The sequence below is a fragment of the Epargyreus clarus genome, unplaced genomic scaffold, assembly GCF_041222505.1.
Source record: "Epargyreus clarus isolate Ecla_fem2 unplaced genomic scaffold, WU_Ecla_fem_2.2 ptg000036l, whole genome shotgun sequence".
Taxonomy (NCBI): Eukaryota; Metazoa; Arthropoda; class Insecta; order Lepidoptera; family Hesperiidae; genus Epargyreus; species Epargyreus clarus.
Window position 1 is genome coordinate 5873701 of NW_027332241.1, and position 58800 is coordinate 5932500.

At 34.8% G+C, this 58800-nt stretch overlaps 2 protein-coding genes and 1 long non-coding RNA gene across 3 annotated transcripts in view; 1 reads left to right on the forward strand and 2 right to left on the reverse strand.

Annotated features, from left to right (window-relative positions):
• Positions 1-1398: 1398 nt before the first annotated feature.
• Positions 1399-40202, reverse strand: Dbx (homeobox protein Dbx). Its single transcript, XM_073092388.1, has 5 exons — positions 39455-40202; positions 22027-22146; positions 19266-19337; positions 18055-18200; positions 1399-1746 (listed from the first exon to the last, which is right to left on the reverse strand). Exons 1-5 carry the CDS (start codon positions 40200-40202, stop codon positions 1399-1401), a joined length of 1434 nt encoding a protein of 477 aa, XP_072948489.1.
• Positions 40203-46986: 6784 nt separating this feature from the next.
• Positions 46987-48142, forward strand: LOC140757022 (uncharacterized). Its single transcript, XR_012103925.1, has 2 exons — positions 46987-47194; positions 47461-48142. It is a non-coding gene; the product is annotated as an uncharacterized LOC140757022 (long non-coding RNA).
• A 9107-nt stretch (positions 48143-57249) lies between these two features.
• Positions 57250-58800, reverse strand: part of LOC140756993 (wee1-like protein kinase) — a 16428-nt gene continuing 14877 nt past the window's right edge. Inside the window, exon 11 of the mRNA XM_073092539.1 lies at positions 57250-58618. Coding sequence (XP_072948640.1) covers positions 58480-58618 — 139 coding nt within the window. The 3' untranslated portion in view covers positions 57250-58479. The remainder of the gene's footprint in view (positions 58619-58800) is intronic.

Consider the following 58800-nt stretch of genomic DNA (forward strand, 5'->3'; position numbering starts at 1 on the left):
GTGCATTCTGAATAGTATATTATCTATCGTAATTATATTTACAGTATGATTTATAATTAAATGAATGATTTTGTTCATGATTTAAACATAAAATTACTTTGTATAATCTATTTTATTCAGTCGAAATTAATAGTTTTTAGTAGTTAAGATGACGTCGTCAATTAGCAAGGATTTAACAGCATTTATTTCAATAATAATAATAATTTAAAGTAACTTTTACTTAATTACTTTAGAAACATAAAGTAATATGTCAAGTTCAAAATGTTATACTTATTTTTTTTAAATATTGCTTGGTATTATTTAAAATTAATTTTAAAATTGTTGATCATCTAAAATAAGTAGGTATAGTCCGCGTAAAACTGCTAGTTCGCTCTGAATATAGAAATGAATCGCGTCGCCATAGCAAATTGTATGACTACACCTGCTCGCAACAACTTCAGAGCGGACCATAGATGAGCGGACTAGCAGTTTGGTGCGGTAACTAATAAGTAACTTAAAAAATGATTTCTTATGATGACTGTAAAACCGCTATCATATTTACAAATTTAATGTATTTTTTACATTTTTCAAATATCGTTCATATTTTACAGATATTTAAGAACTTATTATTTATATTAAGCTAAACATAGATTCTTAATTATTTTATGTTAGAGTTACCTGTATTCTTAAATTAAAATGTTTTAGAATAAGAATCATAATAAGAATGAGGGAATTGCAAATTGTAAATCGAAATTGTTGTGAAACTGTCTTTAAATATTAAACATATTTTGAAAATATATATTTTGTTTTTGTTATTATATTCGAATGTAATAACGTTCGACCAAAAATCATTATTAAATATTTTATTTTACTTATTTATTTATTTATTCATGATCACCAACATAATGTACACCAAATAAAAGCAACAATCATAAATACAGAGAAAAAGTAAGTGTATTTACAATTATAGGTGAAGACAGCATGCAAATACAGAAAGCGAGTAACATATTTTAAAATTTGGATTTCTTTTATTTAAAACTGAGTGACAAATGACTTCATTTTAACAATACATAGACTAATTAATTTAAACTGTACATACATACTTAATCGCTAATCAATTTTAGTAGATAATTAACTAGCCATTTATATTAATTAACCATAGTTATTTACAAATCAATAAATTAATAATTGGACAAGAATTTATTATACAATTAATAGAACATGCTATAACAGCCATAGAGCAGACGAAGTATCGGTATACTCGTAAATCTGATTGGAATGAATTTAATGAGAATAATGGAGAAATTAATATTTCTATAAATCAAAACAATCTTACAACAATATTGACTTTAAATCTACATCTAAGACAGTAATATTTATATTTTACAAGATAACGACTTTATTTTATACAAAAACACGTCATGTCACGTTGATTTCCTCGTCGGAAGCGCTGTCGCTGTCATAATCATCGGCGTCCTCCATATTTGTGTAGTTTTCGCGCGGAAACAGACCGGCGGCCATCTTGTCTTCGTATCTAAAGTCTTGACAGTTGGAAGTTGAGGCAAAGATTTTGTTGTTTTTCATCTCATCATCATCATTTGGTGATAGGGGGGATAGTTTTGGTTTGTCGGCTTCAGCGTCTGATAGATCGGGGTGGGGGTTGTTTTTGTTAGGGAGGGTTTGTTCTCGGGAGCCGCCGGACGCGAGGAGTTCCCGCTCTTTCGAATTCCGCCATTTCATTCGCCGATTTTGGAACCATATTTTTACCTGTAGAAGAAAGTAGTATGTTAAAATCTTTATGACTGTCAAATAAATCATCCCTATTAAACTAATTGTCAAAGAATAAGACAATTAAGTATATCTGTAGATATGATAAAGAAATAAAAAAATATTTTAATATTTTAATAGGTTAAACCTAATTCATTTTAACCGAAAGTAAAGTTTAAAAATTTGACGAGAAGGGAAAATAAAAGGCCCAAATAATTAACTTAAGCAGGTATTTATAAGAAATACTGCTATAAGTCATCAAATATTGTAACCGGTAAATATCGTATAAAATATTTTATTACATAAATAAAACGACCTTTTTGCTTTAACACATGTATAAAACTAAAGCGTCATATTCGAATATAGAGTCGATAAAAACCGCGATTTACCAAAAAAAGAAAAAAGCACAATAGAATTACCATCAAAAAGGGGCAAATGCGTAGGATATTAATAACTTTTTTGCCCACCGATTGCTCATTGCGTATTTTTTGCAAAATCCTACATTTTACCGGAATATCGCATTGTGCGCATTATTGATGGCGGGGCGTGGTCGCGCGGGTGTTCCTTGCCTGTTTGAAAAGAATGTGTTTGACATTTGATTTGGCGGGATTTCCGATTTTATTTTTCTGTTTACGGATATTACATTCGGGTTCTGAACGTATCTAAAAGGTGGTAGAATCCTTTGTGGTTCGACTCCAGCGGCACCACCGCCACACCTATTTCTGCCTTATAAAAGCAGTGTTAAGCGCTGCTGTGTTCTGGTTTGAAGGGTGTGGTAAGGGAGACATACTTTTCCGAGGCGTTCCAGCTTAGTCCTCAGGAGTAGCGGCGCATCTGTGGCCGACCTCAGGTAGGAATATCTGATCCTATCTGTGGTTGATTACAGATGTCCATGGGCGGCAGTAGTCACTTACCATCAGGTGGACTGCCTACTCGTCTGTACTCTCATATTATAAAAAATCTTATCTAAAAAGTTAGGTATAGTCCGCTCCAAACTGCCAGTCCGCTCTGAAATTGCGAGCAGGTGTAGTCAACTTGCTATGGTGACGCAATTCATTTCTATGTTCAGAGCGGACTAGCAGTTTTACGCGGACTATAACATCGATCGATAATTTTTTTTTATAATTTAGAAGTAGCAAACGGGGATTTCGTCCATCTGATAGTAAGTGACCTCAAGAACGCCTCGGATAAGTATGTCTTCCTTACCACACCCTTCAAACTAGAACACTTAATACTACTTATTATTATTAGGTAGAAATAGGTGTGGCGGTGGTGCTGTCGGAGTAGAATCACAAAGTCTTCCACTTTTAAAGTTATTTATTTGAAGTTTATCAATATCTGTACTTCAATGACTGCCAACCATCAGATGTGCTATATTTTAATTGCAAATAGGTAAATGCAAGTAGGTAAATAAAAAAAATCGTCGAAATATCTTCCGTAAACATAGATTAATAAAGATTACTCACTCCTAACAAGAAAATGTACCCAGTTTTGAGAATTGAAATGGTTGCGTAAAAAAGTTTTGCCACGTCTCCGTGCTAAAATGTCCCTAAAATATTTGAAATAATTATTTATTCATTACGTAAATTACGCAGTATTAGTTGTTCATTCGTAAATTTTCTCTAAAAATGTTTTAATTTGTCAAGAATTCAAAAAAAGAACTTAATAAAATAAGCCGTTTCTGGCTTCATTCAATTTCAAGGCGGCGAAGTATCTGTACTAATCTATGTCCGTAACATTCATCTTTATTACCAAGAACCGTTACACAAATAACCGATAAAATCATTATTTATACGGTTCTCAAAAATCTTTAATTTTGTACCGATAAAAAGCAAGACATAACTAATGACATCACAAATCCAGCATATCGGATATATCAATTATCGATGACAAAAAAATGAATAATGATAAATGATCATGACATCCATCAATTTGTAATTGGTTCCACTGTAAGGCATATTTAGTAAAAATCTATACAAATAGATATGATATTGCGACGATATTTCATTTCCACAATAACGGTTATTTTTAACAATAATTATAATAAACTAAATAACAGAACAATAAACCGTTGTTACCTAAATATTCCATAAGATTTTTACATACTTCCTACACTCATGGGCAATGAGTGAGCTATGATATACTAAGATTCCCTATGTCGTGGGTGCCATAAACAAACACCCAGAACCAGAAGGGATAGTCAGGTCATCAGTCGGGTATCTGTCTGGCCAGGGATCGAACCCAGAACCCTTTCACGTCAGACCAGTATAAAAATCACTCCACCACACTGGTCGTTGTAAATAACGGAAAAACATAAAAAAAACTTATAAATAAATTAATAACACTTATTTAATTTTAATTATTAGTAAGGTTATATTGTATTGTTATTAGTATTGAACCAACTGGAAGATTGTGAAGTATTGTATATTCGGGTTTAGTATTAATATTGAATTTATTTAGATTATTTAGATATATGTCATCGGTGTTATCTTATGGTCTTCTGTTGTGGGGTAATTCTGTCGATGCGATTAAAGCTTTTAAAATTCAAAAGAAAGCATTATTGCTCTTATGAGCGATTTGTGGCGTAGGACCGCTGGACACTTGTCGGCCTTTATTTAAACAGCTCAAAGTACTACCACTGCCCTGCATGTATATTAAAGCAGTGTGTATATTTGTAAAAGAGCATCCAGAATATTTCCATTTGGACACTGAGATGAAGTCTCAGAGATTGCGCCGCAATGCAAATAAACATAAATTATATATACCTAGCTGTCGATTACAGACGCTCAAAAGAAATGCACATCATTCGATTATTCAAATCTTTAATAAAATACCTGACCATTTAAAAGATCTGCCTATTAATGTTTTTAAAAAGCGTTTAAATGAATGGCTTCTTCTTAATAATTTTTACAGCCTTAAAGAATTTTTTGACAATTTATGAATGTATTAATAGATATTATATTAATTAATTGCATGACTAATAATGTTGGATATTTATATAAAAAATAATAATTGTGATGTGTGTATTAATCTGACAATTTGTTATTTAATATTATAAATAATATTGGAAATATTTTTGGTCTGACTGTATATTTGCACGCCTTAAAGGTAAAATAAGAGGAAATAATACTTTGTGTTCACATCCATTGTACCTTATTTAGCAAATAAAGATTATGATTATGATGATTAAGATTATGATTATGATTATGATTATGATAGATATTAATAATTTTTTGAAGGTGGTATAACCCTTTGTGGTTCGACTCCGGCGGCACCACCACCACACCTATTTCTACCTAATAACAGCAGTGTTACGCGCTGCTGCGTTCCGGTTTGAAGATTGTGGTAAGGGAGACAGACTTTTACGAGGCGTTCCAGCTTAGTCCTCAGGGGTAGCGGCGCATCTGTGGCCGACCTCAGGTTGAAATATCTAAACTTATCTGGGGTTGATTACAGATGTCCATGGGCGGCAGTAGCCACTTACCATCAGGTGGACTGCATGCTCGTCTGCTATTCCTATATTATATATAAAAAAAAATAAGTTCAATAAAGTTAAAAAATAACGGTAATTTTCAGAAATATAATTTAATTTAAACTGCTATTCTGCAAACTATTATCTTAGTCTACATTACTTAGTAATGGATAACCAATCAGTTATGTTCATAACTAAATAACGAACAATATTAACTCGTCGATCAATAACAGTTAATTGCTTACGACGATAGCGGCTGGTAAACATTTGTCAATTCGAAACGATTTAAATTTGTACTGTTTTTTGTTTACTTGAAAACAGATAGAGAATGATTCAACAGAGAGTAAAGGATTTGTAGGTATAGTCCGCGCCAAACTGCTAGTCCGCTCTGAAGTTGTTGCGAGCAGGTGTTACACAATTTGCTATGGCGATGCGATTCATTTCTATATTCAGAGCGGACTAGCAGTTTTACGCAGACTATACCTACTACAGGGATCGTTATATTTTTTGTTGTGATTGTACAATTTTTGCAGGTGGACTGCAAACGAGAATGCAGTCCAACTGATATTACAGCCCGTGGTCATCTGCAACTCCATATATAACAGGTTCTACCTAAAGGAGTATAACTTTTTTTATAATATAGAAGTACCAGACGTGCATGCAGCCCACCTAATGGTAAGTTACTCTCGCCCAAGAACATACCTAATTATGCAATCAATCCCAGATAAGACTAGATTCCTAACTGAGGTGGGTCACAGATGCGAAGCTACCCTTGAGGACTAAGCTGGTACGCCTCAGAAAAGTCTCTCTTACCCCACTACAAACCAGAACACAGCAGCGCTACACTGCTGTTATAACGGAAATAGGTCTGGAGGTGGTGCCGCCGGAGTCGAATAGAAGGTTCTATCTTCAAAATGGACATACTTGTATACAATCTTACAAAAATATAATTCCTCAATGATTATGTAAAACTATTTATTATATAAATAGATGCTAGTAAGTAAAGCGGGTAAAACCACGGTATAGTTAGAAAATAAATACATTCCATCTCCAAGGCGCACCCTATCTTGACCGCGTCTCCAGACCCTTATTTAGCGACAATATGCCACTGACAGCTGACGCCGGTGTACTAGTGATGTACTGTTATCGATAATTATGATATTATAAATAATATTTTATTGTAGATAAATCGCTGAGAATAAGTAAGGTTCGTTTGGGAGTTCTTGCTCTTATAGCTTTTTGTGATTTAATATTTCCTACATCGTCAAAGCAAATGATAATTTCTACGCACATAACATACGTTTAATAGAATAAGAACTACGAATCCCGGTATAAACGAATTTAAACCACTATGTTATCAAAGCTTATAATTGTAATATACTTTATGTAAATATAATATTCATTCGTTCTATAAACCATCGAAATATATATAACTCATAGGTGACTGACATAGTGGTCTATCAACGCACAGCCCAAACCACTGGACGTATCGGACTGAAATTTGGCATGCAGGTAGATGTTATGACGTAGGCATCCGCTAAGAAAGGATTTTGATCAATTCTACCACCAAGGGGATAAAATAGGGGATGAAAATATTACTTCGTAACGCTAGCGAAGCCGCGGGCAAAAGCTCGTTTGATATATACAGGGTTATTTTTGTCAAGGGTGCCTTCAGAGCCAAATTTGAAACTACAAAGATTAGCGAATGCTGAAAGGAGTTACAAGACTAATTTTGATTCAAAATTAAAACTGCATCATTCCTTTTAAAAAATCGTTATCCCTAGCCGAAAATCGAACCAGTTCATTTTGATAAAAGAACGCACCCTGTGTTATTCCACCATCGAATAAATTAGGTGTATTATCTAAAATTATATTCATGTACAAAATGTATTAAGTAATAATGTGTTCTGGGCACTATGCCACAAGAAAGACTTTTGGGCGACGGATTTTTTTGTAAGTTTCATTTTATTATTATTTATATTTTAATTTAAAATTTTAGGTTATGTTTACTTTAATTTTCCTTTTCCTCATGTTAGAATTAAAACATTCATAAGTAATAATTATTAAATACTTAAACCGTAATAGTTCAAAATGTATCGATGAATCGGTACATCACTAGTGGCAGGGGCGTGTTGCCTTCGAATTAATTACTTTTTGACGTATTCACTTTTATTACAATTAATTTATCTGTATTATACCAATACAGATTATGATTTTAATACAAATTGAGAATTAACATTTATTATGAAGTATACAGATTATTCCATGTAAATATAAAATATAGCTGTTACCACGCTGTTACCGTACGAAAAAAAAAATTAAGAGTTTGTTGCTTTTGTCTAATGGTCCGCCTGATGATATTATAATATATGATTGCTATTTTTTATTACATTACATTTTTTTCATTACTGAGGAAATATGGTTACCATACTAGTACTTCATTTTTAAGCAACTTCATATTGTGACCATAGATTAGTAAAGATCCTAACAAGAACCAGTCCTAACAAGAAAATGTACCCAGTTTTGAGAATTGAAATAGTTGCGTAAAAAAGTTTTGCCACGACTCCGTCCTAAAATGCCCCTAAAATATTTGAAGTAATTATTTATGTTTTATGTAAATTACGCAGTTTTAGTTATTTATTCGTAAATTTTCTCTAAAAATGTTTTTATTTGTCAAGAATTCAAAAAAAGATCTTACTAATAAGCCGTTTGTGGCTTCATTCAATTTCAAGGTGGCGAAGTATCTTTTTGACATTTAATATATTTTTCGTGATTTTTTACTCGAGATAGGTACATTTATTTTGTTACTAAGTAAGTGAGGCTATGATTTATTAAAATCAAATGAATTAAATGCATATTCCCGCCAATTACGTTTAAAAATACATGTAAATCTGGCAGCCATGTTTTGTCTATGGAGTATAGACTATAGAGTAGACGGAACGCAACGTCCAATGAATCTGATTTTCGGACGCGCGTTTCCAAATTTGAAATATTCATATTACGAATGAATATTCAAACGGTGCGCTGTTTACATTCACGGCGTTCCAATTTCAAATATTTGCATTTATTTATTTTGCATTCGGTTTTTGACTTTTGTTTTTTGTTAGCGGTTCTCGTGCCTCGTTTACACTGAACCCTATAAAAGTCCCACTAAGTACTTAGTGACCAATATTTTTAATAAATTTATTATTCATAATATTATATAAACATTTCTAATATTTACTTAATAACATAAATCTTCAAATTTAATATAATTTGAGCTTCGTGCTTTATATATATTATACATGCTTAAAGACAGCTTTTTTTATATTATCGTTAGTTTGAAATCTACGTTTAAAATTTAAGATGCTAAATAAGGAGCCTCGGTAATAAAATCAATTACTTTTATAAACATGATAATTTGATAGACTATTTACTGGTACATAGATTTTCTAGCTGGGTAAGGCCATAGATTAGTAAAGATACTTCGCCGTCTTGAAATTGAATGAAGACACAAAAAGGCTGACTCATCAGTTATTTTTTGAAATCTTGACAAATAAAAAACATTTATATACATTTATTACATATACATATAGAGAATTTTTATGAATAAAAAACAAATACTGTGTAATTTACGTAATAAATAAATATTACAAATGTTTTAGGGACATTTTAGCACGGAGACGTGGCAAAACTTTTTTACCCAATTATTTCAAGGCTCTAAACTTGTTACATTTTCTTGTTAGGAGTGAGTAATCTTTACTAATCTATGGGTAAGGCAAAGATTTTCAAGTTAGACCTCTGCAAGTTTTACCACCGTTTTAATATAGAAACAAGCGTGAGAGTGGTGCCGACACAATATAATTATTAAGTATTTTACCTTACGTTCATACTAAAAATCGATTTATAAACTTATTTACGAGTATACTACTAACTAACCGCTTGTTAGTCTACTTGCCTGTTTAAATATGTAAATATGCACGCAAACGAAGCATGACTTTTGATTGACAGCCCGCCATCTTTGTTTGTATAGAGTCAAAAGTCAAATCAAATACTTTTATGAAATTCGATGTATGTTTGTTTAGGTAAATACTAAAATTTGAATTCGTTCTAATATTGAATGAAATACAATATAATAGACTTTTAAAACAACCCTTTAATTTTAAAAACTTTGTTTGCATTAAGTAAATAGACATATTATTTTGTCTTCTTTTAAAATAACATTTTACAAACATTATGTAATATTTTGTTTTTTGTTACCCTACGACTGTGTCAATATTACAATAAATATTTTTATTGAACCATTTATTTAAAAAACGTACGAAATATAATATTAAAATTAAATTTACCTCAACGAAAATGTAAAATTAGGGGCTCTCTTGACTTCTATTTCCGGGACATCAAAGTAAATGGCACAGATAAGATAAGCTATTGTTTAAAACAATTATAGAAGACAATGGTTCACTTCTAAGATAGTGGGTATGCGTACTTAGACCATAGACGTAACGAATATGGGGAGAGAGGGGGAATTTGGCGGCACCACCTATTTCTGCCTAATAACAGCAGTGTTAAGCGCTGCTGTGTTCTGGTTTGAAGGGTGTGGTAAGAGAGACAGACTTCCGAGGCGTTCCAGCTTAGTCCTCAGGGGTAGCGGCGCATGTGACCGGCCTCAGGTAGAAATATCTAATCCTATCTGGGGTTGGTTACAGATGTCCATGGGCGGCAGTAGCCACTTACCATCGGGTGGACTGCATGCTCGTCTGCTACTCCTATATTATAAAAAAAGTATAAAAGGTGTACTTTTTTAATACGCCATAGAAATATATTTTCATACATTCATTCTAGTTTTCATAGCGGGTTTTTTTTAATTGTGTGCCGTTATTAAGTTTTTGTTTTTTGTTGAGTTTGTTAGGGTTTGCAATACCTGTAATCGTATTTTGACAATGACATTTCTTTGTTGACATTTTGGACACCTAATTATGACTCAGACTATACTTAAAAAAATGACTTAAATCACTCCAAAGTCCAAGTATATTATTATTAGACTATTATTCGATTATTAGTGCATTTTTATTAGATTATTAGACTATTTAGAGGAATTCTACGACTTCTAATGTTTTAAAATCCATCAAGCCGTTTGTGCCGTATGATGTACACAATAATGAAACAACCCAAGCTCGAAAAACATTACCCTACGTGGATGGGTAAAAATGGATATAATGAGTGGTTATGCTAAAAACATAGATTAGTAAAGATTACTCACTCCTAACAAGAAAATGTACCCAGTTTTGAGAATTCAAATAGTTGCGTAATAAAGTTTTGCCACGTCTCCGTGCCAAAATGTCCCTAAAATATTTGAAATAATTATTTATTTATTGTGTAAATTACGCGGTATTAGTTATTTATTCGTAAATTTTCTCTCAAAATGTTTTTATTTGTCAAGAATTCAAAAAAAGAACTTACTAATAAGCCGTTTGTGGCTTCATTCAATTTCAAGGCGGCGAAGTATCTTTACTAATCTATGGCTAAAAGTTAAAACCTATTAAATGATCGCTCTACAGCTTTAGTAACTCTACAGTCAGGCAGTTCAACTGTATTTAACGACAGATCTCCCGAGGGGGAGATTGTTATCGCGATTCGGGGGCTTATTACGAATTAGTGGGATAAGGGAAGACTTTTTGAGATTCAATTTGATTATAAATTACCTACGAGTATGTTTTGTGTAATTTTGTGGGTGTTTAAAGGTTGTGGTTTGATCGGAGGTACCACCGCCACACCTAATGTGAACTAATTACGCCGTAGAAGAAGGTGGTAGAACCCTTTGTGGTTTGACTCCGGCGGCACCACCGCTACACCTGTTTCTGTCATAACAGCAGTGTTAAGCGCTGCTGTGTTCTGGTTTGAAGTGTGGTAAGGGAGACATACTTATTCGAGGCATTCCAGCTTAGTACTTAGGGGTAGCAGTGCATTTGTGGCCGACGTCAGATAGAACTCTAATCTTATCTCGAGTTATCTTAAGTGGGGACATCTGTCATTAATTAAATAAGAAAGAGTTCTGCCTGAAGCTAATCACAGATGTGTTGTCACTCCTTAGGACTAAGATAGTCACCTAAGTAAGTCAGCCAACATGTACACACTTCCACCAAAACATAACTGTTTAATGCTAGAAAAATATATGGCAGTGGTATCTCCCTCGAACCATACTTGTACTTCACTACTATCAAATATTTGGTGAACAAAACGTCATCAACCCATTATTGTCCCACTGCTGGGCACGGGTCTTCTCTCAGAATGAGAAGGATTAGGTCATAGTCCACCGCGCTGGCCAAGTGTGTATTGGTAGACTTCACATACCTTTGAGTTTCTATATAAATCTCTCAGGTATGCAGGTTTCCTCACGATGTTTTCCTTCACCGTTTAAGCAAGTGATAATTAATTTCTAATACGCACATAACTTTGAAAAATCACTAGGTTTTGAGCCTAGGATTTGAACCTCGTTCGAGAGGACGAATTTCTAAACCTGGCTTACTTGCGTGACCAAAACAAACAGTGGTAAACATGGTTAAATAATCCGTTATGAAATAGTTAAACATAGCTATAGAACGTCCAGACCATATCCGCAACAACTCAATAAGGGAGACTGTTCAGAAGAGCGCTATAAAACTCAGATATAATAAAAAACAGCTTAAAGTTGAACGGTATAGCCAATACGAGTCGGTTATACTTTTATTCGATACACCGCCCAATAGGAGTTAGGTTTAAGACGCAACCCTTGTGGTATATTCGTCTCTTTCCCTCTACTGTCTTCGACTTTTTGTTTATAGCTGTAGTTTTGATATTGTAAGCCATTTGTAAGTCGTAATAAAACGATTTGGGTTCTTTTGTTGCGATGAAATTTGTTGTTTCGTTTGGAATTCCTTTATAAAGTGGTTTTATCAAGTTGTAACATTGTGTAGACATATTAAGAAAAAATAAAATAAACGAAGTAGTATTATTAAATGGCAATAATAAAAGCAGTGATAGTCTAGTGGTTAAGAAAATCGGCCTCTCTATCGAGGGGTCCGAGGTTCAAATCCCAGGCACGCACCGCTGATCTTTCAAAATTATGTGCGTATTAGAAATTAATTATCACTTGCTTAAACGGTGAAGGAAAACATCGTGAGGAAACCTGAAAACCTGAGAGATTTACAAAAAAATCTCAAAGGTATGTGAAGTCTACCAATACGCACTAGGCCAGCGCGGTGGACTATGGCCTAATCCTTCTCATTCTGAGAGGAGACCCGTGCACAGCAGTGGGACAGTATTGGGTTGTTGTTGATGACGATGATGATGATAAATAAAAGCTTTGAAGGTGGTAGAATCCATCGTGGTTCTACTTTGGAGGCATCATCACCACTCCTATTTTTGTCTATTACAACAGTGTAGTGCTGTTGTATGCTTGGTTGAGATATGGTAAGGCAGACATTCCTATCCAAGGCATTCCAACTTAGTCAAGTAGTTAGTTCATTATTAGTTAGTTTTCGTCGTTGAAACGCGTCGAATAGGTACATATGTCTCCCGTAGCAGATCCCCAAACCAGACTACAGTATTTTTTTTATAATATAGGAGTAACCGACGAGCATACAGTCCACCTGATGGGTAGTGGCTACTTCAGCTTATGGACATCTGTTATAAGCCCAGATAGGATTAGATATTCCCACCTGAGGTCGGCCACAGATGCGCCGCTACCACTGAGGACTAAGCTGGAAGTAGAAAAGTATGTCCCTCTTACCACACTCATCAAACCAGAACCAGAACACAACAGTGCTTAATACTGCTGTTAATAGGCAGCAGTAGGACGTTACTTCCGGAGTCAAATCACAAAGGGTTTTACTACGTTCAAACCTTTCTTGCTAAGGAAGCTTCAAAACAATTTAAATCAGAACGATCAGACGAGATTAAAGCTTAAATTAATAGAAGGGGAGATAATTATACGGCATTAAATAATTACAACACAGCCTACATATATTAAGATGAAGGGGCATACGTAGGTTTCTTTGGGATATACGTATATGTTAAGGAATATCTTTCTTCACTGCTCCCATAGATTAGTAAAGATTACTCACTCCTAACAAGAAATTGTACCCAGTTTTGAAAATTGAAATAGTTGCGTAAAAAAGTTTTGCCACGTCTCCGTGCTAAAATGTCCCTAAAATATTTGAAATAATTATTTATTTATTATGTAAATTACGCAGTATTAGTCATTTATTCGTAAATTTTCTCTAAAAATGTTTTTATTTGTCAAGACTTCAAAAAAAGAACTTACTAATAAGCCGTTTGTGGCTTCATTCAATTTCAAGGCGGCAAAGTATCTTTACTAATCTATGACGGAGTCGTGGCAAAACTTTTTACGCAACTATTTCAATTCTCAAAACTGGGTACATTTTCTTGATAGGAGTGAGTAATCTTTACTAATCTATGTCTATTTATTATAAAATAGTATATATTTATAGCTTAATAGGTTTATTTAAGAAATCTTTACTGAAAACGACAGTATAAAAGCATAATAAAGGAACCGAGCGTTTAAATTAATACGAGGGAGAGATAATTGGCAGCGTTTATCGAATTAGGGAACAGATAACATATTGTGGGAGGGAGTGATTGTCTGTGGTTGCGCTTTGTTTATGGTTTTTGTTAAATACAAAGATAAACACGATGTTTTTGATAAAATAAATAGAGATATATTTTTAATTAATTTCTTTTCATTGTTTAATAAAATTATTTTCATACTATGTTGATAAGATATAGGTTTTTTTTTAATAATTTTTGTTTGCAGTTATTCTAATAATGTTGCTTTTACAGAATAGGTAGGGATATTTTTGTGAAATTTATAATTTTTAAATATATAATTACTTAACTTTAAATGAAATGAAATAATAATCCCATACGGAAATAATTATAATCATAAAATTATAATATTCCATTAAATACTTTCTACGATTTTATGTACCTATAGTCTGATTCATAATTAGGTGTCCAAAATGTAAACAAAGAAATGTCATTGTCAAAATTCGATAACAGGTATTGCAAACCTTAATAAATTAACAAGAAACGAAAACTTTCACAAAATTCAACATAAAACAAAAACTTAATAACTGCACACAATTTAAAAAAAACACGCTATGAAAACTAGAAAAAATTCGAGTTCGATCACGATCACGAAAATGAATAATATCAACTACGAAACTTAAAAATGGCGGCACAAAAAATGTTTTGGATGCCGATTGTGTGCCCATTATCACAATTTAATTTTCTCTTATAAATCTTGTTTTTTATTATTATTACTGTATGAAATGAAATTGAGTTAATATAAATATTGGAAAATGTGAATTGATTTTAATTTATTTAGATTATTATTTTATTATCGATGTATTAATTTAATATTGTCAAAAATAAGAAATTGCCATTTGACACATATTTTCTTAATAGGTCAACACTTTTGTTTACATTTTGGACACCTAATTATGAATCGGACTATACATATTTTAAACGCAGTTACTTAATGCTCTAACTTGGATTACATTGTAATTCTATTTTACTGTTATATCCCTAAATATTTACAGTGCTTACTTAAATAATTGATTAATTTATATCTTTTACGGTGTAGTCATTACACATTATTAGGTATAGTCCGCGCCAAACTGCTAGTCCGCTCTGAATATAGAAATGAGTCGCGTCGCCACAGCAAATTATATGACTACATGCTCGCAATAACTTCAAAGCGGACCAGCAGTTTGGCGAGGACTATACTTACCTACTACGTTATTAGGTACCAACTACGTAATATATAAATCGAATCTATATATATATAAAAGAAAGTCGTGTTGGTTAGATACACTATTTATAACTCAAGAACGGCTAAACCGATTTGGCTGAAATTTGGTGGAGAGGTAGCTTAGCACCAGGAGACGGACACAGAATTTTTATCCCGTTCGACCGAGTTTCCGTGAAGTAATTATAAAACGTGGTAATAATAAAACGCATCTGAGTGTATATCTTAAAGGAAATCTTGAAATTATTTTAGGCCCCGGGAGGCAAATTTAAAGACCATTTAGTCTTTACGATTTCTTTTGTTAAATAAATAAACCTACAATTACAATAACCTTCTAAATAAAACCACACACAACTAAAATTGCTTTACAGTTACGATACAATCCACCCATCAAAAACAACCCTTTATAGAATCAAAGCCACCCGAAATCCGTTTTCGTTCACTTTATCAATTTAAAAAACAATAAGGGCGGGAAAAGAAAAGCGATTACGTCGGCTATTTCTCGTGAAATAACGTTTTATTTCGTCTTGACGGCTGAATAAAAGAATGTTGAGTCCTTTGTAATATTTATTGAGGAAAAGTATACATTGGTATAGCATGTTCGTAATATAAAAGAGAATATTTAGATAAATCATTAAAATCGGATTGGCTTCAAATGGTTTGGAAAAGAAATGAAAAAGGATGGACAGATTACGATTTGAGTATTAAAAAATCTATTCGTAATCTGTGAGCTTCTAATATCTTTCTAAATATATCTGCTGTATGCATAGATTAGTCAATATTACTCACTCACTCCTAAAAAGAAAATGTAACCAGTTTTGACAATTGAAATAGTTGCGTAAAAATGTTTTGCCACGTCTCCGTGCTAAAATGTCCCTAAAATATTTTAAATAATTATTTATTTATTATGTAAATTCCGCAGTATTAAATATTTATTTGTATTTTTTTTCTCTAAAAATGTTTTTATTTGTCAAGAATTCAAAAAAAGAACTTACTAATAAGCCGTTTGTGGCTTCATTCAATTTCAAGGCGGCGAAGTATCTTTACTAATCTATGGCTGTATGTAGATAATAATGAGTCAGAATATATTTTATGGCTTTAAAAAATACCTTCTGAAAAAAATTAGGTCATTGCGATATTGAAAATAATCTAAAAATAGAATAGAAGGAAAAGTGATTTGTCAGTCATTCAAAATTAGAAATTATCGAATGAAAATCAAATTTAAATATTTTTTACTAAAAAAAAAAACATTTTTTTCAGCATTATTTTTGAAATAAATCGCTTAAAATACTTATTTTATGAAGAAGAAAGTCAGTCAGTAATAATCTGTAATGGACTAATGAAGTATTAAATGGAAATAGATTATCTATGACAGTCTAATCTATAATTATCTGTGCAAAACCAATACGCATTCCCGCCAAATCCGACCGATAATAATTAAAAAGAAAAAGCAGAAAAAGGCAAACAAGCCATACAGCCACACACCGATACACTCAAAATGCAAATATCAAGTTTAGAAGCGAGTAATTGTTTAAAACGTCCTTCCTAAGGGGCGGCAACCCCACAGCTGCGGCTGACAGACCCCTCCTATTATGCCCTGAGGGTAGCAATTTTTTGTAACACCCCATGTTACTCCCCCAAGTGTTAGGGCGCGTTCACACTAACGAGTTACGTCGACGTCAAAAGTTAAACGCAAAATTTTTCGGTCAGGTTAATTAATTGTTGCTTGTTTCGTATCGGATTTTGTGTGGGAATTGGTTTGTTTAAACTCCTAACAGAATTAGGGATATCTAAATATACATAACTGAAAGGTGACTGACTGACATAGTGATCTATCAACGCACAGCCCAAACCACTGGACGGATCGGGCTGAAATTTGGCATGCAGGTAGATGTTACGACGTAGGCATCCATTAAGAAAAGATTTTGATCAATTCTACCCCCAAAGGGAGAAATAGGGGATGAAAATATTACTTCGTTACGCGAGCGAAGCCGCGGGCAAAAGCTCGTTTTTGTTATAAAACTCGTGAAGGTGGTAAAATCGGGCGACTACAGCGCCACCATTTCTTGTAACAACTCTGTTGTGTTGAAGTATGATAATAGAGTCTTATGCGAGGCGTTCCAACTTCTTCTAAAATACTAGCTGACAAACGTTGTGTTGCCATGTAAATAAAAAAATGTTAAGGGTGAACAACCCGGCAAATAGTGACTACGAAATTCTGATAATATATCTGATATAAGTTAAAATGGTGGGAGATTGAAATAAATGTGTATGTAGTATTATCACCAAAGAATAAGTCATATTTATTACGAGTATAAAATTGAACGTAATATAAATCTATTTGTAGGTTTCCGATAATTTAGGCTTTAATAAGATGCCTAAGTGAAGATGAAGATGTTTTATGAAATTGAATGTAGTCCACCTGATGGTAAGTTACTGTCGAATGGCTATCTTTAATAAATCCCAGATAGGATTAGATTCCTAGCAGAGGTCGGCCACAAATGCGCCGCAACCCTTGAGGATTATGGTGGATCGCGTCGAAAAAGTATGTCTCCCTTACCACACCGTTCAAACCAGAACACAGCAGCTTAACACTGCTGTTATAACAGAAATAGGTGTGGCGGTGGTGCCGCCGGAGTCGAACCACAAAGGGTTCTACCACCTTCAAGGTACCGAGGCATTCCAACTTAGTCCTCAGGGAAAGTAACGCTGTAACCGAGCTCAGATAGACTCTAAATCTTATCTGTGCTTTATTATTAACGAGCTTTTGCCCACGGTTTCGCTCGCTACGAAGTAATATTTTCATCCCCTATTTTATCCCCTTGGGGGTAGAATTGACCAAAATCCTTTCTTAGCGGATGCCTACGTCATAACATCTACCTGCATGCCAAGTTTCAGCCCGATCCGTCCAGTGGTTTGGGCTGTGCGTTGATAGATCACTATGTCAGTCAGTCACCTTTGAGTTATATATATTTATATGTCCATGGTTAACAGCCACTTACTATCAGGGAGTTGCATACTCCTTTATTTCTATTTCTAATCTTACCTGACTATCCTTAAGACCAAGTTTTTCAGCTAGCTTCTTCCTATCAGGTTTCGATATGTACTTCTGGACTTGGAACCGCTTCTCCAAGCCCTTCCGTTGGAGGTCAGAGAACACGGCCCTTCGCATCATACCACGACGAGGTTTCCCTGAAATAAAACCACATTAGTGACTAATCGCAACTGTTTTTTCGGCTGAAATAGAAATCAAAAAGAAATCTTCGGTTTCCGTGCTAATTTTGGACAAATTTGTGTACACGGAAACATAATAAATAACATTATTATTTTCTAAACTAAAAATCACGCTATAAAAGTTACGCCTTATTGAAACTAAAAAAGCAATAATTATTGGCAATCTAGTAACTTGGGATTAACTTTGTCTAAGGCGCATGAACAATCTCGCCTCGAAAATCGTTAATCCTGAGAATGTAGATTAGAGCAATGGTACAAAATTATTAAAATCGTGTATTGTCATCGGTTTTTGATAATTCTTAAAAAAATTGAATTAAACTGAACGTTCAAACTGGATAGAAATCGGGTTCAAAGATTCCGTTACTTGTTACTTACATACATACCTACATACATACATACAACCCAAGCTAATAAAAGCGTGTTAAAAACAGCATTATAAAGAAACTAGTTTTTGCCCGCGGCTTCGCCCGCGTTTAAAAGAACATACTAACATACATAAAACTGTAAATTCGTACTTTCAACTTTACTAAAGATCATCACTTGATCAAATGCATAGTTTACGATTCAATCCTAACTAATATCGATTAAAATAATCGATGTTTTGGGTTCAAAAGACCGATTCTCCGATTAATCGATCTTAGATCATCCCTAGTTCCCGTGGGATTTCCGGGATAAAAACTATCCTATGTCCTTTCTCGGGTCTCAGACTATCTTTGTACAAAATTTCATTAAAATCGGTTCCGTGGTTTGGGCGTGAAGAAGAGACAACCAGACAGACAGACAGACAGACAGAGTTACTTTCGGATTTATAATATTAGTAAGGATTAACCACTAAGCTATCACTGCTTACCAAAGGTATGTAAAGTCTACCAATTCGCACTTGGTCGGCGCGGTGGACTATGGCCTAATCCTTCTCATTCTGAGAGGAGACCCCTGCCCAGAAGTGAGACAGTAAAGAGTTGATAACTACTAGACAAGACTTTAATTTATACCTAGATCAATTGTAAAATAATATAGACTTACCTCTCGAACTGTGTGCCCAAGGGAAGCCGCCAGGTAACGGAAACACTTGGGTATGCCCCTGCGCAGGTCTTACTGTGGACAAAATTACAAATTATATATCAGATATTAACAATAATTCGCCAAGTGCGAAACGACACTCGTACACAGAGGGTTCAGTACCACTATTTTTTATATATTTTCTGATTTTAGTACTTGCAATCGTAGCAGCCATAGAAGTAAATGAATTGTGAAAATTTTAACTGTTTACGTATTACGGTTTTCTTACTTATATATAGAATTCTCGTGTCACAATGTTAGTTACTGTACTCCTCCGAAACGGCTTTACCGATTTTCACCAAATTTTATATGCATATTCAGTAGGTCTGAGAATCGGCTATTTATTTTTCATACCCGTAAGTGATAAGGGTTGTTCGCCCTTAACATTTTTTTATTTATATGGCAACACAAAGTTTGCCCGGTCAGCTAGTAATAGATAAAAGGAAAAACGTTGAAAAATAGCGGTTTCTTGTATGGCGACCCCCATTTAATTTCAATGTTTTATAAAATTTTAATATTTCTTGTTATATAGGCCACCATTATACATACTCACACTGTAAATATTTCAAATGTATAAAGATAAAGATAATTTATTTGCTTTGAACAGTAAGAAAAGATTTTACATACAATATTAATAGTCTCTTATTCAGCTTTCCATAACCATGCAAATTGAATTAAATTAAATCAAATCAGATTATCTATTACAGTTTATCTATTACAGAGCCCTGTGACATACAGACAGACGTACAAACAACGGAAGCTTAGTAATATGCTTCCGGGTTTTCCCTTTGGGTACGGAATCCTAATAATTGACATGACCAATGTCTTAATTAATTACTGCAAAAAGAAGTATGTTAACCGTTCTAATTAAGTAACAGTTAACGTTAGAAGGTGGTAGAACCTTTGTAAAACTCCGGAGGCACCACCGTCACATCTATTTCTGCCTAATAACAACAGCGGCTCACTCCTCGGTTTTGGTATTAATGAGCATGCAATCCACCTGATGGTAAGTGGCTACTGCCGCCCATTGACATCTGTAATCAACCCCAGATAAGATCAGATTCCTACCTGAGTCAGCCACAGATGCGCCGCTACCCCTGAGGACTAAGGATCGCCTCGGATAAGTATGTCTCCTTCACACCCTTCAAACCAGAACACAGCAGCGCTACACTGCTGTTATAACAGAAATAGGTGTGGCGGTGGTGGCGCCGAAGGTAAACCACGCAAGATTCTACCTACATTTTCTATAATCCGACACATTGTAAGACGAAATTTTTATACCCCTTTTTCGACCCCTATAACAATAGGGTTAAACAATTGCAACAGATACCCCTATTGCCCCATTGCACCCAGTTTATCCTAAAGATAAATATTGGTAAAGGAATTGTGGTTAATGGGCTTCAATTTATGGCCCTGTACCGTGGTACCGATGTCACGCTGTATTGCAAGTTGCTAACTAAATAGTATAAAAAAATAATGCCTGTATATTAACGGCGGTTGTTAATACTCAATCTATCCTTTTGCCTGTCAAAGATCGAATTGATCATTTCTAGTACCTATCAAGTGACGAATATAATTGTTAGATGTCGATATTTTCTAGACAAAAATTGGATCTAGATTTTACCTACGGATATAAATAAAATTGATATTTTGAAAATTTAATACGTTTTTTGCAAATGGCATAGCAAACAAAAATGCCGCCCTCATGAAGGTAAGAGGGTTGCCGTATGGTCATTTGTAATCAGCCCCAGATAAGAATGGTACCTGAGGTTGTTCATAGGATTGGTATCCCTGTAGACTATGGAACGTTTCGTATTGGTGTTTCTTATCACACTTATGCCTACACAGCCGTGCTACTCTAAAATATAAAATAAAAGTTTCGAGGTGTTGCTTTCGGAGTCGGACAACTAAAACCTCTACCACTTTTAAACTCTTTATATTCGTATTTAAAAGGTGATAGAATCACTATGGTTCGCATTGGGCGGTAACTGCCACACCCATCCCAGCGATAAGTAGTAGAAGGGAAGACTGACTTATATCTGAGGCTACCTTAATCCTCGGGAGTGGTGACGCTGTGATCGGCTTCAGGTGGAACCTGTTCTATATCGAGTTGGTTACAGATGTCCATGGGCATTGATAACAAGCTCTTTAACAAAGCGTAGTTCTGGAACTTTTATTTATTTATTTTATTTATTTATTTATTTTATTGTGTAAAGCATTTAGTACAATAGGTCAATAGTCAATAACAATACATACAGTTCAATTAAATGCTACCTTTACAGGTGTTACACATGTCAAACTTAAATACAATGTTAGGATTAATAATAAAGTATTAAAGGTAACCGATATTTAGATTAAGACGAATGCAATTATGTCGAAATTAACAATCAATAATAATAATAATCAAGTCATTATATAATGATAATAATAATAAGGAAATTAGGAAAATTATGTCAGTTTTTATCATCAAAGTACTCTTTAATCGTATAGAAGCATTTTTTAGCTAGCCATTTTTTTACTAATTTCCTGAATTTTATATAGTTGTGGCCTTTAAAGTCATCCGGAATTTTATTATATATGTTAATAGCCATATTAAAACTATTTTTGGCAGTCACTGATAGTTTTGTCATGGGTCGATATAATCTATGGATGTTCAGTGTCCGCGCTTTCCGAGTGTATATATTTTTCTCTTCCTGGAAGAGATCTTTGTGTTTACTTTACTTACCTAAATAGGGGTGGTGGCAAGCTAGCAAGTGCTGTAAATGCTGATGCTGTACTGGTATCGGTCTGCTGGCGATTGGCTTGGCTATCGGCCACGGGTTCCCCATCATTGGCTGTCTGTAATCTGCGAAAAGAAAAACTTTTTAAATAAAATAAATATAGTTCAAAAAACTAAAAAACACGATATTTTTTTATGATAAAATCACACTTTTATGATAAAATCAACTAAAAAGTAGAAAAGTATTCTATTTCATTCTTTCATACATGCAGCGTAAGATAAGGATGTATGTTGATCTCTTTCTACTGAAAAACGGATTTACTGACAAACATACAAGTGAAGCTAATATAAAGCGTGTAAAAAATATATTTACGCGACGAATAGATAACCTCTTTTCCTTTGGGAAGTCCGTTAAAAACTTATGTTTGTGTTAGTTCATATGTGTGAGTTTCATAATATAAGAGTAGCAGACGAGCATGCAGTCCACCTGATGGTAAGCTACTGCCGCCCATGGACATCTGTTATGAACCCCAGATACTATTAGATATTCCTACCTGAGGTCGGCCACAGATGTGACTAAGCTGGATAACCTCGGAAAAGTATGTCTCCCTTACCACACCCTTCAAACCAGAACACAGCAGCGTTTAATGCAGCTGTTATGAGGCAGAAATAGATTTAGCGGTGGTGCCGCCGGAGTCGAACCACAAAGGGTTCTAGCAACTTCAAAATGTAGATAGGTTTTCTATTTTCAAATTCAAATTCAAATCTCATTTACTTATTCAAAATTGATTCATAAAAGCTCTTTTTGAACGTCTACAAACTACCACCGCTTCGGAAGGTGTTTCGCTATGGAGAAGAAGCGGCGAAAGAAAATCTACGATATAACATTAGACGAGTAAAATACATAGATTGATCACTCCTAACAAGACAGTGTAACCAGTTTTGAGAATTGAAAGTTTTGCCGTTCCGTTCTAAAATATCCCTAAAATATTTGAAATACTTATTTATTTATTACGTAAATTACGTAGTATTAATTATTTATACGTTAATTTTCTCTAAACGTATTTTGATCTGTCAAGAATTTAAAAAAATAAATGATATAATCATCCATTTGTGACTTCATTCAAGCTCAAGTGGATATCTTTCTATCTTACTTCTCAAAGGAGGTAACCATAATTAAAACAATGTTTCACTGAAAATACCAAAGAAAATCAAGCCGACCCAATTTAACCGAATTTAAAGTACATAATGATGAAAACACACGATTATATTCCCCAATACCCCATAGGTAGTTTAAATTAATACGCTGAGTCAAAAACAAAACACTTTGAGCATGATTAATAGCATTACAAAAGCTACGCGATATATTAGGCACGGTGTGGATTTGACAGTCGGGGTGGTAAGAAATCGCCGGGGAGTCTTGTGTGGTGCGTGCGAAGCGAGGCAGCGAGTTGATTTCGAAAATCTATTTGGAGTTTCGTAAATGATAATAATAATAATAAACACTTTCTACACTCACAGCCCCACACGAAGATTCCCTGTGTCGTTGGTGCCATGGACACACACATAGACAAATACACAAACACCCAGACCCAGAAACAGAAATCTAAATTCATCATTTAGATATCTGTCTGGCCGGGGATCGAACCGGGGACCCTTTGCGCGTCAGACCGGTATGGTGGTCGCTCCGCCACGCCATCCGCCATCCGTCATGATGAAAATGTTTTTTTAGGAAATGGTTGAGATTTTGATTTGGAAACTTGGAAAATGATGGAAATTATTTTTTGATCGACAGATAAAAGTAACACATAAAGTTCGTTGGTATAGTCCGCGTAAAACTGCTAGACTCTGATTCTATAAATGAATCGCGTCGCCATAGCAAATTGTATGACTACACCTGCTCGCAACAACTTCAGAGCGGATTAGCAGTTTGGCGCGGGCTATAACAGATAACCAAACGTTAAATAGTGTTAGTAGATTCCGTGCCTAAGGTTACGAACAAAGAAATATATTCTTTTATTTTTTTTAGTAAGTATAATGTGAATAAATATGCCATATGTTAAAACGTTCATATTTTAAAGGGATTCCAAAATTGCAAATATTGTTCCATAATCATTAACATTTCAATACATCTTTGTCCATTAATTTATCACACTTCTATAGAATAATCATTTATTTTTATCACAATTAATTAAATTTACAAAATATAATCTATCTAACTACATATTTACAAACTATAAATCTATATACAATATATACAAAAAATATAATTTAAACAAAAAAAGAAATATTAAAACTTAAGGAAATATAAAAAATTAAATATAAAACAATGAGTCCAAATCACTGCCTCCCGGTAGAGTCCCAAGAATGCTGGCCGCGTTGCCACGTTGTATGGCCAAACTTATTCTTTGGCCAAAGTACGCACCAGCTCTTGGGTCTCCAGAAACGTCAACCAGACGCGACGAAAACCACTTCTATTATAAAAGACATTGCAAAAATCAGATGACATTTCATAACTCAAAGCAAGACTGAATATTCCAAAAATATAAAATAGTATAAGTATTTAAAAGTGATGTAAATTATCAACAAACAGATACCCCTTCACTTACCATCAGGTAAGAGCATGCTCAATGCTCATGTTATACTTCAGTTCAATTATATTCAAAATTGATAAATATAGGTTAGGTACCTTAGAACTTTTTTTGAACGTCAACAATTTACCATCGCTTCTGAAGGTGTTTCGTTATGAAGAGGAACCTCCTTTTAACTACACTTTTCGACTGCGCGTAACATCAATATTCCTGTTTCGAAAATCTTCAAATATAAAAAACTATTTTTTTTTTCAAAATTTTGAAAAATTCAACCCGCTTCCGCTTATAACTTGTACCACCCCAACAATCGGGAGTTCCTACATTGTGTTTATAATAGCGATGGTTTTCGATTGGGGTGCGATTAGCTAGGAGCCGAGCGTCTTGACTTAATTACGTGTAGTCATTGAAAACCTTTCATTTACTTATAAATACCTACTTATAGTATGAAAGAAAGAAAGAAAACAAAAGACAGATATTCTGTATTGACAGGTATTGACGACCCGCGTGGTGCAGCGGTCACCATACTGGTCTGACGGGCAGAGGGTCCCGGGTTCGATCCCCGGCTAGACAGATTTCTAAATGATGAATTTAGGTTTCTGTTTGTGGGTCTGGGTGTTTGTGTATTTATCTGTGTGTGTGGAGCTGTGAGTGTAGAAAGCGTTATTGACTTTTTTTTCTGTAAGTAAAACTGGTAGGAAACTAAGCAAAAGTGCCAGAACCCTCTGTGGTTCAACTCCGGCACCACCGCCACACCTATTTCTGTTATAACAGCAGTGTAGCGCTGCTGTGTTCTGGTTTGAAGGCTGTGACTTATTCGAGGTGTTTCAACTTTTTTCTTAAAGGTACCAACGCAGCTGTTGCCAACCTGAGGTAGGTATTTAATCTTATCTGGGATTGATTACATATTTCCATGGGTGGCAATAACCACTTACCATCAGTTATGTGCGTATTAGAAATTAATAAAATGATCATTTTTATTAGGTAGAGTAAGAAAAACATCGCGAAAACACGCCTGAGAGTAATTTAAAAAAGTTTTCAAAGATGTGTGAAGTCTACCAATACGCACTTAGCCAGCGCGGTGGACTATGGCCTAATCCTTCTCATTCTGAGAGGAGACCCGTGCACAGCAGTGGGATGATGACTTATATAACTGTAGTCCGCGCCAAACTGCCAATCCGCTTTGAAGTTGTTGCGAGCATGTAGTCATACAATTTGCTATGGCGACGCGATTCATTTCTATATTCAGAGCGGACTAGCAGTTTTACGCGGACTGTACCCTTTAAATGTGTATATTAAACAAAGCTTGTACGAGATAGGTAGGTTGCACAATCAATTTGTTAAACCTTTAACCTATAATTAGGATACGTTTACCCTTAAGGGATAAGGGTGAAGTTTTCCAACCCGACGCCTCCTTAACAACCCCCCAGAGGGTTGTTCATCCCTCATTATAATATTCGGAGGATTTATTCAAAGCCGACTTTTTCGGTTCGCCGCGCTAAGAAATCTAGAGATGATTTTTAAATTGATTTAAATTGCTATAAAGCGCCTTTAAGGGATGATGTCTATTAGTGGACCTTAAGGGCTAATGAATTAAGTTATTCGTCCTCAACCTAGTGGTTAAGAAACTCGGCCTTATGATCGAGGGGTCCGAGGTTCAAATTCCAAGCACGTCTGATTTTCAAGTTATGTGTGTATTAGAAATTAATTATCTTTTGTTTAAACGGTGAATGAAAACATCGTGAGTAAGCCTGCATACCTGAGAAATCTTTAAAAAACGTTTTCAAAGGTATGTGAAGTCTACCAACACGCACTTGGCCAGCGCGGTGGACTATGGCCGAATCCTTGTTATTCTGAGAGGAGACCCGGGGCTAAGTATGAATTACTAGATTTCGACTACCCTTGAGAACTTTTTTAAGGTATTCTCCAGCATGTAGGTTTGTCCAAAATGATTATCTTCACCATTCAAAGAACAGACAATTTTTAATACGCACATGAACTCGAAAAATTAGAGATGCCGGAGATTGGAACCTCGGAGTAGATGATTGAGAGATCGATTTTTTTATACAATATATAAATAGCGGACTAGCATGCAGTCCACCTGATTTTTAGTAGCTACTGCCGCCCTTGAACATTTGGTATCTTCTTCTGGGGTCGTGGGTGGCAAGAGTGGGAGCTCGAACCTCCCGGCCAACGGCCCCGGGTCGGACGGCGGTATGTGTGGTCGCATACCGTCGTACACACCAGACGGTGCGGCGAGCGTTAACCTCACCTGGGCGGAGCCCGACGGGGCAACGCGCTAAGAGGACTCCGGTTGCGTTCCTTTGGATATCCCGAAGTCCTCTACGCATCGCCGAGGACGGTTTTAGTGCGGTAAGAGTCCCACATAACCCTGTGTCGCTCCCACGGAATCGGGTACCTTTTGAAGGTTTCCCTCTCGTGAAAAAAAAGGGACCTAGGCTATTCCTTATCGACCTAGGGTCGACCACAGAGGCGCCGCTAGCCCTGAAGAATATAAAGGAATATTGTATCCTCCTTACGGAAATGTATGTTTTAATTTTAAACCACTGCTATTATGATCTACACAAGTCATAAATCTTCATATCACGTTTAACCACGTACAAATAATTTGACAACACAAATAAAAGACGGTCTATTAAACTCAATATTTAATAATATTTACCAAGTTGTTCTTTAAAAAAACTCCAACGAATCTACCCAAATCTTATACATCCCGACGCAAAAAGGCAAACTAAAGATTCTAAAACACTTGAAATAACAGACCATTGTTATAACACCAAATCTCTACTTGCGTCATTATACAATAGGCCAATATTCGCCATAATACCAAAGCCTAATCTTGGATAAACACAAAGACAGCGTAACATATTTTTTATATACATAGTTGCGTCAACAAAGGATTTTTTTATTCTTACCCTACTTTTGTGAAGGGATTTGCGTTAAAATAATATTAAGTGAATTTATTGTGCAATGTGTTTTATTGACTGCCATAAAGATGAGAATTTGTTGTCTATTATATTTTATTATCTGTGTTGTTAAAGCGGTAGCTATGTTTCGGATTATGATTTGATTAAAAATATGGATGTATTTTTAATCTGTAAGAGTAATAAAGGGGCATTTATTTATGGTTAAAAAAACATTTGTTGGACATAGGTTCTGACCTCCTATACATAAAGGAACGTTAGGACGTTATTCTTTAAGAGTCAAAAAATGTTTTATGAAAATAACATATTATTGAAATAAGTGGTGAACCAAGGTGGTAGAACCTTTGTGGTTCGACTCCGGCGGCACCACCGCCACCGTGTCCGTTAATGTTTAATGTTAATATTAATAATAGTTATAATTTTCTGTAATAATGTTAATATAATATATAATAATAATATTGTATGCCCATGAGGCCGGAATATGGCGGATAACTACACAATGCACATCTATGTTTTTAAACCTATGTTCCACAATAAAGTTACATATTTGATTTTATTTGACTTCATAGATTGATTATAAATAAAAATAAATCTTTTAGTTCTATTTTATTATTCTGTATTGACGTTAGCAAATTTGTATCTGTCTTCATGCTTACGTCACAACCATATGTGTCCATAATCGAAAATCGGGTATTAGAAACGGAATAACATCCAAAAATCGTCAAACCAAACCCAACGGGATTGCAATAAAGCGAAATTGTCACTAAAACGTTTTCAATAAAGCCATTTCGTACCCTCGTCCCCTCGAATCAATTATTTTCACACTTTGCCGCGTAAAAATTGGCGCGAACCGTCCACAGACTGCACACAGTCAATCGTTGGTGGCAGTTAATTAAAACGTTATTGCGTTTTAAATAACGGTTTAGGTTAAAGCAGTTTTTAAATAACTTCTTTGTTATTAAACGTATTTAATAGCCTAGTTAGTTTGTTACGATAATCTTTAGATTTTTTGTTATGATATTTTATTTATTTATAAGTTTTTGTACACGGATAAAACAATTATTAAAAGCAAACATTATGAAAATAGAGTGCAAAGGACTGTTTATTTCAAAATGAAATCTCTTCCAGCAGCCCTGAGATTGGAATGCTCATATGAAAACAAATTTAGTGTGCATAAAAACAAAATATAGTTTTATTAAACTATTAAACTAATAATTAAGTAATTGATATCAAAAATAAAACATGTAAAGTTTATTTGCAGTAGTTGTCATATGAAGTACAATGGAAAATATTAGTGTTTGCATTTTCCGCTATAAACAGTTATATTAAACCACAAACTATGTAATATAAATTCTTGGTACCTAATAAAAACTATAAATTATTCGAATTAAAATAACGATCTATAATCTTGTTTGGTATTAGGTATTACTTTTTTAAATAATAGCGTTTCATTAATTGCTTAAATAATATAAGGTAAGGTACTTTTCGAAATCGCAAAAACAAAATTTCGCTGCTTATATTCTGCGTCGTACAAACTGCTCCATTTGTTTTTATTAATAAACAGACTACTTGGTAATAATGGTCTTAACTTGATCCAGCCCACCAAATGATAACTATTACCTCTTTCCATAGTAAATATTGCTCGCTCCTTACAAGAAAATGTAACCTTTTGACAATTGTCACTGTCAATTATTTTCGTATTTGAGAAATATTAAAAAAAATGTAGTTTATAGATAATTTACAAATGAAACCATAGTTTAGCCGTTTAAGTCATTTAATGGCTTCCTTCAATTACAAGGTGGTGAGATATCTACAGCTGACAATTCTGTTAGCCGTTTAATGGCTGTCATGGTGTAATTTACGCGGAATAATGCCGACATGCGCAGTTAAGACTCAAAATCGAAAAAAAAGTGCGAAGAAATATCGTCTCATTCGTAAATGATCTAAAAACTACATTTTTTTTTAATATGTTTCAAACACGAAAATAATTGACAGTGACAATTGTCAAAAGGTTACATTTTCTTGTTAGGAGCAAGTAATCTTTACTAATCTATGTATCTACCATTTACTTAATAAAAAAAAACGCAAAATTATCTTTTAACATTTATTGAATCATTTACTTATATAGGAAGTTCTACAACTTTAAAAAATCTACATAACACATCCAGTTCAACCAACCAACCAACATTTAATTAACCGATTAAAACATTTCGTTAATTCGTTAACAACGATACGTTAAACCCGTTAACGTATGTACATTACCACAATGTGTACCGTGATATACATTCGTTTCAGCTCATAATAACATATCCGGTCTGCGGTTTGTGCGTTGTGCTGACATTATTATGTTTCTGCACCTCTGGATGTGAATTGTATGGTTTGTAGACTGCAATGTAGCGATATTTAATAACGTATTTAATAACGGATTAGATATATTCTGTTATAAATATTAGAAAAAATATAACATACTTATAATATACTGTTATATTAGAACTTAATCTTAAACAATTTGTGTTGCTGCGGCATATCATATTGCTAATACCTTCATTTGCGGTGTTGCCACTATCGACCAACATAATTACCTTTATTTAGCTTCACGCTTTATATTAGCTTTACTTGTATGTTTGTCAGTGAGTAACTCCGTTTTTTAGTAGAAAGAGATCAACGTACATCCTTATCTTACCCTGCATGTATGAAAGAATAAAATAGAATACTTTTCTACTTTTTAGTTGATTTTATCATAAAAGCGTGTTTTTTAGATTTTTGAACTATATTTATTTTTATAATATAGGAGTCGCAGACGATAAAGTCGTCCTGATAGTAGGTAAGTGTCTACTGCCGCCCTTGGATATATATATTCAACCCCAGATAAGATTAGATTCCTGAGGTCGGCCACAGATGCGCCATTGCGCTGAAGACTAAGCTGGAATGTCTCCGAAAAGTATGTCTCCCTTACCAACCAAATCTTCAAATCCACACATTGCATTAATACTCGACCCTTAAACCATAATACGGGTACCCTATGCTGTTAATACGAGCCCTAAGGGCTATGTACTTTAAATTCAGGTCGCGTGTGACCGCACTATTGTCTGCTATTAGCAAAATAGGGACGCTAAAGTTTAGTTGAACGCCAAATACAGGAAGTAGCCTTTAGTAGCTTTTAATATACCCTCTACAAACTTATTTAACTAGTTTATTCCAAGCTTTCAACCTTTTTTGCATATTTAACCGTTTCACAAAAAAAAAAACGGTAGAAGTATAAAAAACGAACTATGTATGTATGTATCTGTTATTGCAAAATAGCTGTTTTATAAGCGAAATGGTAATAACTGTTATTTATTTGTTAATGTTTATTTTATAAACTATTTTTTTTTATTTTGTATAGGACAGTTTTTGTTATTTTTAATCTGTTAGTCTCAGAAATGTGTTGATTTCAATGATGTTTTTAAATTTAAGAGTATTTTGGACAATCGTAAGTTTACGAAGCCTAATTTTACCCCAAAAGCTAGGGCTTAGAAATTAATATTAAGAACTGCATTACTGTACCCGTTGTATTCAATGAAATCCATATATTAGAATGTTATTAAAAACCTACTAAACTAGGTAATGTTGCCAGTATTCTGGGAACTCATCCCAGTGACGGCAATTGTATTGTAATCGGTGAATGTAGCTTATTATATTTAATTTAAAATATTGTATATAGTATATTATTTCTATTTTCTATAATTTCAAGTATATATAACTTTTATTACAATGCTTATTTCATTTAATTTAAATTCCTATATAAGTACAGATATTTATAAGCTTAAATACGTTCATAACGTAATAGAAACCTTAGAATTAAACCGCGCTAAAAGCTAATATGGTAGCACAGATATTTGCGGTCTCGTGGAGATAATTCCCGGGAATTAGGAACGTTCTGTTCGTGTTCTGCATGCAGTGAATCGTTGTCACCCTGTATGCGGTTTGTACCTATTAGTTGCTTGTGTTGTAGGTGTAAGGCACTCATGTTGTAGCTGTTTGGTACTCATGTACATATTGTGATGTATATTATAATGTTCTATATTTAAAATTAACAAAGATGCACCCGTAGGTAACTGGCATGCATACCAGTATACGTGTTTAGAATAACTTTTTTCTAAAATATATTGGATGTAATGCTGTTGATGTGTCTTATAAATAAATAAATAATGATTGATTGTGAGTTATGATAACTTGGGATTTATTTCAGGTTAAGAAAGTTAGAAAATACAATAATAACATTAATGTCATAATGGCCAATAAATACCATACCTATCTGGTTTTAATTAATAAATACTTAAAGAAACTGTATCTTTTTTACATATAGCAATTGTGTTGATTTTCTTAAGGTTATCATGAAAGAATAGTGTGTTTGCACAAATGTGAGAAATCAAGAGTTACTTTTAATAAGAAAAAGTTTCGAGATAAAATTCAAAACACTATGCGTAGTACGCAACTATAGCAGCACCCATTATTCCCGATTCAATCTACATAATCTCACTAAAACTTGCTAATTGGTTTTCAATTACAATTCCCACATTAACCTTTAAGTTTTTCATAATTAAACCGTTAAAATTAGAATTAAGCATTGCCAGAAGCTTATTAGCGTGTGCTACTAAATCTCTGCTACTATATTTAGTAGCACAAATATTTGCGGTCTCGTGGAGATAATTCCCGGGAATTAGGAACGTTCTGTTCGTGTTCTGCATGCAGTGAATCGTTGTCACCCTGCGTGCGGTTTGTAGCTATTAGTTGCTCATGTTGTAGCTATTAGGTGCTCATATTGTAGCTATTAGATATATGTACGATTATTGTACATAATAATTTGATTGCTTGTTTGTAAGTTATGATTAGGATTGGGATTTCTTTCATAATGAGATTTAAAAATTGAAGTGTTGAGTTGAAAATTTTGTTGTTCTTTTAAGAACTGGCCACGTTATGTATACGTGTTAGAAATGTATCTTTTATTTAATCATTTTTATGGTTAATTGTTGTAACTCTCCTAATTATGTATTATGAATACATTATATAACATAGTGATAGTTTTTCGATGCTACTAGATAGCTATATATTTGTAATATTTTAACGGTAAATAAGTGGTTTTGTAGAACAAACCGTCGGCAAAATAAAAACGCCTGAAATCCTTATTAATCTTCAATCTTCAATAATTTATAAATCTCATAAATAGTTAAATCAAAAAATTAGTAATACTTAGTAATAATTACTTCAAAAGTATGATTGACTATAAAAAACACATGTAAATCTTAATCCGTTCAAATTTCATTAAAGCCATTCAAATTATTTAAAGTAGTTAGCGAAACCTCTGCGTACAGAAACCCAGAGGTTTCACTATAACTATCATAGCAGTAGAAAAGTAAATATAAAATCAAATCACATAAAAGTATCCAGCGAAACAATCAAGCGCACCTGAAACTCCGCCATCATTCCATTTATTTCTACAATTCGATAATCGAATAGAAGTTTCCATGACGATTTATCGCTGCCAACATCCCGATTCAACTTTATAGCTTTCGCGTAAAAACTACCAACCTTCCAGTAATATAAAGTTGAACAAACTTAGTTTATAATCCGCAAAGAATACATGTACTCTCCGTCTATAAGAATAAGGTCTAACTTTTGAATATCAACTGTAAATGTGCTATGGCTTCCGCGTAACTGAGTAAGAGCGCCCGAGTCGTTCCGAATTCGAATATTATTGCAATATGGCGCCCAATGACATGTTAATATGGGGCTTCGGAACCGAAATGCATAATTTTATTCCTCGATTCCTCGAGAAATCGAGTTTTGACTGTACCGTATTGGAATTGTTATGAGATATTGTTATATCGATTTGCAGATATTAGTATTCGGGATCGTTTTATTCTTATGATCTCCTATTGTTTAGAACCATTAAGATATATTAAAGAAAGCAATAAAAGTCATAGATTATGATAAAAATTAATGCAAGGATGTAATAAATTAAAAGATTTGAAAATTTAATCTAGTTATACCTAAAATAAATTAAAAATAAAAAGTTTTCTGATTTCAAAATACAATTAATAATTATTTCTTTAAGTTTAAAAATGCTTGAAATTCGTATTGTATTCACTGAATGTTCAAAGTTATTACAAGAACTTATTTATAATTAATTAGCAACATAACTAAGATTGAATAAATATACGTCCATAATAACAGTTTTTCCTAAGTATCTATGTAGTTACTTCTGAAACTAATTTAAATATAAAGCCTTAGTAATAGTCCTTACAGAATCCATACTTCATTTTCCTTCATATTACAATCAAATCGCATTTATTATTAATCTACAATAACAAGACTACACAAAACGAAAACTTAATCAACGAAAAAATATAGCTATTATCGCGCGATAGCCGTTATAGCAATAACGATTTTCTGTATCCATTCCTACATCTTAATTCAGTAGCAAAAGTGCCAACATGGCGGGACTTTTTCAATAAAACTGGCAACATCTGGCAGAACACTTAAGCGCGGAGAGGGAAAGTATCTGTCCCTTTTTCGCGTTCGTATTTCTTTCGTATTAGAGAGAGATAGCAGATGAGGGAGTCCAGATCGAAATTAATATGTCCTTTCTTAACATTTTCGTCTGATGGCAACGCTTTATTATTTTATTATTGATGTCGGCTCTCGATATTTCTCTATTATTATTTCGTGTTGTCCATTTCAGTTGGGAGATAGCAATTAGATATGTTATAAATTACATATGGCGTCTGCGATAAATACGATATTAACTTCTTTATATCTAAGATGCTTCGCCGAGGATATAAAGGCAACTTGCACGTGTGAGTGAACGCCATGGTGGTTTTATGCATGTCAACTTTTCTATCTCTCAACCATAGATTAGTAAAGATTACTCACTCCTAACAAGAAAATGTACCCAGTTTTGAGAATTGAAATAGTTGCGTAAAAAAGTTTTGCCACGACTCCGTGCTAAAATGTCCCTAAAATATTTGAAATAATTATTTATTTATTACGTAAATTACGCAATATTAGTTATTTATTCGTAAATTTTCTCTAAAAATGTTTTTATTTGTCAAGAATTCAAAAAAGAACTTACTAAAATAAGCCGTTTGTGGCTTCATTCAATTTCAAGGCGGCGAAGAATCTTTACTAATCTATGCTCTCAACCTAGCCAATTTTTGCCTATGATAGATCAAAATTAGGCATTTTCAATTTAAAATTGGCATGATCTGTTTTTTTCTACCTAAATATGACATAGAATGACCTATGATTATCATATAGCAACGCAATTCAGCGGAACATCTTATATTATATTCATTTTTTTAGTTTTCCTTTACTATTTTTTACCTTTACCTTACCTTTACCTTTACCTTTACCTTTACCTTTACCTTTACCTTTACCTTTACGCTTAGAAGGGATTTATTGTTCCATAATCATCAAAATTTACAATAATACATATTTATCCTCTAATTTATCACACTTCCAATACATGACAAAAATTAAATGACTTTTCATAAGTTATATTCAAAGCAAGTTTGAATATTCCAGAAATATAAAATAAAACAGTATTTAAAAGTGATATAAATTATCAATATCTAGTAATTATATGGCCTAAGTGTACATGAATCAGTGTGATGTGACTGTACCACTATAGACCATAGATTAGTAAAGATACTTCGCCGCCTTGAAATTGAATGAAGCCACAAACGGCTTATTTTAGTAAGTTCTTTTTTTGAATTATTGACAAATAAAAACATTTTAGAAAAAAAATACGAATATATAACGAATGCTGCATAATTTACGTAATAAATAAATAATTATTTCAAATATTGTAGGGACATTTTAGCACGGAAACGTGGCAAAACTTTTTAACGCAACTATTTCAATTCTCAAAACTGGGTACATTTTCTTGTTAGGAGTGAGTAATCTTTACTAATCTATGCTATAGACTTACTTTTAAATTATTTTTAAAATTTACAACACTTATACTCAGTGGTCACTACCCGGCGGTATCTTTGCTGAGCACTTGGGAGTAGCTTGGATACAACCAACAACACCCTACATTAAAGGTGGTAGAACCCTTTGTGGTTCGACTCCGGCGGCACCACCGCCACACCTATTTCTACCTAATAACAGCAGTGTTAGGCGCTGCTGTGTTCCGGTTTGAAGGGTGTGGTAAGGGAGACAGACTTTTCCGAGGCGTTCCAGCTTAGTCCTCAGGGGTAGCGGCACATCTGTGGCCGACCTCAGGTAGGAATATCTTATCCTATCTGGGGTTGATTACAGATGTCCATGGGTGGCAGTAGCCACTTACCATCAGGTGGACTGCATGCTCGTCTGCTACTCTTATATTATAAAAAAAAAAACCCTAGGTTTGGCAATCATTAATTCGTTTAATTTTAAAAATAGTTTTTTTTCTATCTTCTTCAGGGCTCGAAGCCCTAATAATGTAAAAATATTTCTTGACCCACCAAAAACCTGTCCTTAACATGTACCTACATTTTATTATGTTGCAAATGAGATCAAATTTATACAAAAATATTTTTTTTCGTAATGAGGTATCGCTTAATAAGTAACTAAGAACATATAATTAACAATATAAAGAGTTTAATATATATGAAAATTATATATTTGAAATTTTTTAGGCTGTTTTAGACCTCCTATGACATCTAAGGGGGGGTTGAAAAGCACTGCAGTAAATTAATTCAAATAAATATGTTAAAAAAAACTAACAAACACGCTTTTATGATAAAGACAACAAAAAAGTAGAAAGAATTTCCAATTTAGAAATTAATTAAGGAACAGTAAATAGTATAATTGTGAAAAAAGCGTGGGGTGCTCCATTTATCAGTTTTCGAAAAGCGCCCCACACTTTTTCCACAATTATACAATTTACTTTAGGTGAACCTAATAGAAGTGTGTAAAAAGGTAATTTGCATCCATCGAACCGAAATATAATCCTATAATTTTACAGGTGGTAGAACTCTTTGTGGTTCGACTCCGGCGGCACCACCGCCACACCTATTTCTGCATAATGACAGCATTGTTAAGCGCTGCTGTGTTCCACTTTGATGTGGTGAGTAAGAAAGACCAACTAATCTGAGGCGGTTCAACTTAATCCTCAGGAAGAGCAACGCATTTGTAGCCCATTTCAGGAAGAACTTTTATCTAGGGTTGCTTATAGATGTCCATGGGCCGCAGTAACCACTTAACATAAGTGGACTGCATGATCTCCTGCTACTTTATTATTATAAAGGTTTATATTGTCCTGTATAGTCCGCGCCAAACTTCTAGTCCGCTCTGAAGTTGTTGCGGGTTTAGTTAGCATATACTCCATAAACTAAGGGCACACTAACGCAGCTCTGTAGCCGAGGGCGAGAGCGGGCAGGGGATGGGGCCGGGGGGTCCCGCACTGTCTTCATCCCGCTAATATCTTCAATTTGCTGTTGCGACGACTCATTTCTATATTCGGAGCGAACTGGTAGTGTTGCGCGAACTATACTAGAATGTTACTTATCAAGATAAATCCAAAAAACCTAAACCTGACGATATCTTGTTAATTGAAGCGTTACTTCCAGCATCCGGATCCATCATCAGATAAACTCAATCCTAACTAACATTATAAATTTGAAGGTAAAAACCTTTGTGATTCGACTCCGGCGGCACCATCGCCACACATACTTCTACCTCATAATAGCAGTGTTAATCGCTGCTATATTCTGGTTTAAACGGTTTGGTAAGGAAGACATCGACATCCGAGGCGTTCCTGCTTAGTCCTCAGGGGTAGCGGCGCATTTGTGGCCGACCTCAGGTATGAATATTTAATCGTATCTGGGGTTGATTACGTCCATGTGCGGCAGTAGCCACTTACCATCAGGTGGACTGCATGCTCGTCTGCTACTCCTATATTATATATATATATATATTTCTTATGTGCGTATGTCACTGAACTCCTCCTAAACGACTGGACTGATTTTGATGAAATTTGTTGTGCATGTTCAGGGGGACTTGGGAATGGTTTAGATTCACAATTTAGTCTGTGGGAAAAGGTTTTTTTAATTAATTTTTAATTCGTAAGTAGTTGTTGATTTTGCAATGTTTCACATTGGATTGCGGGCGAAGCCGCGGGCACCACTAGTATTATATAAAAAAATGCGAATGTAAGTTTGTTCGTAAGTTTGTTTGTTTGTTACACTTTCACGCCTTAACTACTTAACCGATTGTCATGAAATTTTGTACACACGTTGTCAGGGGTTCAGAAAATTACATAGGGTATATTTTATCCCCAAAAAGTACCACTCCCGAGGGATAGATAAAAATCTCTGAGTGAAAGCGAAGCCAGGGGTTAAGGTTGTAATATCAATTATTATCATTTAAGGTACATAAGTGTTCCAAAGCTCTCAATCCGTATATCCTTTATCCATACTAAAATTAAGTTAATAAAAACATTATTTAGAAGCTTTGTTTGCCTTTACATACACATTAGGTTTTTTATAACATAGGAGTAACACACGAGCATGCAGTCCACCCGATGGTAAGTAGCTACTGCCGCCCATGGACATCTGTAATCAACCCCAGATAGGATTAGATATTCCTACCTAAGGTCGGCCACAGATGCGCCGCTACCCCTGAGGACTAAGCTGGAACGCCTCGAAAAAGTCTATCTCCCTTACCACACCCTTCAAACCGGAACACAGCAGCGCCTAACACTGCTGTGTTTAGGTAGAAATAGGTGTGGCGGTGGTGCCGCCGGAGTCGAACCACAAAGCGTTCTACCACCATCAAACGTGTGTCGTGCGAGCCATGAACACTACGTATACACAAACACCCTGACTTAGAACAGAAATTTAAATTCATTTCTGGCCGGAGAATGAATTCGGGAACGCCGCGCGTCGCGGTTGTCAGGTGGTAAAAACCCTAAGTAGTTCTACCACTTATAATAAAAAAAATACGGAATACTCAAATATGGATACAGATAGGCCTTTTCTTTTTGTTAACGAGGGGGAAACCTTCAATTGTTACTAGGTGCCCTTGGAGCGACACGGGGTTATATGGGATTCTTACCACACGAAAGCCCCCCAGGTGACCGCCCACGACGCTGCGTTGAGGACTCCGGGATCTCCAAAGGAACGCAAACGGAGTACTCTAAGCATCTTGCCCCGTCGGGCTCTACCCTTATGAGCATAAAAGTTGCCAAACCATAGTGTGTACGACGGTATCCGACACATACCGCCGTCCTTCCCGGGGTCACTGTCCGGGCACTTCCAGCTCCCACTTTTGCCACCCGCGCTCCGGAAGCCCCTTTAGTCGCCTCTTACGACAGGCAGGGGATACCGTATTCCTATACTGGTCCCGGAACTACAGGGACAATGGACAGGGATAGTGGGGTCCAAGATTCGGATCTCAGATACGCACGTAGGATTTAAGTTATTTGCGTATTAGAAATTAATTAACACTTACTTAAATGGTGAAGGAAACCGTTGTGCATAAACCTACACGTTTGAAACTTGAAAGTTCTTTAAAAAATATCTCAAAGGTTTGCGAAGCCTTCCAATCCGCACTTGTTCAGCGCGGTGGACATGGGCGCCGCCAGGATTATTTTCAGGAAGGTGCATAGCGGTCCGGGCGGAAAATTGAATAAAGCCCAGGGTTTAAAAAGAATTTAAGAAACTTTTACAAATGTGTTATAGACATTTTTCTATGACGGATACGTATTTCAGTGATTTCAGTCCTGGCGAGCATTTTTTATTGACATACCTATACACATTTCAAGGGCCTTTTTTTCCGGTCCGGGGAGGTGGACGTGCACCCCTTGGCACCCCTCTGCCGGCGCCCATATACAGTACAGGTAGAGTATAAAAAAGGATTAAATAAAGAACTTACCATTAACATTATTCTTGACAGGATCCCTTTCTTCCCGATCCCCCAAAATCGCACTGACACTGAATTTCAACAGCGGTTTCTTTTGCTCCGTATAATCTTCACAACTCCTCACCATGTCCTCTGTGTTTAGCCTCTCCTTATCAGCCTCATCTCCAGAATTCTCCTGATAATTCAAATTGAATCTTTTCTCAAGTTCTTCTAGTCTCCTGATACCTGATTTCTTACAAGCAAACGGAGGGCAGTCATAAGAACCGCAATGACAACGTCTAGATAAGCTTGGGATGTTGAGGACTTCTTTATCGCTTCGACCATCATCATTGCGCTGATAAAACTCATTATTGTAATACGTTGTTTCGTTCTTAACGGCGTTGAAGTCGCCTTCATTGCTTTTGGAGTCGTCATCTTCTATTTTGTCATCAATTGACCCATCATTGCGATGTTCTTCTTCAGTCTCAGTTATTTTGGATTCGTCAACGTCTGGGGAATTCTCCCTGGACCGCTCGTAGTTCTGCCGTTGCAACACATAGTTCTCCAGCTGCTGGTTTAAGTACTGGTTGTGGAAGTTCACGTTCTTCTGCTGATGCAAGATGTTGTCGACCAAAAACGGTGAGGTCATGTTAAATGGGGTTGCGTTTGACTTATTATAACATAGATTGTGGATAGTTTTAAGCATAATGTTGTGGTCTAAGGCCTTCGGAACGAACGGGTTCAATTTCAACGGGCCATGTTTCAAATCCGTCGGGTACATTATAAAGTCATGCCGATCTACAACTGATTGTTTAACACTTCACTGAACTATGAGAAATAAATCGGTGACAATCGAATCGTGCAACACCAAGCGCATGCTTCGCGTGTGTTTGTTGCGGCGGTTAAAACTCGACTGACTTGAAGGGAGTGGTCCTTAAAGGGGCGGGTTTACTGGGGTGGTTTTTAGCCACGCTTTTGTGAGCAAACGTCCAGTATATCCTGAGATACGCCGCCCCGCTAGTGCTGTTCAAAATGTTAGAGAACGGACGTAATTCCTCTTTTCTTCAGAGGCCACGTATTACGCTGGTCGGTTCGACGGACAGTTTTCAACTATTTTCAATACGTTCTATTTAGAACTCTATTTATATTGTCCAGGGTTGGTTTTGACGTATATCTAAGTAACCGTCGACCCGTATTAGAAAGATTTCTGTTTATATGTGAGCACTTTTATTCATTGGTCGAAGGAATATTATATTATTATGTTCCTTTGGTTCTGAAGAATGATTATGGAGTTTATATGACACGGGATTGCAAATAGACTATTTTTATTGAAATGGAGAATAATACAGCTGGTGTTAATGACCACTGCAGCCCATGAATGTCCAGATAATCTGTAAGAGACGTCCAACTATTCTTGTGTTTTTGTCGTAGAAAACGAACATACAGTCCACCTGATTAATTTAATGTTAAATGCATTCATATTATGTCATAGATTAGTAAAGATACTTCGTCGCCTTGAAATTGAATGAAGCCACAAACGGCTTATTAGTAAGTTCTTTTTTTGAATTCTTGATAAATAAAAACATTTTTAGACAAAATTTACGAATAAAAAACTAATACTGCGTAATTTACGTAATAAATAAATAATTATTTCAAATATTTTAGGAACATTTTAGCACGGAGACGTGGCAAGACTTTTTTACGCAAATATTTCAATTCTCAAAACTGGGTACATTTTCCTGTTAGGAGTGGGTGATCTTTACTAATCTATGTATTATGTATAACAGAAAGAAAATGAAATAAAACTTTTATCTGAGGTTGGTCACAGGTGCGTTACTAACCCTAAAACCAAGTTAAAACGCTTCATATGATTATAATTTGCTAATTTATTAATCAAGATAAAAGCAGCGCTGTTTAAAGTCTATTAAATTAGGTACTTACATAATTATGTAAATATTAGTTGAGGTGTTTCGATTTGGTCTGTAAGGTGACAAATATTTTTAAGAATTGAAATAGAAATTTTTATTTTCACTTCAAGTATAGTTATTATTACTGATGTGAAACATCTATAGCCGCGCGTAAAACCGATTTCTGGCGTGGCGACGCATGCCGTGGCCGTCGCCACGCTTTGTCACAGTAATACCGTCCTCAGAGGCAACATCGAATATAACTATTACCGAAGTCACTGATTAAACGAATTAAGTAGTCACGATTTGAAATAAATTCGTAAATTTTTGTATTTAATGAAAATAAATGTTTATTCAATTAATAGTCATCGTTATCTGGAAAATAATCGGAATATTTTATTTTATCATTATGACATATTTAGTTCCTATCACAATATGTTATTTTCTGCATATTACTTTTACAAAATAATGTCGATGTTTCACATCTGCCAGGCGTCCCGTGACGGCTCACATTTTTTTTGTTTTTTGTGGGGATGGTGGTAACTTCAACAACGGGTTGAAGTTAAGTTGATTAGTTAGAACCGCGAATGGATAGGGTTCCTACGACTCAGATCTTATCGATAAGTCTGTGGTAATTTCGCTTGTGATAATAATTAAGAACACAGGCCTATAGCGGCATGTGAGTTATGACCACGTTATGCATTATTATTTAATTAGAGTTTGATAAAAGTTAGATGGTCTTTACCTTTGTAGGTCACACTAAAGCCAGATATATATCGATATACAATAGATTATATTCTTACGTTTTTTAAAGCTAAATGCATTTTAGGGTACCGTGCCCAAGGGGTAAATACGGAACCTTATTACTAAGCCTCTGCAGTCTGTACATCTGTCCGTCTATCCCAAAGCTCTATATCTTGAACTGTAATAGATAGCCACTTGTTTATGGCGTGTACTATGACCACTATTATATCAGCAAATACCAAAAATAACGGGAAAGGTTATTTTTAATTATTACGATTTATTTATTTCTATAGCTAATACGAGTACATGATTATAAAATGAAAGAGTTTAAGAATAAGAAAAACAAAATTTCTTTACTAAAAAACTTGTTTATAAAACCTCTTTTTATGTAAATTTATTTTTAATAGGTACTAAGAAGAACAACTACTAGATTCGTAGCCAATCTACGGTTTGTAAATGTATAGATTCGTAGAAGCGTAGCAGGTCTACGATATTTTCCATTTTGTGGTGAAAAATATTATTTTAATTATTGTTTTTCAAGCGGAGGGTAATGTTTTTCGAGCGTATGTATGTGTCATTCTTTGTCACGCTGCAGCACAAACGGCTTGACGGATTAACATATGAGGTGTCGTTGGATTCCTCTAAATTGTAAGTGACATAGGTTATTATTTCCATGTTCAGTTAATTATTTTGATGCTGTGGGTTTATTTCTATTTTTAGTAATTACTAGTCATAGATTAAAAATGCCATACACTTAAATATAACTGATATTTATATTTTTATTATCATTAAGCTTAGATTGGCCCACTACTGGACACAGGTCTCAGTGGGTGCCTAACAGTATAGTTCACCGTATTGGCCAAATGTGTGTGTAGACTTCACAAACCTAACTTATTTAAGAAGTCACAGGAGGCATGTTGCCTCACGTCACCTTCACTTTTCAAAGTGCATAAACGATAATTGCTAATAAGCAAATAACTTTAAAAAATACCGTGCCTGGGATGCGAACCTTGGACTCTGTGATTACGAGGCGAGAGGGAGTGCCATAAGGCTATCATTGCTACTAATGCTCAAGAGAAGCGACGCATTTGTGAGCGAACTCACATATAACTTGAATTCTATTTGATAGACATTGATTACTAGCTGACCCGGCAAACGTTGTGTTGCCATATAAATAAAAAAATGTTAAGAGTGAACAACCCTTATCACTTAGGGGTATGAAAAATAGATAGTAGCCGATTCTCAGACCTACTGAATATGCATATAAAATTTGATGAAAATCGGAAAAGCCGTTTCGGAGGAGTACGGTAACTAACATTGTGACACGAGAATTTTATATATAAGATAAATGACCATTGGTGACAGTCACCTACCACTTACCATTAGGTTACTTGCAAGTTTATTTGCTACCAACTCATAAATAATTGTTAACCTATTCAAAAATACATTACCAAGCTTAAAACTCAATAAAAATTCATACATTTGCAACAAAATCATTCGAGCATACGTCCGCTCTCCTCAAAGGTCGAGTGAAGACTGCTGCCAAATTAAAAGAAAAAGCATACGCGGGGTAGTGAAGAAAAAACGCGTTCCAATTTTGAAATTAGCCACACCCCCTTATTGTTATTGGCTGGCGGCCGCAATACGACATGACGTAACTACCAGCTTAAGTTCACGCTAAATTTATCTCTATTGTATTACAATAAAGTTAATATTACTCTGTATATTTCTGTAAAGTATTTTAAGTAACAAAAGATCGTAAGTAAGTTGTATGAATTTTATTTCGTTGTTAGAAGTAGGTTACAGACGGTCTATTGAGCGTTGTTTTAAATGGTTTTAATGAATATGGTTGCGTTGTTTTAACTTAATTTTGAACTAGTTATGTTTGGTTTATCTCGTTGGTGACCGCTTAAGCAAACAAAATATTTTTTGAAAAATCGTAGCATCTGTAGATATGGTTTATAATAAATAAATAAATAAACGCTTTCTATACTCACAGCCCCACACTAGGATTCCCTGTGTCGTGGGTGCTATGAACACACACATAGACAAACACCCAGACCCAGAAACAGAAATCTAAATTCATCATTTAGATATCTGTCTGGCCGGGGATCGAACCCGGGACTCTTTGCGCGTCAGACTGGTATGGTGACCGCTCCGCCACGCGGGTCGTCGTCGTCGCGGGTTTGAGTGACTGTTGCTTTATTTCTAGCATGAAGCAGTTATGTGTTTGGAAGGATGTGGATGCCGGCTGACTTATACCTTAGTACTTAGTCCTCAGGTAGCAACGTTGTGATCGGCTTCAGGTAGAACCAGTTCTATATGGAGTTGGTTCATAGTCCATCCGTCCACTTACCATTATGAGCACTGCGTACTCGTTTGTTACTTGATTAATTGTTAGTTCTGTATATATAGAGCCTTGATATATATGTCCGATATACCTATTTCAGGTAAGTGCATTTAAAAAATGAGAACAAAGTATCGCTGTAGGGCTCCGGTGTCTCGCAGCGACGTACGTATAGGGCGGAGGCTTGTCGAACTAAATCGAGGTTTATCACTTATATTGGGAATCGGAGAAAATCAACGTTCCTCTCTTTTCTTAGCAGTCAGAAGTGACATATATTTTCTTTTAAATATAAAATAAAGTATAAAAAGGTAAAAATATATAAAAACCTATTCCTATCGTCCGCCAGCAGCCTGCATCGCCAACAATCGCTATGATGGTAAGGAAGAAATAGGTGTGTCTGTAGTTGACGAAATTACAAACACTTAAAGATGCAACTTAAATTGAAAATGATAGGCTTGAAGTTGAAACTCGTCCTCTCAATCGACTGGTCTGAAGTTCGAACCGAAGCACGAACCACTGATTTTTGAAGTTTATATTAGAAATTAATTATCACTTGCTTTAACACATGTCTACGGTGTGGTGGATAAAAACTGAACGATGGTTTCCCGCGGTGCACCGCACCGGCGTCGTGGGAGCGACGCAGGGTTATGTGGGATTTTTACCGCACTAAAAGGTGAGTACGACGGTATGCGACCACACATACCGCCGCCCTTCCCGGGGTGTATAAAGCCCACCAATACGCACTTGTCCAGCGCGGTGGACTATGGCCTAATCCTTCCCATTCTGAGAGGAGACCCGTGCCCAGCAGTGGGACAGTAATGGATTCAGCGCGTTTAGACTCAACAAATGCTAATCAACCCAGCTGTTATAAATTAAGGGAAAGTTTCTGTTTTGACGTTACCCCTTCACCGTGTCGAATGCAGCTAAAGGGTGTAAAAATAAGGGTTGAGGGATGATTTTTAACGTTTATTAAATCTTACGCTTTGGTGCAAATTAAAGGGATGCAAGTAGTGATAGCTTATTGGTATGGATTTCTACCTCTGTATGTGGAAAGATACAAATATAAACACACCAGTTTTAGCCCTACTTTATTTAGTAATAAATAAATGCTACCCATTTATTATAATATTGTTGTGTGTGTGTTAAAAATTCTTGTCAATTAAAAGATGATAGTATGGTTCTATCGGGGAGGTTGTTAGAAATAAAATGAAATATATTTATTTTATATAGGCCTACATAGCCTACGGCGGCACTTACAAATTGTAAGTTAGAATATTTTTTAACTTTTTCACACCGAAAAAAGGTTATTTATTTCTTAAACTACCACCGGATCGAAACGCGACCTCAACTGAGAGGATCCGATAAGAAACTCATTAGTCATTAGATTTGTCTTTTTTTTTCATAATAAATTACTCTTACTCTTTTTTTTTCTTAGTTACCTACTACCAACCCATTAGTTATAGTCCGCGCCAAACTACTAGTCCGCTCAGAAGTTGTTGCGAGCAGGTGTAGTCATACATTTTACTATGGCGACGCGATTCATTTCTATATTCAGAGCGGACTAGCAGTTTTACGTGGACTATACCTACCCACCTAACGTGAAGCAGTTCTGCGTTGCAATGCGAATGGATTATGGTTAGTTTACATATTTAGAGGCGACAATTTTAGACCCTGGCCAAGGGAAGTCCACTTATCCGCCAATTTTGAGAGGAAACCCTTGCCCAGCAGTGGGATAGTAATAACGACGACCTATATAAATCCACGAGTGGCTATGCATATAAACTAGGGCTGTACAATTTAACCGGCCAAGCCGGCTAAAAAAGTTAGCTAAATTAATTAGCTAGCTAACCAATAGGCTTAGCTAATTTATCCGGTTAACTTAATTAGCTCAGCTAATTAGCCAACGGCTAACCGGCTAATTTTTTTTTCAGCTATTCACTGATTCTTTACTTACAGACAGGTTCAAAAAATAATAATAATGATTTTTTATGACAAAAATAACGTAAATAACGAAAGTAATTTATTTAATTAATTAACACTTAACAATATTTTGTTCATGAAAATGGCTCTTAAATTAATTATAATTTTTTTTTTTTTTTTTTTTATATATTTAACCTAACGATAAGGCAGACGGGCTACCTGATGGAAAGCAGTCACCGTCGCCTATGGACATTTGCAACACCAGAGGAGTCGCCAATGCATCGCCGGCTTTGGAATATCACATATGATAACTACTAGAAAATTATAACAGCGCACCAAAAAACATCGGCTAAAAAACGAACTACTGTACAAATTAACGTCACCATTAAAAAAATCAAAAAACGCGCGCAATTTAAATCTTGTATTAAAACAAATTTTATGGTAATAATTTGCTATAGTATTTATCAAAGACTATCATTTTCAATTATATTATTTTCTAAAAACTATTATTTATACTCACATAATTATTTTTAGTAAACATAATTATTTAAATTATTGATAAAATATTAAATAAGTAAATTTCGCGACTATCGTTTCTTGAAACAAAAAAAAGAGCCTTAATATTATTTTTTGAACCTTTCTATCCCTTTACACCCGAGATGATATGAGCGTGAGTTTCACTTTAAAAAAATTCCCACGTGATAGCTTCTTATTTTTCGAAACGCAACCGATGCCGATCGATCGTGAGGAGAGTATCGCACGTGCTACCGGCTAAATGAGCGGGGTGCAGGCGGTCAGTTGTGCTAGGGACTCGTCCAAAGATGGCAGATTTTTTCGACCCGCGCACTGTCACAGGTATATAATTATTTTTGGTATTAAATGTTTAGTATCTATTATTAATTATAGCTAATTTGAAAGCTAAAAGAACACTCAATACGTGGAATTTAGTAGTTTATTCGATTAACTTTCAATTTAGATACAATTAGTTTGCAAATTTCAACTGTTACGATCGTGTGCCTACGGTTGTTGGTGCAGAATAACGTTTGATGAAAATGCTTTTATTGCTATTACCAGTTATGTGTAAGTTTCGTCAATATCAATTTTGTTTGTTTAAATTTTAGGGGTACATTTAAATGACGATCAGATTTTGCCAGTGCGGGGTGAGGAGAAATGTATAGGACATTGAAGATCTTCATGAAAGTGAAGAGCTTCAACCAAATAGATTAGAAGAGTTTCAATTTGAAGAATTGTGCCCTGAAACAGATCCAGAAGCACATGCAAACCCTCAAATAGAAACTGACCTAGAATTGGATCTGAAACTTGAGCCTGAACCTCAACCATCTACTTCAAAATCATCCCTAGAAATTTCTCGCCGCCGAGCATCTTCACGTCCAACACATCGAAAAATAGCTTGGAAAAGAATACGTTTTCTGTCTTGAAAAGGTCTCCACATCCCTACCAACATCTCCAGTAAGGTTTCCAAAGAAATATTTTTCTTAATATTTTAATTATGAGGCTCTTGATATGTAACCAGATGCACAAATTTATATTATCTAAGAAGAACCGGTCGAAAACTTAATTTAATTGCAATAGATATGGCTAAAGTTTTCTCCATCTGCATTATCATTGGATGTATTCCCTAGCCAAGAATACCTATGCCTTGGAGACCTGGATTTAAGACAGAGGCAATAACGGAAGAAAGAAGAATGTTGATTTTCATAGAATTACGTAGTTTAGGTTTCATTGCCAAGACAGATTTTTTTATAAAGACTAATGAAAATAAAGACAATGATGTTAAATATCTCCAAATTGTTTTAATTTTCTAATATTTTTTGATAATTTTTTGCAATTTTCACGATCGTGAGTGTGACAGTTCCCACCGGAGACTCACGATCGTGCGGGTCGATTTCTGGATTACGTATAAACTCTGGATTTTTTTTCGTATTTTTTGTGGATCACTTAAGCTATATAAAAAGCCGTAATAAACGTTTTGAATCAGAAATTGCGAAAAAAATTCTTCGGGTGTAAAGGGCTATAGAAAAGGAATCAGTGAATAGCTGAAAAAAAAATTAGCCGGTTAGCCGTTAGCTAATTAGCTGAGCTAATTAAGTTAACCGGTTAAATTAGCTAAGCCTATCGGTTAGCTAGCTAATTAATTTAGCTAACTTTTTTAGCCGGCTTGGCCGGTTAAATTGTACAGCCCTAATATAAACGGTTTCAGATAGAATTTGTTTTATATGAAGTTGATTACAGATGTCCATGGGGACAATGACCAATTATCATCAGGTGGACTGCATCCTCGTTTACTTAATCTTATAATAACAATGTTATATTTTAAAAGATTGCAAATACATTCGCACATCTTTATATTCATACTCTAATAACAATTTATTATCTATAAATTATAATTAAGTATAGCCAATACGATCATTATTTATCTGTGCCCCTAATTAAAAAAGCGCGAAGTATTTATGGCCGCATGCGGTTGACAGTTGACACACATTTTGGCGGCAACTGCCCGCACGTGGCGCCATCTTTTGTTGCTTTCGTCACGCATCTTTCACGATTTTGTCACGCGGATTCCGTCCTGACAGTAATTATACTTTTATAGTTTTATTTATTGCGTCTTTTAACTAATGGTGGATTTAATGCGTTTATTTTATTCAAATTGTTACGGTGACAAATTAAATTGGTTTGGGACTTGGGTGAACTGGTTTTTACCGGATCGTATTGAAAAGGATTAAAATATTTAAATCTAATTTCTATGGTCGATATTTTGTGTAAAATATATTGTTTAAATACCTATGAAGACTATAGAACCCTCGAACATGTAAGTTTCTTCATGATTTTCTTTCACTGTCTATTGTTTAAGCAGGTACTTAATACTTCTGTATGTTCTTATGTATTTGGCAGAACTCTTTGTAGTTCGACCCCGACGGCACCACCGCCACACCTATTTCTGTTATAACAGCAGTGTTAAGCGCTGCTGTTCTGTTTTGAAGGATGTGGTTACGGAGCCATACTTTTCTGAGGCGTTCCAGCTTAGTCCTCAGGGGTAACGGCGCTTCTGTGGACGACGTCAAGTAGGAATATGTAATCCTATCTGGGATTGATTACAATGTCCATGGGCGGCAATAGCCACTTTTATACAAAACTTTAAGGTAAGTAATACGATTTATGAGCTTTACCATATTGTTGGATCATTAATCTGAAACTTTTCCTGATGAGCCTACCTATGAAAAATGGTCTTAACCTTTAGTAAAAGATATATACTGCTAAGAAATTGGTTGTATAAAAAAAACACTTTAATACCACCATTTAATGCTTAATAAAGAAACTATTTTTAACATGTAATTTGTATGCAGAAACTTACGAACATCATGCGCTCAGCGACATCTAGTGATGAAAAGAAGAAGTGTAAACTGTAACGCCATCTATGGGGGAATAGCTACAATTTTTTTTGTATCTAGGTGTCACTATTTACTATAATTCACGCTAAACGGGCAAACTAGGTGCCATTATGTTCTTATGATTCAACATTATTAATATATTAAATTGTAAATATTGGAGGTGGTAGAACCCTCTGTGGTTCGACTCCGGCGACACCACCACTACACCTATTTTTGCCCCATAACAGCAGTGTTGAGCGCTGGTTCTGGTTTGAAGGGTGTGGTAAGGGAGTCATACTTTTCCGAGGCGTTCTAGCTTAGTCCTCAGGGAAGGCGGCGCATCTGTGGCCGACTCCAGGTAGGAATATTTAATCCTATCTGGGGTAATTTACAGATGTCCATGGGCGGCAGTAGCCACTTACCATCAGGTGGACTGCATACTCGTCTGCAAATACGTCTGCTACTCCCACATTATAAAAAAAAAGAAAAAAAAAGGTACATCAGTCATTGCCCCTCATAGACATCTATGGCAATATGTCTGAGGATATACCAAATATGATACTAATTACATCAAAACCAACCACAGCAAGAACTGTTACCTGTATCCTCTATCAACTAAAATCTATTGAACAGCAGCACTATCAGTATATCATAGATATGTAGCGTTGTGAAATCATTTAATGTCTACGAGTGCCACACTGCTGTAAGACAGAAATAGGTGTGAATCATGGGTAGTGCCGCTTAGTAATATTAGTGAGAATTATAATTCAGTGGGAATAAGTTACGTTATAGTTCCCATAGTTACGGAACGTTTATTTACTTCCCAATAATAAATATCATACAGACAGTGATAGCCTAGTAGGCAGTGACAGCCTGGTGGTTAAACTCGACCCCTCGATCGAGGGGTCCGAGATTCAAATCCCAGACCTCTGATTTTCAGGGTTATGTGCGTATTAGAAATGAATTATCACTTGCTAAACAGTGAAGTTAAACATCGTGCCTGGAAACCTGCATACATGAGAGATTTATAAAAATATCTCAAAGGTATGTGAAGTGTACCAATCAATACGCACTTGGCACGCATTATGAGAGGAGACCCGTGCCCAGCAGTGAGACAGTAATGGATTGTTGATGAATAAATATCATATTGAGCCACAGAGCAGCTCCACTAAGTTAAACTAATAAAGTAAAAATAAAACAAACTCCATAAATGAAACAAGCACATTTAATCAAATACAATATTAATATTATAGCAAAATATACAAGAACAATTTATTCACACGACTGCGCCCTCAAACTTTGGTCAAACCCACACAGCATTCGATCACTACACAATAATATTACAATTTAGTTTTTTTAGTTTACAATTTCGCTTACCAGACTAAAAATTTGGATAAATTCTCTTATTAATTCGTGTAAGATTGACTAATATTGTATAATTGACTTATAAACTCAATTATACATTATTAGTCGAGTAATACATTACATAAACTGAATAATTTTATGATATACAATTCAAAAATATAATCACAACTACTTATACATATATAACCATCCGATTTGACCGTTCGTTCATACAAAAAAAAGCAATGAATATAATAAGAATGATTTAAAAAAACAAATATGTTTGAGATCCGTATACCTACATTAGTTAATGCCCCCACCAGGTGGGAAAATCGTTTATAAATTATTTATTTATATTAGATGCTAATTTATTATAATTATACATTCACATTTATTACAGAATCTACTCAAAAATTGAGTGGAAATTGAAAAAAATTTAAACAATTCTGTATGTAATGTCTTTCTTTCTATAACATATTTTCGGGAAAAATGAAAACAGAAAATTTTATACAATTTCGGATTTAATGAGAACCTTATGTATTATAGTATATCGAATATTCCTTTCAAATTCCACTCAAAATTCGAGAAAAACTGAACACCAAAGTGATAAAACAACTTACTTTGTTAACGTGCAGTTAAATACTTCATACATTATAAATATTAGGATGAAATATAGCTGCAATTACATTAAAGTTAATTATTTATATAATTAATTATAGTTTAATGACACAACCAACTTTGTAGTATAGTTACATACTATAAGAAGTTAGTCGAAATATACTTTACAATGAAGAAAAGACTACTATTTTATTATTATATTTATTATTCAAAAAATACAAACTGCATCGAAGTACATATATATTATGCGTATATAAAACAGAATTGCAAATAAAATCTAATAACGTTGTGTAGCTTTAGGGCCCAGGAAATCATTATAGGGTAATAGTAACCTTTGTTCTTATGGTACAGTTTAATATAGATAGCAGCTAGAATACTGGAGTCTTGGATTTAAACTCGACAAAATGTTATTAATAATCATTGGATGTTTTCAAAATAAAGGACGAGCTACGAGCAGTCAAAATAAAGATTTTTAACCTTCCAGAAAGAGAAAAACCTATGCCATTTTTGTAAAAAAAATAATAAAAAATGTATTAAGTTTGCTTCTTTACATAATAATTAAAGTCATTCAAATGTTACTCCAATGCAGTTTATACGTCAGTAATTTTCCATTTTCGTATTTTCAGTTACATCTTTACTATTTTAGTTATTAGAAATATCGAGCTGCTTTTATATGGTAAAGATAAAATACTTATAATATTGTACTTAATATTATGAACCGAAATTCAATTGGCTCCCCTCTATCGAACTATTTAACTCGATACTACTATATATCTTAAAATTAGAGAACATAATGTTAAATATATTCAACCTGTGCGTATTTCAACAACCACGTTCACGTATAAACTAATAGGTAGGAATAAGAGAACTCTTTTATCCCAAGTTTGACTCCCGGACGAAGTAAAGACGCATAATTCTAAGCTAAGATATAAATGGTTTATTGGTGTTTTATTTTGTAACTAAATAATTATTTAGATTATATGTGATCTCAGTCACAATTAATAAATATGACGCATACAATCGACACTACTATAAAAAATAGCTGTCAATATCCTACCTACCTTACAATTGGTGACAGATTTGAAAATAATCCTTAGTAAAGTTAGAAATGCATATGTTTTCACTTGTCTATTTCCTAAAATAATCAACGGATTTTCATGAAATGCGGCAGATACGTAGCCTATATCATATACATGAAGATAGAGTACATTAGAAACCAGAAAATTGTAAAGATCCCGAGGGAAACTACGCTTTTACAGACCGCATTACTATTTATGATAACTAAACTAAAAAATATCAATACAAGGGAAGAGCCGCGTAAGAAAGTAGTATTTTCAAGTATATCTAGTTACTTGACACCGACAAATGTCTGCGTGTCTCCTAAACATTAAAACAAGGCACTGGGATTGTACTTTTAATATAATAATCAACTTATAATACAATACCTACATAAAAACGATTATAGCTTATGTTAAGAATACGAACCTTAACGAAACTACTGTCGGTGGGGTGAGATGACCAAAATATTATTTGTTTGATTACGAATTATAGATAATAAACTTTTTTTTTATAATATAGGAGTAGCAGACGAGCATGCAGTCCACCTGATGGTAAGTGGCTACTGCCGCCCATGGACATTTGTAATCAACCTCAGATAGGATTAGATATACCTGAGGTCGGGCACAGATGCGCCGCTACCCCTGAGGACTAAGCTGGAACGCTTCGGAAAAGTCTGTCTCCCTTACCACACCCTTCAAACCGGAACACAGCAGCGCCAAACACTGCTGTTATTAGGTAGAAAAAAACTAAATATTGTATAAGAGTGACTTACAACCAGTTTTACATTTATACATTATTAGTTTTCGCCCTATTAACTACTAAATTATTATGTTTAAAAATCGTGACAAAATTAACACTGCCACCTCATCATCTCAAAAACCCGACAAACAGTAGAAATAAATAACTAACCAATCACAAGATAGTGGCGTGATTTCCCCAGTCTCCGATTGGTCGAAACAATACAAAAACGTCGTCCGAATGGCATTTAATTGTTAATAATTTGTTAAATCTATACCTATACAGATTACAATTAATATAAATATTACATACATTTATTGAATAATATCTATTTATTATTATTATTCTATAACTAAGTTACTACTCTGTTAAAACTAAAAAAGCGCCTAAAAACTAAAATAGATAACTGGATTTATTATCGAAATGTGATTTTTGTGAAATCTTTGGGATCAGAAATTTCAACATTACATTCTTAGTTATTTTTATTTTACATACCAGAAACTTTTACTATAGTACCTAGTAACTAAATCAGTAGAAATCGAACGTTTTTCTTCAACTAAAATTGTATAACATTATGAGGTACGAACAAAGTTCTCAACGAAATCACAAAAAAACACAAAACAAAACCGACACTTAGAACTAAAAACGCGTAACTAACTAACGGTTTTTCAACGAAATATCACATCAAAAGTGGGAAAATGGAAGAATTAATTGGAACATACTGTACACTTCAGAATGGCCACTCGATATAGCCACAAGCGACTTGTAATTTTGTATATTTCACGGTAAAGTAGTGCCATTGGCTTGGCTTCGATAAGGACGTCACTAAACCACAATTCATAATAACTAAATATGTATAAGTTAATATCATGAATTATACAAGTTTAGTTTTAGCCTTGAAGCGTTTACATAACAGTAGTAGGATTTCTTAACACAAAACCCTACATGAGCTACAAGTTGAAACGCTCAAAGCAGGCAAACTATCTCCCGTATTAATAATCAATCTATCCAACGTTTTACCAACAAATATCAACATTTGACAATTACTTCAAACAAAACATTGACAAATTGCGATCTTTGGTACCAACTCAGTAGATTAAATATTAATAACGGACCTATGTCTACTTTACAAAATCCTTCAAACCGGATCAAAGCAGCGTTTCACTGCTGTTATAAGGCAGATATTGGTGAAGCAATGTTAAAACCAAAGTCTGTAAAACTTATATCATTCGCAAGCCTTTCTCATTTACAAAGAAACTGTATTTTACGTCGCCATCGATAAATCGTACACTTCATTGTATAAACGATTCAATTATACAAAATAAGTGATTTATACAACTTTAGTTTAACTTGAAACAGTTATCGAATGAACAGTAGAAATGTTTTAATCATACATCACTCTCACACACACACACCAAAACCATTGTAAATTCGTTATAAACAACCATACCACATACAAATCACATAAGGTTCAAACAACATCGCGCATATTATGTTTCTCATTAACTGTGACGAGAATTCAATATAAAATGCTTTGAACAGCTTAATCTTTTAGTTTTTTTAGGAAATTAATAAAATATATATGTTTTGGAACAGAAGTCTAGTGTCGCAACCACACGCATGCCAAACCTCAACAAAGCATTACAAATTAAAACGTGCGGATAGAAAGTTTGACTTGGTTTGTGGTGATTTGCAAGTGCTTGTAACTGACCCAATGGACTGTTGATTAGCAAATCAAAGCATCAAGCGCTTGTCACGTGTCCACATATTTGTGCCCGGCAAGTGCCTAGTGTGTGGATGCAGTATCATGCGACACGCTCGAGTTGGAAACATCTAGTATGTTCGGGTTAACTCTGGCACCGCAGCGACAAAGAAATAAGTCACTTGCATTATTAACGGATATTTTTGCTATTGTTATTAATGAATTGTACTTATACAATTGACTTATCAGTAAATTATAAGTCAATTGACTTATTACTGAAATTAGTGAATTACTATAAAAATTAAATCGATAATTGAAATTTCATCACAGTTAAGTCATAAGTCAAAATATAATGGCGATAATATTAAAGGCACTTAAAATCAGTCATTATTAAACATTCGTCATATATTTGAAGACCATTACAGTCTATGCACACTACAGTGCCGAACGCAACATCTTTTATTAAATCTTTCATCCTCTATTTAGCCCTCAAGGGGCTGAATTTCCGAAATTGTTTTGTTAGTATCCTTAATGAGAATTTACGCTTATTTTTTTATTTATTTTACTTCTATCATGTAGTCCTTTGGAGGACACATTTTCAAAATAGTTTTTCTTAGTCGCCGTCTATGTTATTAGTGCAAGTTTTAGGGTCTATTTTTCATTTATTTTATATCTTAATTTATCCCCTTAAGGGTTAATTTTTTTCTGCACTTCTTCCAGTTTGTAGTACTAAGTTCGTACGGTTTACGACTCTAAAGCCTATAAGTTAATATGCCAATATGATCAGTCGAAAAAATCACACTTACAAGACATTCGGCAATTTCTCGACCTAATTTTAAAATATTTTTCACCCTCCACCCTTATTTAAAAATAACATTTTGTTTAAAAAAATATTCAATTTACGTTAAATACATGTGACGTCATCACCCCTACCTCCCCTTGTCATATCACATTTTGTGAACCCCTACCTCCCCTAAACTTGTAACTAAATATCTATATTTGAAATAATCGATAGAAATCATTTTATATACATTATCATAATCAGAATTTTTATAATATAGGAGTAGCAGACGAACATGCAGTCCACTCAATGGTAAGTGGCTACCGCCGTCCATGGATGTCTGTAATCAACCCCGGATAAGAATAGATTCCCACCGGAGGTCGACCACAGATGCGCCGCTACCCCTGAGAACTAAGCTGGAACGCCTCAGAAAAGTATGTCTCCCTTACCACACCCTTCAAACCAAAACAGCAGCGCTTAACACTGCTGTTATTAAGCAGAAATAAATAAAGATTGCATTGGTTTCATAAAATGTTACACCAAATAATATTGCAAGCTCATATTGTATACATATATACAATAATAGTTTTTATGTCTGTCTAATTGTCCATTCTTGTTTGGTCACCATGTTTTTATTTATTAGAACGTATTTGAGTGTAGACAAGATGTCTCTAGTACATTTTTTTTTCGACAGCGGAGAGTAATGTTTTCCAAGCGTTATGTATGTATGTCTTATTCTTTGTCACGCTACAGCACAAACGGATTAACGGATTAACATATGAGGTGTCGTTGGATTCCTCTAAACAGTGGGAGTGACATAGACTTTAGACATAACTTTCCATTTCAGATTTATTTAAATATAGGAGTAGCAGACGAGCATACAGTCCACCTGAAGGTAAGTACCTACTGCCGCCCATGGACATCTATAATCAACCCCAGATAGGATTAGATATTCCTACCAGAGTTCGGCCACAAATGCGCCGCAACCCCTGAGGACTAAACTGGAGCATCTCGGAAAAGTATGTCTCCCTACCACACCTATCAAACCAGAACACAGCAGCGCTACACTGCTGTTATAACAGAAATAGGTGTGGCGGTGGTGCCGCCGGAGTCGAACCACAGAGGGTGTTTTCAAGCAGTCAGCAACCATATTTTGAAGCAGTCGGATTTTACATAATTTTTGAAATCTCTACTTAGATCAGCATAGCACTATTATCATAATGTAATACTTTTATTTTGGACATCAGTAATTTATTTTATTAATACTCTATATCCTAACTGAACCACTGAATCACCTACTTCTTTCCAACGTTAGTATATCCTAACTCATATTATAAAAACAAATGTGAGTTTTTTCGTTACACTTTCACGCCTTAACTACATAACCGATTGTCGTGAAATGTTGTACACACGTTGTCAGGGGTTCAGAAAAGAACATAGGGTATGTTATATCCCGAAAAAAAGTACTAGATAAAAATCGCGAAGTCGCGGGTAAGCTAGTATGCATACAAGTTTCTTTCTTTCAATTTGACTATATACCACTGAATGACTATCCTTAAAGGTGGGTACAGACTGTTGCAACGTAACAAGCAATGTAACATGGAGCATTTCATAAGTGTGGACGCAGCACACACACAAACTAAGCACTTATAGTCCGCATAAAACTGTTAGTGCGCTCTGAATATAGAAATGAATCGCGTCACCATAGCAAATTGTATGACTACACCTGTTCGCAACAACTTCAGAGCGGACTAGCTGTTTGGCGCGGACTATACTCCTAAGTATAAACTTCAGACTGTATTAGGTAGTAATTTTGTATAAATTTAATTATACAAAATGAAATTATTGTCATTTATAAAGGTTATTACTTTTATCATTCGGTTAAAGTTTTATTTCGACAATCATTGTAGCGTTAATCTTACTATAACATTTTTATTTTAGACGTCAAAGTATGTTATTTCCTCTCTTACTCAGATGTAACACATATGTAACACATATTAGTACTTACAATTCAGACGTTTCACTGATCAATTTCATCCATTTTGATATATATGTATATATAATTTTCTTCGTTTCAATCACCATTATGACGCGCAGAGGGTCCCGGGTTCGATCCTCGGCAAGACAGATGACTAAATTATAAATTTAGATTTGTTTCCGGGTCTGGGTACTTGTGTATTTATCTGTGTGTGTCCATTACACTCACGACACAGGTAATCCTGTGGAGCTGTGAGTGTAGAAAGTCTTTTTTACAATCACTTGGCACTACATATTATGTTTCCTCGGTATATCCATCAGAGCTTAGTCAGTAGCACTTCCAATTCAATCGTTTATCAGACAGATAATATAACTTTCTTTGTTACATCACCATTTTATTGCTGTCACTGGTACAATACACACTATTTCTTCAGTTATTTTCTTATGTTCAGAGCTTCCTTCAATTATGTACACATGTTTCTTCGTTACACAATCACAATTTCGTTTACACTGGCACATCACTATATGTCCATCAGAGCTTCCGCCCCCGTCTGTCCGCGCGGCGGGGCTCCGCTGCGGGCTCCGCGCGGCGCTGGAGGCGCTTGGCGGAGCGCGTGCGCGTCCGGGGCTCCGGCGGCGGCACCAGGCTTGGCGTTAGGGACTTTATGCACCTGAAAAGAACGGTACAGTTATTGATTTTGAAGAAAAACGTAAGGTAATCAGGTTTACTAACACCCATTAGTGATACAATAATCTATAATAACCAAATTCTGCCTATTACATTTTTAAATTGGACAATTTTTGTCGATCTAAAATTTGAAAATTTCAATTTTCGGTTGGTTTATGAATAGGG

Bases quoted from the DNA above. Each gene is read 5' to 3' on its own strand.
- Dbx (XM_073092388.1), bottom strand. From the start codon at position 40,202: ATGTACCCGACGGATTTGAAACATGGCCCGTTGAAATTGAACCCGTTC. The intron at 19,338-22,026 runs GTAAGTAAAGTA...TTTTGTCCACAG, and splicing joins TTGCCACCACCCCTATTTAG to TAAGACCTGCGCAGGGGCAT. The intron at 18,201-19,265 runs GTAAGTCTATAT...GTTTTATTTCAG, and splicing joins TTGGGCACACAGTTCGAGAG to GGAAACCTCGTCGTGGTATG.